The sequence below is a fragment of the Myiozetetes cayanensis genome, unplaced genomic scaffold (genome assembly GCF_022539395.1).
Source record: "Myiozetetes cayanensis isolate MyiCay16 unplaced genomic scaffold, myiCay2020 scf7, whole genome shotgun sequence".
Lineage (NCBI taxonomy): Eukaryota > Metazoa > Chordata > Aves > Passeriformes > Tyrannidae > Myiozetetes > Myiozetetes cayanensis.
The window spans coordinates 7,361,498-7,433,586 of NW_026087964.1; the positions used below are offsets into that span (position 1 = coordinate 7,361,498).

Sequence of the window (72,089 nt, forward strand, 5' to 3'; positions counted from 1 at the left end):
GTCGTTTTAAAATTAATTCACTAATCTTATCATGTGTATATTTGCAACTTCAATGAGTCAAGCACGTATTTTATTCCTCTTTATTGAAAAGAAGGAGGGTAAAAAAACCTCAAGGCAACCTTCTCCCACCTTCTTAACCCTGAATTCCTCCAAGACCATCTGAGAAGCTCCACAGATGAAGTCAGGAAATCACCCATTTCAAATCAAACACATCCTACCTGAAGGTGAATTTTCAGGGAAGACACCAATGGCTGAAAAAGAACCAAAAGTCTGTTTTTCCCCTTTGCACCATCTGGAAACAATTTGCATCTGGAGATAGCAAGGACTTAATTTTACAGGGGCCTCCTCCTCATCAAACATATCAGTATGTTTACCACAATAAATAAGCATCTTGAGGAATTCTTCTTACTCTGCTTGTAGCCAAACAAAGACTAACACAGGCAATATCATCACTTGATTACATTCAAGTTTAAACAATTTCATGTCTTTCCTCAACTCTCTCAATAAGCAAAATGTTTTTCTGATTCTAACAGTAACTACACTATCAGCTGTGTCCCCTTACCGTGCTGCCCTGCTTCACAGGAGCTGCAGTTTACCTGGCTTACACCTTTCTTTCCCTTACTCCAGTAACCTTCATTGAGCTTTCCCCTTAGGATGTAATTCACCTCAGGGTACGTGTGGGTTTTTTTCATTTGAAATGTGCGAATTCTGTACTGTTTGTAACACAGCACTGATTAGGCTAAACTCAGGACTCCATTTACAACACTGCAGATCAGAGCCATGGGGGAAGGCTCAGAGCCCACCACAGGACTGGTGTTAGAGGCAGGCCGGGTAGCTGCACTACGTGGCATATTGGATAACATAGTACACGATCCACTAGCAAGCACTGCTGCAATTCTCAGGGTCAGTGTGATCCAGCAAGAGCTGCTTCTTCCAGGATCAGAAGAGAAACGTAAAGGCAGAAGGGAGAACATACGACACTTCAGTCAGCTCTTTGCTCTCACACTGTCAATAGATTTCGACAGCTTCTTCTGCATGCAGTGGACTGCAACCTGTTGGCTCGAAGTCAGGGTGTGAAAAAAGTGGTTTTGGAACTGTTTTGAAAAGTGGTTCCAATGTCATATTTAATTTTTCCTCTGCTTTGTCTTGTTATTTCCTTCCTTTCTTCTTCAGGCTCCCTGAGCTCCCACAGAGTTCTCGCATGCCTTATTCACTCTTATCCCTACACCTCTCTGTCCTGCAATCACTTTCTATGTCATTGCTCTCATCTCCACATTTCGTCTTTAGTAACTGTTCATTTTTATATTGCCCTTTCTTTAGGAGGCTTTGAAATCAAAGTCTTGCCTCAGTAGGACAGAGTTCCCACACTATCAGTACACAAACTGGCCCAGAGCCAACACGATTCCTTGTTGCAGAGCTTGTACAGCAGATACTGAATTTTACAAGTACCTAGCACTTGACAGATATGAACTATTATACTAGTTTAATGACTGTCACTGAGTAATAATTAGGATCAATGATAAGTTCACAGAATCACAAAATTATGTTGGAAAAGACCTTTAAGATCATCAAGTCCATGCATTAACCCAGAACTGCCAAGTTCACCACCAAACCAAGTCCTAAGTGCATCATCTACACATCTTTTAAATACCTCAGGGATGGTGGAATGAGCCCACCCTTTCCCTGTGCAGCCTGTTCCAATGTTTGACAAGCCCTTTGCTGAAGAAATTTTTCCTAATATCCAATCTAAACCTCCCATGGTGCAACTTGAGGCCATTCTCTATTATCCTATCCCTTGTTACTTCAGATGAGAGACCAATCCCCACCTGGCTACAACCTCCTTTCAGGTAGTTGTAGAGAGTAATAAGTTTCCTTTCCTCCAGTCTAAAAAACCCCAGCTCCCTCAGCTGCTCCTCATTGGATTTTTTCTCCAGACCCTTCACCAGCTTCATTATCTTTCTCTAGATGTGCATTTAACTTTAAAAATTTAACCTTTTAAAGAAAATAATATTCTACTAAAGAAAATCACAACCTGCTCAGGGTGCCAAGCCATTCCTTTGTCATGTGATAAACAGAAACCTCACCATTCTAATATTATTAAATATATTTTCTACTGCTAGTCCTTACTTTTAAAAAAGAGTAAAAGACTAGGTTGGATGGGGCTTTGAGCAATCTGGTCTAGTGGAAGATGTTCCTGCCCCTAGCAGGGGGTTGGAACTAGACAGTCTTAAAGGTTCCTTCTTACACAAACCATTCTATGAAACTATGAAAGTGTGGCATGCAAAGACCTAAAAACCTACATCTACATCTGAGTCATAAGAAACTCTAAATCCTCCTGTTGAGGAATACATTCAGTGTGGGTAGCTCCCTCTGCAGCTGCAGTACAAGCTGCAGGTTGAGCTCTGGGTGGCAGGAGTTCCAAGGCAAAAGGCTGTGAACTGCCAACCCCTGGCATAACAAAGGGCAGTGGCACTGGCCAGAGGACCAGACACTCAGAGACACAGCAGGAGCCAATGACCCCAAGACTTTCATAGCTCAGACTGTGAGGTTATAAAAGCCCTGGGTCTCCTTTGTTCGGGGACCCTCCTTGGAGGCACCAGCTCAAGCAGTTATTTTGTTATTGCATCAAGATTAAACTATTTTAAGGATTGCAACGTCTGAGACTCTGCTCTGGGAAACCTAAGGTAGAGTCAGTAAGGATACCTGGTGTGACTGACTGTGTGAGTGTGGGGTGTGTAGGGAGATAAGGTGGCTTTGGTCCCAGCTCAGGTGATGTGGGCGTGACTGCCAGAGTGGCTCCTGGATAGTCAGAGAGAAAAGTTTCCTTAACACTCCTTGAAAATGTGGAACAAACTGGCTAATTTTCAGGGTTTGAAAATGCTGCATCACGTGCTTTTGATCTGATTGAGGATCACAAGGAGTTTCCTAGGAAATTAGGTTTTTAAATCTTCTCATTATACAAACGCATGCTAGACAAGCCATGACAAATCCAAATGTAGAGATATCCTTTACTACACCTTTTCCATAAAAAAATAAAGAATTAGAAATATGGGAGAACTTGTAAACCAACTGCAAAATAAGATGCATAGGACCGTGGAAAACCCCTCCATATTGTACAGATCTTCATGCACTACGCAGTCCCAAAGTCCATCCTAGATTCAGGGGTGTACACAAGCTTGAACACAAGTGGCAACATTTTATTACTGTACATGTTTTTTCTTTTTAATTATCTGAGACTGCCTTAGCTCCTCAGTTCCATGAGCATATGGGCAAGATTCAGAAGGCAAAGAACAACCATCAGGATGATGAATGAAAAACCAACAGAGACGTGTTTTAAATGCTTCAGCTGAAAGGCGACGCTTCACTTCAGGTTTAATTTTACTTGATGGTTTCTCTTTTCTCCAGTCACGAATGTGAACTCTCCCATTCAAAACTAAGATTTAAAAACAAACAAAAATATAGCTGTTAATAGACAGCCATGGGAATTAAACTGGAACTTACTTCAGTGACATTTTGTGAATAAAATACACATGTATTCTAAACATTTGCCTATAGGCAGGTAAAACCAAATGAGCCATTCATACAGAAACATAAAGAAGCACACAACAAATCAAGACAATATAGACACAGTATAAAGAAGATTGTTTTCCCTGAGAGATGTTTTACTGTGATGCTGAATAGTTTGAGACACCTTTGTATTGCCTTTGTAGAAGTTTGTTTGTTCATTTTAAATATAGCAGAATCATTTAGACTAAAATCCTCTGAATTCAGATTACAAGTCCTGACAAAGTTTCAACTTCAAGAACTGTAATTCTTCTGGTGTTCAGAACTTTATGACTCTACATTTAAAATGTGACTACCAGCAAAAGTCTTCTACTAATTTCACTACACAGTTCATTGACCCAAAAACACACTGCACCAAAGAGAAGACAAGTCTAATCCTTCAAAGGAATCAATTGCACATTCTCATTGGTTAATAAAGATTCAATGCTTTGTTTTGTTTTTTAAAAATCATTTGCTGTGTTAGAACCATAAACTGCACATACACATACACATACACATACACACTTGTGAACCTTAAGGACTACCACAGGCTATATGAACACATCAAGCTCACAGTTGCAGGTTCTCATGGAGACTAGTTTTATTTCATGTCACCATTTACACTGTGGGGCTTAGTAAGGCCAGGATGTCTCAGTTAAATGCTTCAATGACCATGCTCTGTATTTGATAGCTCCAAAATCATCAATATTTCATAGGAAAAATAAAAATGCTCCAAGTCAAAGAATAGCACCAAATTAGCCACTTTAACAAAAGAGCTGTCTTTTCAGATACAGTTGGTCTAGAATATTTTGTTGATAGATGTCTCACCAATCTCAGTCAAAACAGTTTTACTAATGGTATCTTGGACCAATAGGCACATAAAGAATATTTGGTTTTCCTCAGAGGTACAGAAAGCAGTTAAAAAGCTGCCCCCATAGTAATTTTTCAGTTAAGTTTAGCTGCATAAAGAGGACATAAAATAAATGATTACAGAGAAACAAAACAAATACCCAAAACTTCTTTACCTTCAAACACTTGATGATTGTTCTTGAGTAGTGTCTGCAGGCCTCCATATTCACTCTTTAGCCTTTTTAGTGTCTCTTTATTTAAGTGTCCTGCCACTTCTTTCAGGGAAAGGCTTTCTGCAACAAAAATGGTGTAGACATTAAAAATTTACGTATATAAAATCCTCAGAAAATTTAACTTATATATGGGGTAATGATTACGAGCAGAATGTAAGAATTATCTACCAGTACTGCAGCAATTTTGTTCTCACAATATCGGGTACAATATATACATTTTACATGTATGTTGTCTGTAAAACAGCAGCTTTCATTCTACAGGACTCAAGACAGAATTTCCACAGTAAGACACTTCTAATTTGCCTTGCTTTTTTTACAGTAGCATGTAACCCTCCTCCCAGTAAGCACTGTTTATAGGCATGTAGTTAGAGGAGAGAATAACTCAAAGGATCTCCTGCAAACTTAACGTGACAAACTACAGAAAGGAAATAATTAAAACAGGAAAATGGAAGATGGTAATAGTGTGAACTAACTGAATGCTCACAAAATTAACAGCAACTTCTATTCCTCTTGTTTGTAAGACTAAACTAAGAATTCCTAATCATTGTAACCAAATGGCACTTCAAAGCACTTCTTACACAATTCTTACAGAAATACAGCTAATTATCATATGAATATTCAAAAACTTAATATTCTCCCCAAACAGATGCAGAGTTTTGTTTTGGAAAATGGGGAAGACTTCTGGGGTTTAGTTCGGTGTGTTTCAATAAAAATGGATTCTCTAAACTATTTAAGTGTAAACCAGAATAAAAGCCTCACACCAATTTCAAAATATTCTTCTACGTGCAATAAAACGTAGGAAAAAAGTACCTTTGATTGCTACTGTACTGTTTTTTGTATTTCCTAAAATCTATTTCACTTACTGAATTTACAAATGTGAATTTATTGGAAAAGACATGTTCCACCAGCAAAAGGTAGTGTAAAAGAAAGACAACCTCACCTCCTTGATTCCAGGAATTCATATTTCCACCCTGCATATTTGAACATGATTTTGGGGGGGCTGCATTTAACAGCAAGTTTGCCACATTGAGAACCACTTCATCTACAAACTCCCGAGGGAGGGAAGCACAGTTTCTGATTTGTTCCACTTTTTCTCTGGGTTGAAATCCAGGCATCCAAGTCGTACCAGCTGTCTCAGTCTCATCTTCAGGAAGTTCTGAGCCTGTTTCTTCACATACACCATCAAAGTGATCCTTATGATTAAATCCAACTCTTCTGTCACATGTGATCCCAGCACAGGTCCGACGATTATTAATAAACTGTGATATCTGCTTGTCAATCAGAGCAGATTCTGTAGGTGGATAGGTCCTATTTTTTCCAATCAGACTTACCTATTTTAGTAGAAAAAGGTAAATCACTATTTACACAGAGTCCCAAACTTACACACAGCCCCCCAACCTCCTTATGTTTCTGCAGGTTTCTCACTGCCTACAGGAGATACCAATACAAAGTTCATTAACATCTGAGGCACTTTTAATTCTAGATTTTAAATACTGGTGCCAAGGAAAAAAATACAGTAAACAAATCAAAATCAATCAAGCTATACAATCACAGAGCAAAAGCAATTTTTCTGACCCTCGGATTTTTTACTATGTTAAAGCTGGACACCTCTTCCTGTCTGAGAACATTTCACTTTGAATTTCACTGGACACGAAAAACTGCAAAATTAAGTACAAATAAATAAGACAGGCAGGTTTAAGTTTTCCATCCTATATAGTGGCATAAGAAAAAACCATGAAACCTTCCATTCCTTCTCATTTTTAGGATTGTACCTATGAGAGCAGAATACCCAAGAAAACAGGGAGTATTTTCAGTGTCTCTTCAGAGCATATTATATCAAGTAATGCAGCTGACTACAGTCTGATCTTACAATAACAATGAACAAACATCCACATGCTTCAAACAGCCATCAAATTTAAAAAAAAAAAAAAAGGAAAAAAAAAAGGCAAAGCTCTACACAGTCCAGAATTACCCTTTTTGTTGATGGAATTCTAAGGCAATCTTCTTCTACATGAAAGCCACATACAACTCCCACTTGGGCAACAAAATCTATATACTCTCTGTACTGAGTTTTCTTGCTTTGCCTTCGGCTGTATTTTCCATGGAAATCAAAGAAACAACATGGCAGCACAAAGTAGCAACATGAATAGGAAGACCTACAAGGCAGATAAAAAACTGCTGACGTTATTTCAGAAAATACAAAAATTTAACAAATAAACTATCAGATAAAAGCAATATTTTAAATTTTTATTAAGTGACAGAGTTTCATGCAATAATACTTATAACTTCCTCTTCCAGTAGATCTATTAGTTTAATCAAAAATACTATTTCATGAAGTATTTGCTGATGTAAATTACCATGCCAGTTTGGTTTGCAGAACTAAACCTCTAGATAGTAAACTACTGCTGCTAGTTGTAAAGAGAGCAACAGTTCAAGGGAAGGCAGAACTATAAGCTCTTGTTTACAAAAAAAAATCACAAAACCAACAAAAACCAAAAGATTCACACACATGAAGTTTCTGAACTTCAAAAACAAAATGCTGCACTAAATTCTATGAGAAAGTAAATATTGCTTCTCCATAGGAAGAGAAACACTCTGTAAAAATAATAAATTGGCATCAAAAGAAGTGAGTCTTGCAAGGACAACAGGTGTGGCAGCAAAAGTGACAGCTTTTACCAAGCCCACACAGGTAATTATGGGGGGGTTGTTTGTTTTCTTTTGCTTGTTTGGGTTTTTTAAATTTCTTCCCTCTCACTCCCCTCCCTCCACAAATACCTCGCTGCAATTACAGGTATCCATGGTGTTAATTCATCTGAATGGTTCCCTATGAGCCAGTCAGTATCTGGAAAGAGATGACTATCACCTGGCATGATTGTAGATTCCTAAAACACAAAACAACACATTAAGTGAATTCTATTACAGGTTTCTTTAAGGCATTTTATTTGTTAGTAAAGCGCTAAGCAACAATATAAAACACCAGCTGACAAATACAAGGTGAACGAGAATCACAGGCACCACCATTTTCCTCAATATGAATTTTTGCTAGGTAGTAATTTTTTATAGCTACACAGAAGTAATTTAGCAACAAATACCCACAAAAATACCCACATTGGTCAGAAAAGGAGTGGAATAACAACTATGATTAAGATACATGTCATCCTACATATCCATAAACAGGTATCGTACACTGGATTACAACAATCTCCTGTTACATGTACATCTGGACTCAATTTTTCAGGAAGTCACTTAATTTCCTATGTTTACAGTCCCTAGGACTCACACAGCAATTAATCAGAACACAGCTTCACTGTTACCTTCTCTTTCACAGATGTTTCCCTAATCAAATCCTAACATACAGAACACCACTCTTCACATGCTTTCACTTAAAATAAACCTAATCCAGCCTAACACTTTCTCCCCTTGTTTATGTTGCCATTCCACTCCCTTCAAGTTGTGTCAAGACCACCTTATGATACATGTTAAAACAGGAGCAAAACCAGGAAACGACAGGTTACAAAAAGAATGCTTCTTTGGTGACCTTTGGAATAGCGTTTTGCCTAATGGAAATTCGATATATATGAATTGAGAAGACAATACCAAAGAAGTCTTCCCACAACAGTACTGACCCACACAATAATCTCAAGAATATCCTATCCTGAAATTCTTAAAAAAGCCCCCCCCCTAAAAAAAAGGCCCACAAACAATAACAAACTCCCCCCCCTAAAAAAACCAAATAGGATGAATTCTTTGTACAGGTTAAATTTCAAAAGTTCTAGAGTGCCTTTAATGTTTGTGCCTCACAAACACATTTTCTCACCTTGAACTGACTTCGGTAAAGAAAGTACTTGAAGTTATTAATACCATGGAAGTACACACTCTTGCCTGAAAACATGTATGAATCTTAAAAGAACTATTGGGCAGATTTGAAAAGAGTTTTAGATTTGAATTTCCACGGACCTTCAGGAAAAGTTCTGAAAATGATGTTTATACTCTCTTTTTATATAGAAAATGTATGCTTTACAAGCTTAAAATTCACATGTATATGCAAAGTAGTATCTGCATACAAATTTGAAAAAAAAACCCCAAACAAAAAACAAACCCAAACCTCTTATTAAGGAATTTCAGACTATCTCCGGTTACGTTCCAATTCCCTCTCAAGGATCAATATGGTGTTTATTGTTCACTTTAAAAACTACATCTCTGACCATTTTTAGTTATGTATATACATTTCTAGATAATGAATGTAACAAGTTTCTCTTCGGCAGGTTACTAGACCAAGTCTTGGGCAAGTGTTTTCTTAAGGTTGATTGAACAAATTACTCATACTTTACATTTCAGTTTTGATCACTCAATTTAGGCACAGCATGAATTATCAGCGCCACACTCCACATTTTTGACAGTCACCCATAATCAAATTTGTATTCAGCATAACTGACAGCAGTTTGGCAATACAGAGTGACACCTGTTACATTCCTTTATATTGCTAGTTCTGTACTAAATGTCACAGATGGTAATATCCATCCTGCAACTCATGCTTTAAGTAAAGATCAAAATGAAATAAGCTTCAAGGTAACAACAGGTTGCGAGCAGGTGCTTTCTCCTTCTGCAGCTCCTATGGCTACAGGAGCCTTGCAAAATGTTTTCACCCTTCCTACTCACTGTATAACTCCTTCCATCACAAATCAGCACTTTCCTCACACACACATTTTTGATATTTTTACAGTTTCTTTGTTTCTGTCTGAGCAGGAAAAGGAACATGTAACACAGGAAAAGAGAAGACCCTGTTTGGCATTGTCAGATGTGACTTAATGTAGTGCAACAGGTATGAAGGAGCTCTGCAGCTTGATGTTTTGGATTGTTTCTTGAAGCATTTCAGTAAAATCTGTTTGCAGACTGCAGCAAAAGAATATGGCATTTTTGGCAATCTGTACCCAAAATGGCAGAGTGGCAAAGAGAAGGCCACACAAAATACTGCGAAAGCTTTATCTCCCATCTGTGAAAACTGCTGCTCTTTTGTTGATTTAGTGTAAGTTGTCAGCATCCAAAGTTATGTCAAATTAACTTTAAACGAAACTATTAGAGAATAACTGCAGGTGGGGAATTAGTTTACTGTATTGGAAGCTGACAATTTTTGAGAGAACACAGTGAGAAACTTTGGAGTTTAGAGAACAAGACAATCAGGAACATCTCACGTCCAAAGGCAAACTGTTCCTTAAACCACACTTTAGTGATGTCAGACCAAGAATGCCTGGAGTCAAAGTGAATGTTCCTGTGCTCAAATTGTTCTATTCTCATAAAAATGCTAATACGGAACTTGAAATATAATCCCTCTTTCGGACTCATTTTCCTGTTCACTTTTGAAGGCTTTTATATTGGCTCCTTTGAGGTTCGACAACAAATTTGTCACCAAACCAGCACACAGCACTGGAAGGTCATCACTTTCAAGAAAAAGACACTCATAATTTTGGATATTACTATCTTTTATGAGCTGCAGTGGTGCAAATAAAGCTGCTTAATATTGATCTTCCAGTAAAATCAAATGCATGTTTCATAGTGTGCATGTCTGTACACGCAGTAAGAAATCATGTTAGTCTTCCTGGCTGAAAAATAAGCAAGCTGCAAATATGCAAGGGTACGACACAGTATTGCTCTCATAATTCCCTTTAGAACTTACTTCACAGACCCTCTGGATGGCATCATACCAAACCATTGGGCCACTTCAGACAACTGGTTGTAACCCAATATGCTTCATTACACTTGCATCAATACAACCTGAAGCAATGAACAAAACAATAAATTTACAAAACAGTAAGACTGACATACATTTGCATAATACCTCTAAATGAGTTCCTGGTCCATACATGTCCCATATTTTTCTTCTCCTCACGTCAATTCCTCTACCTGAATGCTGAAATATTTGAACAGCAAAAAGTGTCATTTTAAGTACTACTTTTAGCAGAAATTGTCAAACTAAATGTACATATTAACAGTGATTATTTCATCCATGATAAAATTTAAGACACAAAACGAAACACTGCTTCACCATTTCAGGCAGAAGCTGAATACTTTTAATCCCTTCTTTCCCTTTGAAATATAAAGGGAATTACTTGGAAACCTTAAGAATATATCTCGTTAAAAAATTTTCCCAGAGCACACCTACTGAGACTGCTCTTGAAAATCTGGATCTCTACAAATGTAGAAGCAGAGCTATCATTTTTTGTTTGTTTCTAAAATATCAAAATCTTTCATAAGGTGAGTACGACTGTAGCTCCCACAGGGCTCAGAGAAGAGTGCTAATCTAAGCAGTCCTTAGCGGAGAACCACCTTTCAACCACTGAAGTCCGAACACATTTTTTTCCTGTGTGAATTGAAGGGAAGAGGAAATAGACTGGAAACTAAAGCAAGAAATGAAGAATGTGTAAGTATTTGAACTTCAAGAACCTTGTGCAGAACTAACCAAAATCAATTTCTAAAAAAGTCTCATAAAACTCTCACACATGATTTTTTTGAGTCAGTGTTTGTCACCACTCCAGCAGTGATGACCTAAGGATGAATGGAAAGAAACATTTACAGGGAAAATAGCATCTTGCAATAGACAAAATTTTTCTGGCCACACAATAGAAAGCTTGTGTTAGGAGAACTTGGGCGAATTTTTCCTGCCAATGACATCTATTGATCTAACAGCAGATATTAATCTCCTCTACAAAGTTTATCACATTCTCCCAAAAGTGGAAAATGGAAGTCTCTGAAACAGACAGATCCAACTTCACTGGGTTTTAAGTGTCATTGACCTTTTTCTGTTGTTGTGTCAGAAACTATGCATCAAGAAACTATGGTGTTGCCACATTTTCATTCCCAAAAGCACAGTATGTTGTTGGGCATTTTCAAATAACAGATCTCAGGATTGTTTTTAAAGATACCAGAAAACATTGTCAGGACACCACAAGTAGAATTCAATTCAAAAATAAGTTCATGAACACCATGTTGTGAGAAAGAATCTCCATGTCAAGATTCCACATTACTTTTTACTTTTTTCTATAATGGCCAGTCTTCGTGAGCGAAGATCCGGGGAAGGTCTTTACACCTTCCAGCCTGCGCATTGGATTTTTTAGGTGAGACACAGTGTGCGCGGAACTGAGCCCACCCTTTAATCCTAAGGTTCATCTGCCGGGGCCAAGCGAGCTTGGACGGTGGCAGCGAGGTCCTTAGGACGTAGATGGGTTGCCTTTAAGGGCTAACGAGCCCCACCTGCCCAGGAGTGGCCCTGACCGGGAATCGAACCCGGGCCTGGGCGGTGACAGCGCGGCGCCCTTACCACTAGACCACCAGGGGCTCCATTTTTAATTTCCCTGTTACTTTCTTACCTCAGAAATAATAGCCTCTATTTGACATGAAATGTACTAGTAAACACAGATATATAAAAGAAAGGTTTCTAAAGCTCTGCTAGGATTTTGTCTTGGTAACTGGAGTGACAAAATCCCATTTTAGTGAGATGAATTGATTGTATTTTGGCTACTTGTATGCAAGACAAAAGGAAAGCATAACAAGAATATTGACTATCTCCAGTTTTTAATCATTATTTTAAGAAGCATTCTATTTACCCCTTCATTGTTTAGAATGTGAACCAGTAGACCATTTCCACATCCAAGATCTACAAACATCTGTTTCTTAGTTAATCCTTTTTCCTTTCTTTCTTCTTCCCAAAGAACCTAAGGCAAGAGAAAAAACACATTTTTGACTTCTGCTCTCAAGTTTCCCTGTAAAAAAGAAGCAAAGGTTGTTGGAAGTTAAAGGAGAAAGCTGGGAATAGAGATGTGACAGAAAATATTCCCTGTACTCACAGATAAAATAACTTTTGAGGGGAAAAAAAAAAAAACAGAACAGAAAAACACTGAAACTCTTTATGGAAAGGGGCAAGAATTATGTTGCAAAATATCAGTTTCTAAGTGCTAAGCAAATCCTCCACTCCCTCCTGAGTCACTAGAAGTTGAAATTAATCAGGGCTATACAATCTGGATCAGAATGAGCATAAACGTAAAGTAAATCGTTAAAACAGTGGGTGCAAGAGAAGAACAGTGAAAAGCAAAGAAAGTACCAAGTGAATTTCAACAATATCTCTGCAAGTAACACTCTGGAGGCGTTTATATCCACTGTATTTGTGGTGGCAGAGCTGAAAATAACCAAAGTGTTCTTTGTAATCAGTAGGCAATAGATATATACTGGCAAATGTAACATCCCTTTCTACTAAACAAAGCAACAGTGTTACTGAGCAAGTTAGTGCCCCAAATTCTGCATCAGCTAAAGGGACCCCAAAGCTTTCACCCAAATTACAAATTACATACCTATGTAAAAGTAGTTACTTTTACATAGGTATGTAATTTGTAATTAACAATTAGACATTTCTCTGCAGAACACGGATTAATCTCTATCACTGTCAAACTTTTTCCTTCAATGAGAAGTTACGGAGCACACATTCATCAACTCTGCACTCTCATTATTCACTATGACTAACAAAAATCTCCAAGAATATTTAACTATGAAAATTAATATTTGTAACATTGTCTCTTGTGAATATATCCATTTTGCCAGAGGGAAAGAAGATGAAGATAATCCATGAGATTATCAAGCTATGTCTATGTTTTTAAATTTACCAGTCATTGCACTTTGGCACTTTAGGCAGTATCCCAGAAACCCCTAATCATCTCCAACTAGATCATACCTATCCTTTCCCAATACAAACTGAACAGCTACTGCTTTGGCCATAGTCCTAGATACAGGTGATTGCAGAGTAAAATGAGGTCACATGTAGACCTCACATGTTAAATCCATAACAACTTAACACTGGACCTACTTTCAAGCCCTACTTTCAACCAACTACTCTCAACCACTTGTTTAATGTACTTCTAAATAACCATAGCTGGGTTGGAAAGGACCTCTGAGATCATCAAATCCAACCCTAGATCCACTACCACTGTGGTTACTAGACAATGACACTCAGTGCCACATCCAGTCTCATCTTAAAAACCTCCAGAGACAGAGAATCCACCACTTCCCTGGGCAGCCCATTCCAATGAGTTATTCTATAACATCGTGTAGATACCTGAACATTTTGGAAGGAGGTTAAGTTATTAATACCATAGTTTAAGTTTTCATTTATATAAACTGTATATTGGATGAATTTAAGAACTTTTTAAAAACTACTACTACAACAGCTAACACACATTGTCACTGCAAACCAACATTCACGTGCATAAAAATGCTATCACTACAGAATTTCCTTGTGGCTACAATTATATTCCTAATTTTTGACATCTAATATTAACACAGCGGTAAAAACGGTAAAGGTGAGTCTATTACATAGTTCTTTCCACAAGCCAGTATCTAAGGCTCTAAGGGGTTAAACAGTCAATTATAAAAGTTAATTAGCCTTCAGTAAGTTCTGTAAGTGATCTAACTTACTTACAAATACTATTTAAATAGATGCCAGAGGTAGAGTTCAAGGTAGACATGCTCTTACCACACTCTGGATGGCAGTCAAAAATATTTATGTGCCTACATAGTGACCCTTTTGATGCTTTTATAAAACTGAAGTTTCTAGTGACTGCAGGTGGCAGAATTTTCACAGAATCTAAGTATGTAGGTGTCTTAGAAAACTGCACCAAGCATTCCCAGCATCTACAGTTGGACATGGTAGAAGATGTGATTTGATCTAAAATTTTATCAGGGAAAGGCATAGCAGTGAAAAGCCTTTAGCATAAAATTAACAAGTGATAGAAAAACATATAAAATAATCACTGCTGATCTCCAGTTGGTCCAACAAACCACTTCTACATCAATGCTTTTCATTTTATCACTTAGAAATAAATACATCGTGTCTGTGTAGATCATCAATTTCCCGTGACAGAAGATGGCAAATCTTTACCATATCTTTACAAAGAAATTGTTTCCTTATAAACTGATTTTCTTTAGAGAGGTTCTATTATTAGGAAATAGGACCTTATAGAATACTATTAGGCAAAGCGATTCCTTACCAGCAAGTAAGAGGCAATGGCAACATCTTCATAAACAAATTTTTCAGGATCTGTCACTTCAGGCCACACCTTCAGGAAAAAAAATAGAGAAAAAAAATGAAGAAAATTTATTTTCTGCATCATCTGAAATAATTAAAAAAAGTGCTCAGTTACAGGAATCTGGATACTCATGCACTCCTCCACTTCAATAGGTTTCTGCACCTTATGAATTTTATATTTTAACCTCATTAAAAATATACACAAAGAATGTAAATAAAGACTGACTGATTTTGTGAGTCACATGGAAGAATGATGGTGTAAAGAATGTTCTCATCCAAACAATCAAGTTTATAAGAACATTATGGCTCCATATGTGCAGGTCACAAGTAAACTGCTGCATCTGTTCTGTAATAGATTATGTATGTTCTGCTCAACTCTCTCAGGAGAAAAATGCTCATATTTTTCCTATGCAACACTGTTAACATGAATATTTATAGATTTCTTTTCACAATGTAACAGACATAGAATTATCCTGGCACAAAGAATCAAAATCTGAAGTAGGAAGTCAGAAAACTCAAGTATTATCCCCAGGTATTATTTTCTAAATGAGGAATTGAGACAAAGACTAAAATGCTCAACTCTACACTAATTCTACTGCAGATCTAAAGCTTGAACCACTGCCTTACCCAAAAGACCAATTCTCCTCCCAAGTATATCTCTCTGTTAGTACAGAAGTATCAACAGCAAAACCTTCCAACATTTTCATAATACATTTTACAAAGCACATATATAACATACTAAAATCTCCTGCAAATTTCAGAAGAGTAATAGGAAAATAAACCTTCTTGCTAACCAGTGCTGCTTACAGTCTTTCAGGTTTTGGAGAAGCAAGCGTTTTATTTGTGCCTTCTAATGTGGATGACTTAGTATTTATTCCATTGACCTGCTGCTTACTTTTTAAAACAAGAGATACATTCTCAAAAACATTTAACTACTCCAAATATATATTGTAAATTTATCTCTAAATCTTGCTTTTCAAGTTCTTCTAAATACTGAATTTTTTTCTCAATATGCACCAAAAAAAACACCCCCAAAACATGAAACCAAAGAATATATGTTTCAATACAATTGCTTCTCTTATTAAAAGAAAAAAAAAAAAAAAAGGCATCTTCACTACACAAACAATGAAAAAAGTTATGAAAAGATATTGTTACTCTATGTTTTGCCAAACTTACCTTTACCATTTCTTTGTATTTTTCTTTGAGGTCTTGATACACTTTGCTGTACTTTGCAATGGAAATGAGTGAGAGTGTACTTTTAAACTCACTGGTCTTTTGCTCCACAGACCATTTAGCCAGTTTGGACAAAAGTTCATTTCCAAGCCATGCTAGTTTGGGGTATACAATTCCATCTGAAAACCAATCCTCTGGAAATGGAGCTACAACAGACACAGACCTTTAAAACAAACAAACAAACAAACAAAACAAACAAACAATTTTTAATAAATACAGTATATTTCATTATTTCAGCTACACCAAAAAGGGAGAAAATGATTAAGTGGAGAAAACTGGTAGATCAGAGATATAAAACTAGGCAGGAGAATATGGAAATATGTAATATACAAAACCTAAAGGAAAATAAAACTATGAGGTTTCTGAATAAAGGGTTAACAGTCTCCCCTGAATTTTGTTAGCTCATTATCTGTCAATTCAAACACTGTACATGAGAGTCCATGCTGCATTTAACACTATGAATCAGGACTCGCATATGATGAACAAACAGATTTAACAAGATAGCCATACACTAAATAGCAAAAGTCAGTTTAAAAAATTCATGAAAAAAAAGAAGGAAAATTTTGAAGAAAAATATATCCGTTGGCACAATCCATTATTTCATCTTCTCTAACTTTATTCAGGTCTCATTAGAGCTACATCCTCAGATGCTCAGGACCAAGCTGCCATGTCACCTTTCAGTGACTGAAGCCCTGACCTTTTTCACAGGCATAGTTAGTTCCTCATGATCAAAATAGGTATATTCTTTTCTAGACCACACAGTTACAGTCAATGTACACATTCAAAGTTGACACAGCTTTGTGTTACTTTAGGTATTGTGGATGTTTCTTTTTACAGAACACTATGCACTCCGATCACAACACTACTGTAATTTATTTATCAAGCAGGAAATTATAAAAACCAAATTGCCTATGTACCAATACTAAGCCATTAGGTAACTCTTGCAATAACTCACTGTTTGCTTCCCACCTCAGTTACTTACCATTCCTCATCTTTTATGTGTCTAAGTTGAATTTGATAAATATTGCACTTTTTAATCAGGCATTTTCCTTCACTGTTTTCCTCCAAAGGCAGAAAGGTCACAGTTCCATTGTAAACATCTGAAAAGATATGCAAACAGGGGTATATTATTACATCCTGGTTAGCACCAAAATGAACTTTTGTCTCCTTACTATGTTAAATGCAAACAAGTGAGATCTAGGAAACACAGGAAGAATCTCAATGCTAAGAACAAATCTGTTTCTCAGTGTGCCTGACATCCAAAAACTGGATGGTTTGAATTCTCAAAATTTAGCATTCTGTTGCATGATATTTTCAAAATACTGGAGGGCCGTCTGGTAAGAATATTCATTTTATTTTAACCTAACTATTTTAATATAGTAAAAGCTAGTCAATGAAACTTTTCTAGCACAAAACTGGTGCTTTCCCATATGCCACAGTAAATCTGAGATCCAGGGAAGCACATTCCAATTAAACAGAGACTTACATATCACCCCAGTATTAGATAAACAATTGGTGCAATATTAAAAAGTAATCACTACTATTATAAATATCTATCAATTTTGCCATGTGGAAACACAGGATCTATTATATAATTACAATTAAGCAGAGGTGCCTTTCCCTTTTGGCATCAGGCAGCTTTCCCAATCTGAGTTCCTAGACTAAGCACTGTGAAAAAAACACATTATCTATCCCTAAATTAGTAACTCATAACTCGGAAGGAAGACTGCCTGGGAAGAACTGCTTTTACATTACAGTGCACGTATGATGTTACTACACTGAGTGATGCTCAGCAACCACACTACCGATGGATTCCAAACCCTAGAGATTTTGAAAGAGTGAATCTAAAAGCATTCATTATATTCCATATGTCTTACAGTGTGTATGCACTATTGCTTTATAAACTAGTTCCAAAAATCTTTTTAGCTATTGTTTATGCAGGGTGATTTCCTCTGAATAACTTATTAAGTTCTCAGTTTTTCAAATGGTTTTTCAGTTACTATCAAAACAAACATTCCAGCAACTACAAATATTATATTGGCTACAAAATCAATTTTCAATGGGCTCCAAAATTTTCTGAGTGAGACAAGAAACAATAATTATCAATAGAGGAAACATTAAGTCTTGCTATCTTGTCTCATCTTTAGTAATCCCATCCCTGATGTGTTTTCATTTTAAACATATTAATTAAAAAAAAAACCTTACAGATATGCTCTCTAGACAGAGCTCAGGAACACCTTCTCTTAACATCAAATTAAAAATTAAAACCTCAACACAGACTTCTTCATTTGTCAGTTTTTTTAAGGTAGCAGATTAAGAAACACGGGCCACAAGAGCATCCAAAGTCAGCTGTCACCCATAAATGACCATAGGTCTTTCTGAACTGGATATTTAAATTTTTCTGGAATTCTGATTCTTTTCAGAACATTACTACTAAAATTTAATCCATATCAACATATTTAATCCATATAAATTTTTCCAAAGTTTATCTTAAAAGAGTTATCAACCTTTAAAACTTTGTTTACATTAATAGGATTTACTCCAGCATAGTACTGTCAAACAGTGTAAAAACAAAACAAAGGGAAAAAAACCAACACACCGACAAGTCCAGCTACATTTTTAAGCAACACTAAACAACAAGAAAGTCGATACAAACAATTCAACTTGGCCAGGCAGGTGACAGCTGCCTGATCTACTCAGTAACAAGGCTAGTGAAGGGACTCGAGCACAAGTCCTATGGGGAGAGGCTGATGGAACTGGGGTTGTTTAATCTGGAGGAGGCTCAGGGAGGCCTCATCACTCTACAACTACCTGAGAGGAGGTTGTAGCCAGGTGGGGGTCGGTCTCTTCTCCCAGGCAACCAGCAGTAGGACAAGAGGGCACGATCTTAAGCTCTGCCAGGGGAGGTTTAAGTTGGATATTAGAAAGAAATTTTTTACAGAGAGAGTAATCAGACACTGGAACGGGCTGCCCAGGGAGGTGGTGGGTTCAACGTCCCTGGGGGATTTTAAAATGAGGCTGGATGTGACACTTAGTGCCATGGTCTAGTAACCACAGCAGTGTTGGATCAAGGGTTGGACTTGATGATCTCTGAGGTCTATTCCAACCCGGCTGATTCTGTGATTAATTTTGCAACACTATCATCAGTCCTTACAAGCCGGTAATTAGGTCTGCACTACAAGCAGCGTTTGTGTGTGTGCAGCTTACTCATGACAGGAGCTCCAGAGTCCTGCAGGTGCTCGACCCCTGTTAATTTGCGTTTCGAACTGCTGCCTCTTCCCAGTATAACAACAAAAGATAAAAACAGAAGATAAAGGAGGAAAAAAAGCAGTATTTATCCCATCTGTCAGACGATCTCTGACGGGACAGGTCTGCGGCAGCCTCAGCCCCAGCACCCCGCCCCTCAGCGCCGGGCTCCGCTCACCTTGGACCACCAGCTCCCGGGCCGGCGGGGCGGGCGGGCTCGCCCGGGGCAGCAGCGTCCTCAGCACGGCTCGGAGCTCGCCCGGCCCGCTCCACGGCCTGAGGGGCGGCGGCAGACACAGCTGGCCCCGTACCTCCCTCCACAGCCGGCCCAGCTCCGCGGCCCCCCCTCGCCCTTCCTGCCCACCGCCCACGGCGGCGAGGGACGGAGGTGCCTGCGCGCCCTCCCCGAGCGGCACCGCGCCCTCCGCCTCCACGGCGGCTCCGCACAGCCGCCTGTTCGCCACCTGCGGCTTCTCCAGCCACACGCGCACGGCCGCCCAGAAGCCGCGGGGCAGCGCGGCCCCGCTGGGGTCCCTCACGGCCGCCGTGCCCACCACCGCCATCGACCACCATCCACCGCCCGCCGCCGCCGCCGCGCCGCGGCAGGAGGAGGCGGAGCGCGTCGCAGGCTGCTCCCGTCAGTTCCCGAGGCGGGGACGGCGGCGGTCCCAGGTATGTAGCTCACCCCGGGCTGTGGGTTTGAGGCGCCGAGCGCCGTGAGGGGCGCGGGGAGAGGCCCCGCTGCGGCTGGAAACACGCGGAGCCCTGAGCTCCCGGCAGCGAGCGAGGCTGGAGGGTCGTCGCTGCATTCGTAGCACTGTTTGGGGAAGGTCTGTGTCGCTGTCGCAGCCTTCTGAGAGCGGACTCCTGACCGGGAACTCTGACAGTCCCGGCTGTCCGTCTCTTCAAGGAAAGGTCTTGATACATTTTGTGTACTTTTCGTACACAAAACATAGTCTATTTCTGCTTCCTCTGAGCAGAAGCGAGGCCCTGCGGTCAGTTCAGGCAGTTCACGTAGCGGCTGTGCAGTGAACCCTCAAAGGGCTCCCGCAGAACTGGTTCGTGCCCTGCCTTTTCCCTCCCCGGGGTTGTTCTCCTCTGGGCGACTGCCCTCAGCAGTTCACTCGGAAATGCAGAGCCGCTATAAAATAAAATAAAACAGACACTGCTTATGTCGTTTCATAGAATAAGGGTACAGCGTCATTAATCTTGACACTACCAAGTGTCTGAGCTGTGTCGTTGTTACACAAGATTAATCGGCGATAGTGCCCTGCGAACTGACGTTTCCCCTCGTGGTTTGTGACCCGCTGTTGCTGTCCGGTCATGAATTGGAATAACCAGCAGGAGCACTTTCCGCAGGAAAAGTTTGCCAACTCAGCATTTCGCGGTGAAACCGCAGCAGCTCTTGGCAAATTGAAAATAAGGTGGTTTTTACTGCCAGCTTCACACGCATTTCGACACGTGAGGACAAGGCTGAAATTAACACCAGGGGTATTCCTTAGGGCAGTCGTTTGTTACTTTCCTATTGTAATGGCCTGTTTTGGTTTCCTAATTAGTTTTGAAACTGTTTGCTTGGAGCCAAATGATACTAAAATATTGTGTGAAGTTGGATTTAACTACAGGATCATTTTTTATTATTTTATTTGTGTTTTTTTCTCATTTGGGCAATCTCACTGATATGCAATGTCAATGAAGTTAGATGCAGTACCTGCAATATTTCAACGTAATCTTTTTCTCTGAGTCAGAAACCTTGAACTTCTGCCTGATTTACCTGTTTTCCAGGTAAAAGTGTAATACCTATTTATTTGGCCGCAGGTTGAAACACACTTTCTCATTGCCTTCCCCCGCGCTCCCTCCCATTTCTTTCCAAACGTGTTGTTCAGTACTGGAGCTGCACCTTCCTAAAACTGGTTTGGAAGTCACATGCAGAAATACTATCCTGCAGTTCTCTTCTGCTATGTTTGTACTGTCCACAACTGGGGGATGAACTCCATGAAAGGATAAGGTTGAAAGATGTAACAAAGAAATATATCTAGATGATGAGGGAAAAAATGTGGTGGAAAAAGCAGATTGCTGAACTAGTGGTTTCTGTACTTTATTATGTTCAAAGTCCATATGGAGCCCTTGGACAACCCTGAGCCTGGATGTCCTACTTGTATATTTGCATTGCTTTCCAGCCCGTTTCCTTGTTAAAACGTGGCCAGTTTCTGCTCCCCTGCCCGACGGTTTTTGCACTTTACAAGTATGACAGAGATCTCTGCCGGCTGCGTGGTGGCAGGAATTGCTGGGTGTGCCATGAGCAGCAGAGGGCCCTCTGACACCAGCTTCTGGAAGCAGCACAGCTATCAGCCTTTACTCCTTTAGGCCAGGTTCTAACAAAAAGCAAGATTCTCCTTCTTTCCTAAACCAGTGTCGTTGTACTTACTGGCAGTGGAATCCTGCAGGGTCTGTGCAGTTTTGCAGTGCTCTTGCATGACCCACAGATGCACACAACAAGGTGCCAGCAGACTTCGTGGGGCCTTACTGTTTTTTTTTTTTTTTTGTTATTTAAGACATGATATTTTCTTGCCTGGGTCTTTTATCTCCCTCTTTCTTACTACACAATATTGACCAGTAGTGTCTGTGTTTCATATTTGGCTCATGTTTTAGTAACAAAGACAATGTAATTCGTTTACACTTGATCAAATGTAAATACATTTGTATCAAGCCAGTTGAATTAGAAAAAGGGAAGGACAAGCTTTTAGTTGGCCCTGCACTGTTGTACTCTTACATTTAAACAAGTCTATGGATTTAATCAACAACCTTTTTATTTTCTTTTTATTATTAAAAATCAACTTCAGCTCATGGTTTATCTTTTCTCTTTTGATTGCGGTTTAGCCAACAATGGCATCCACAATGAATCAGAAAGAAGCCACTGGCAACCAAAATTCATGGGATAGTTTGCTACCAGATTTACCTAAAGGCCCACTTTGCAGATACCGTAAGAAAGCTTCTTTCAACTGGAAAGAGATGGCAGTGTTCCTAGATGGCGAAGATATCATCCAATTTAAGGTAAACTTTGCAAGAACTTTAAGCATGTTTTACTTCTGGAGATATCAGTAGAAGCAAGTATGTGATTTTCAAAGGGAGAGTAGTTAATCATACTCAGTAAATACAGAGCATGAAGAAATTGGGTTTGCACTTCCAATTTTCAGAACAGAGATGAACTTTTAAGCAACCTACTTTGCTGTCTCATAAGGCTTATTTAATTATTAAACATCAGTACAGGGGAGACCAGCAGGTGCTACATTAAAGAACTTCAGTGTTAATTTGAAACTGAGAAAGAACTATACTGTATTTCTTTACTGTTTACATTAAGTCATTTATCCCATGATTTTGCAAGGCACTTAAGTGGAGCTAAGTTCAAGCCACTGTCAAACATAGTACTTCTGTCTGTCTTTGCCCTGACATAATTTCCTACGACCTTCTGTGCTTGCATTAATGCTTATGTGATGTTGCAGCTGGGCAGATTAGCATGTCTACCTCACCGAAAGCTAACCCTACCAAAAAAAAGAGATTAACTGCACCACATGAGGTGGTGTGGAAATGCATGACTTGGAGATGTAAGAGGGGAGAGAGCTAGCTTTTTTGAAGATGGTGTAGAGTTATATGGATTTAAACTAATCTTGAATGTTCACTGTAATTATTAAAATCCTAGCAGGTAGATCAGAGAAATCAAAAAGGCCTTTTTCTGCGTCTGACTGGTACGTGTAAGAGCATAGAAAGAACACAAGTGCTCTGTGTCTGAGGGAGTTTGTGGGCATATAGTGTTATTCATTCAGAGAGAAGGAATGACCCTGCTTTTCAAAGGAAAGCACAAGGAGTCTGGTTTTCTTCCTTCTTATTGTGTCATCCTCTTTGGAGAGAAAGAAAGGACTTCAAAAACATTTTTTAAAAGATTTTGCCTTAGGCACTGCTTTTTTTTTTTTTTTGTAAATTATGTGAGAGACAATTAAGATGTGGATATCTTGAAGACACATATCTTGAAGATCTGAGGTAAAAAAGTGCCATAGTATATTATCTAATGGAAAAAAAGATCCAAATTAAAACATTAGAAGTTACACATCCTTGCATTGAGTGGCTGCAAATGATGGTTCCATTAAATGGAGTACATTTCTGCTTTCATCTGGGAACAGAGCACTTGTGGTAGCTTAATGGCTTTACCATCGTGGCATATTTCTAACTGAATGTAACCCCTGGAGTTTTACCTTTGTCCTCACATTGAGGGACATTGCCCTTTAGATCCTGCCAGCAGCTTCATATGTTGAAATAATGAAGCTGCTATAAAAAGCAAGTGAGTTTTACCATACTGTTCTCATACATTCAGAGTGAATCAGTGAATCATTATTACTTCATGATAAAGGAGCTTTCATAAAATTTAGCTGCATGAGCTGTATATATAATGACAGACCATTTAAATATATTTTTTAATTCTCTGGCGTTTTTACTTCATAAATTTACACCTTTTATTAAATTATTGTAGTTTGAGGCCCAATATTATCCTAAAAGAATTAACTGGTTTTGTTAATCCTTTTAAATTAACATTCTCATGTCACTTTTTTTGCCCTCAAGAACAGAATCTTCTCTGCTCTGGAAAGTGATCCTCTCTTTGCACATCATCCTGGAGAAGATCTGAGCCGTGAGAAATATCAGGAGCTGACATTTCTGCGCTGTAAAAGGCTCTTTGAATATGATTTTCTTACTCAGCAAGAGATCATGGAGAACCCATTAAAGGTCTTTAATATGGTGGTCTGTATAGGAATGTACGATTGGTCTCCATGTCTCCAGTTTGTCTTGCATAGTGGTGTAAGTACAAGTCAAGGGGTATAGAGGTATATATTTGAATTTCAGTAGCGTCTAATATTATAATTTTGTTGCTTTATGCCTATTTTATTAAAGTTATATCTTTCCCTAATCCTTAATTTTCAAAAATATAATAATTTTTACTTGTTTAGAAGCATCAGGAAGCATCAGAAACTCCCTTGGCTAAACCCCAATGTCTTGATTAGGGTCAGAATCCAGAAGGAATGGAAACCAGTGTGAAGTTTCTCACTGACATCAGTGGCTGAATTCTGTTAATCAGTTGCTTCTCAGATGAGTCTCTCAGAATACTCAGCATAGCTGGTCAAATAATATCAGTTGTAATTAATTAATTATTACTACTCAGATGGAAGAGGGGGATACAGGAATTATATTTTGTTATGTCAACATCCATCTAGGAAAACTGAAGGTAACTTTAAAAACAGTGTTTGTGTTTGATCTTGAAGCAGCTACCTTCAGTTCCTAATCCATTTGCAGGAAAATGAACTTGAATAGTCTTTAAGTTTTGCTTTACTCAAGGGGCCATCATTAAGGACAAGTAGAAATCATTTCTAAGCATTTGCAGTGGAGGCTTGAACAGATTAGAGCTGTGATAATTTTAGTCTCTAAAGGGGCCTTGACAAGATCAAATCCTGCCTTACCTCCCCCAGCTATATTCTAAGTGTTGTGTACTGTGCAGCTCACTTTCCCTGGTCTCTTTACTGGACATCACTATTGCAAATCATGTGCAATTTGTGCTTTCCATCACAGGTCACTGACTTAATCCATAATTTTCTGGTTTTACAGGTATTTGGAGGTGCAATCATGAGTGCTTATAAGAAGTTTGCACACATTTTGAAACAAGCTTATAGAATGGAGGTAATTTTAAAAAATAACTTGTGAGAAGTTGGCAGCTTCAGAACCGTGTCATCACTTGCAGCTTTGTGTTATTTCTGTATTTGTACATACCTAAGTACTTCTAAATAGCAAAAGAAAAGACCATGGGGCAGATTCCAGCACTGAGCTCTGACCATCCTCACTACTGGCTGCTAAACCACTTCCTGGATCTCTTTTAGACTGTCCAAGTTGACATGCAGATAAAGTTTGGGGACTTCTTCCAAAAGGCAGTACAGATGGCACTAACCAGTTTAGTCTCTCTCCGGTCATTTAAGAGTATCCTACCAGGACATCTGTACCCTTACCATGATGCCATAAAAATTCCATTCTGATGCTATAAAACGGAAAATAACAATGTTTTAATGCCAGAGAAACACCACATGGAGTCCAGTGGAGACTCAGGGCCAAGTATCCTGCAGAATAAGTGCAGCTGATACAGGAGGTATAATGAGTCTGATACAGGAGGTGCCAGTCCTAAAGAGTTTCTCCAGTCTGGGCCATGTGGGCAGCATTCATTGTCTGGCCAGACCCTCTTTGATAATGCAAGATGAATACACTGAGTGTACCCAAAGTGAGCTGCTTTTATTACTCTTTACTGCAATCATTTGAAAGTCTTGCAGTTTTAACTACTGTAATAAAGTGGTCTTGAACTGTGCCTTGTATCTTCTTATTTAGATTTTTGGATGTTTTGCTCTGACTGAGCTCAGCCATGGAACTAATACCAAAGCCATACGAACTACTGCCACATTTGATCGTAACACTCAGGTCAGTCCTTAATGCACAGGAATAATGTTTGACAATGCTAAGCTCTGTTATTTACTAACAGAACAGAGTGATTCAGGGATTTCTTCCAATGAACAAGAAAGAATCAAGTTCAACTTCAAGTGTAATAAAACTTGTGATATATTTACATTATTATAAATTCTTAAACCCATTGTTTATTGTTTAAATGATAACAATTTCTGTTTTCTTGCTTTCTCATGTGGTTGTGATATGAAATAAGGATTGCAGCCTTTTCCTTTGTTGTGCATCTTAAGGAATAGTTGAATGTGCAGATTTAATTGTCTTTTGTCTTTAAATATTAAGGCTTTTTATACAAAGATAAGGCTTATTTCCTAGGATGAGAAAGACAAAAAAAGATATAAGAAGACTGTCAAACAGACCCAAAGAAGAAAAGATTAAACTGCTTTTTCCATTACAACAGTGCTTACTATCAACACTACTGCAGAAATAAATTCATTGTCCTAGGATTTTCTTGGTAAATGATTAGAATTCATTGTAGTTTTACATTAAGAGAGAAGAAAATAGAAGTTGAGAGAAGGCTTTCACAACTTTTTCTCACTCTTTGTCATCTACGTGCTTGGTTCATAACAAGTAGAATTTAAACTGTATTATTTAATGTCCCAAGAAGGTATTCTCTCATCTCCCCCAAAGACTGTGCCATTATTGCACTGTAATATACAGAACTGAGTATTGTTGCTGCAAACAAACAATGGCACATCATGAAGTGGCTTCACAGTAGTAAGAAATGAGAATCATAGATTTAAAATGTAAGATTTTATATTCTTCAGTAGGACAACATTTCAGCCTGTATTTTTTCATATACAAGCAATTCAGGGACCATTTATGTAACATGGATGATTAGATCTCTTTCCAGAAAAAAACACGCAAACAAACCAAACTTGTGAAGCCAGCAGCATGAGAAGTTCCATCTAAATAAATTGAGTTTTAGTCTGGTGATGAGTGCACTGCAGTAAAAGTGACTGAAATGACTAATTATTTGGTAGGATCATGAAGCTCCTGAGTTCAGATTTCTTTTACATCCAGAAGGCATGCTATGTCTAGATTTCAGGATGCAAGTATTTTTCAGAATTCTGTCTACTTGTGGTCCCCTATTTGTCCAAACTGGGAAGTGTGCTGCCTTTCACATTGTTAACCAGGCTTTCATTCCATACAAAACTGTGTAAGGAGGTGGTTCCTGCATAGGCTTCAGCCCTCACATCTGGAACAGCCCTCATAGTCCCTCACTTGAGCTAACAGCTCAGTTTAAGCCAAGATCTAGGAAATACTTCTGAGTCCATCAGTCTGCTTTATTTTTCTTAAGTGTTTAAATGAGCAATTAAAAAAGGTGAATTTCAGGCTTTGCAGTGAGGTAATGAAGTTTCTAAACTGTAATTTTTTTCCCTAGCTGCATGTGTTCTCTCCAAAGTTGAATACAGTAAGAGATATGTCATTTGTTGGAGTGCAGTACAGAATAAAATCCTGGCAGTTAATGAAGGTTTTCAAAGCATTACCAGGATAATGAAAAAAAAACCAACCCAAAGTATCTGTGTGCTGAATTTTATGATGTATATAATTATCTTTTTCTTTCCTGGCTGCAGGAATTTATCATCAATACACCTGACTTTGAAGCTGCAAAGTTCTGGGTTGGTAATATGGGAAAACATGCCACTCACGCAGTTTTGTATGCCCAGCTCTATACTCCTGATGGACAGTGCCAGGGATTGCATTCTTTTCTTGTACAGGTAGGGTAGAAATATTGCCTGTCCTTTTTGGGTTATTTTTGTTTGTTTGTTTTGTTTTTTTGGTTTCAAATTAAAGACTTTCTGTTGTGTTTTATTTGTATCTGACCTGCAGATTCTTTATGTCACGCCATCACAGTTTATTGCAATTGTAACAAGTTTTTAAGTGTTCACTGATTTTTCGATGGCTATACAGCCAGTTTTAGACTGTCAGTTTTCTGCAAAGAATTCTGAAAAATATAAAAGAGCTGAAAAGTGTCCAGACAATCATGGTACTTATATAGTTAGAACTCACCTATGTTATATGAAGTCCTGAAAGTCTTGCATGAGGCTTAAGGTGGTTTATGTCTGCCAGTGCTAACAGGCTGATTTGTATAAAATGTGCAAGCTTCTACCACAGAAATCAGTTTATAGGATTAATGAACTAGTTGCAGACTGAACAGAATTTATTACAGAATAATGGGGAATATCTCAAAGGTGATTGTTACATAAAGTTCTATTGATTCCTACCATGTCTGTGTACACCTGAAGAAAATTTCAGTGCTAGTCTGATGACAGCAGTCATTAGAGTTCAGGAGTATTTAACACAGTGGTGTAATCAGTGTCATTGCCAAAGTAATTTTCATTAAAGGATTTATGTCTTGGTTAAGTACAAGCTATATCTAGGATTACATGCTTGGAAGAAACAGAGCTTTCTTTAGCGTTAATAGGAGAGTACAAGTTGAAAGTATTTTCTTTGTTTGAAAAGTTCAGCCAATAAATTTCATTGTTCCACAACTGAAATAATGTTTTGTTTCACTTCTATACAGATTCGAGATACAAAAACTCTCCTACCAATGCCAGGTGTGATGGTAGGGGACATAGGAAAGAAAATTGGGCAAAATGGGTTGGATAACGGGTAAGTCAATCCATTTGAAGGAGGAAACATTCACAGTTATATCACAGTGTAGTGGTGCAAATATCACACTGTGTCAGTTCTGTCTTCACTTCTTAGGTGTTGGCAAGTAGTTTTCAAACTGTTGGTATTTCTCAGAGAAAATGAAACAAAACCCAGACTGAAAAATACTGAATTTCAATATTTTCTATCTAAATATACATACTCTTTCAGCTTCTCTAAACTTTTACAATGTGAAGTGTCCCTAGTATTCTGTGAATATCCCCAAGCAGTCTTTCAGTCCTACACTCTGCAAAAGTAATAATTAAAAAAAAACCCAACAAAGTAATTCCGGTAAGTTCTGAGTAAAGAACTTTATCAACCTCTGCACCCATCTGGATGTAAGCCTGTAATTATTTTCTCTGTTGATTTCCAGCCCACAAGAAGGCTAATTGTTTTCATTAGTAAAGATATAAGGTGAGATAATAAGGCTCAGTAGAGAAACTCTGTATCTTTTTTAAGCAATGAGATTTCTGTACTAATCCTGGTCACTGCAGAAGAGAAGGAGAAGGCTTGTTTTTGTTTTGTTTGTTTGTTTGTTTTTTCTGTATTCTCTGTGTGTAGCTGAAATAAAAAATACCTGAGCTCCATTTCTTAGTCATGGACTTCAATGGCCTTACTGTGTCTCTGCTTTACTAACCAAAGGAGTCTGATGGGGAGGAGAGACAGTGAGGAAATCTGCTTTATGCCTTAAATTTACCTCTTTCTGTAGATTAATTTCATTAAAGGTATATGTATTGTCTTTCATAACATACCATTGCAGTAAAGTATAGACATCCTAAAGTACCTTGTTTTCAAATGTAATGGCTTTGGCTGTCTTTCCAGAAGGTTCCAGGTCTTTCTTCTGTAGTTTGTTGCCTGTACCAGCCTCCTTCTTTTGTCCCAGATATGCTGTAGTTGGAAAAATAGCACTGAATTTTGTGTTTAGATAGCTCAGGCTCATTGCTTCTCTGTTTCCTGAAGAGACAGAAGAAATAAATACAAAAAAAAAAATTATTTTTGTAGAGGAAAAATGTGAGAAAAGATCTGGAAAAGAGAGAGGTTTGTGTTTGGGGGCATATTTTTGCCTACTTCTGCATTACAAACTTGTAGCCAGCAGATGGCATAGTAACATGGGCCTGAGTAATCTAAATATACTTTAACTACGTGTTTCTGTAGAAGCGTTCAAATACTGCTGTTCATTCTTAATATGCAACATAGTTTTATGTTTCATATAGTTTTATGTTGCACAGTTTATGTTGCATAGTTTTATGCGCAGCACAAGGAAGAAGTGTGTGCTTGTTACGTTAATTCAAAATGTATATAGTTTTAAATCCATTTTTCCCTTTGATCTACTGGGGAAAATAGAGCATTTCTCAAAATATTGATAACTGAATAATCTAAAATTATAATCCACATAATACAGTGTAAATAAGAGATGCCAGTGCGTTTCTGTCTTAATGTCAGGTGGAGTCCCTTATCTTAGTTTTGGCATCATATGTCATTTAAAGCAGTCATAGGGCATTCTAATCTTCCTGTTTCATAGGGCGTTCTAATCTTCCTGTTTCATTTGAATATGTTGCTTTAAAAGAATAATATTTTCTTCTAACAGCAGTGCCTTAAGAGCCTCAGTCATGGATCTATGTCTCTTAAGTATGCATTAAGACAGTCGCTGCATTAGAAAGCTTGAGACAGCTCCTGCAGATTAAGACAGAAGAACAAGGGAGCCCAAAGTTACCAACAGATAGCCTTCATTCAGCTAAAAACTCCAGAAGCCTGTGTTCCTGAACTACCTCAGCTATTTGAAGAGATCTAAGGCAAGAAGCCAAAATTGCTCGCAAGAACTAGAGAACTAATTTTTGTTTTGCAACCTTCCTGCTCACACTGAGCTGTCAAAAGTGTCAGGACTTACAGACATTGCTTCTCAGAGGCACACGAAGGTCTGGATGGGGACTGGAGAGGGAGTAGCTTCAGAGTTCTGGGTTTGTTTGTAGAGACAACATGCTGTGCCACCCTAGCAAATGGACTGTTGGTTGATTGATCTGCGAAATGCCAGATGTACAGAGAGACATTTCACCAGACACTGCCTTGTCAGGGTGTTCTCCTTAGCTGTTTAACAATCTCATATCCTATCTTATCCCAGAGAAAGCACAACCTGCAGTGTAGAAGCCTGTTGTATGTGGGGATGAGAAAACATTCCCTTATGCTGTGAGTACAGGTGTTAGTCTCTACTGCATGCATTGCCAGGTTTTTTGAATGTGTATTTGAAGCCTGGTTCAACTACCATAAACACTTAGTCAATCAGGTCTGTTTTCATGTAGTTACACTCAGGATATGCGGTCAGAGTGAGAATCAGAGTCTGCCATCTCTGACAAAAATGTTTGATTTTGTTCCTGTGCTTCAAGAAATTTATGCTAATGATTTTCAATATGAATACAGAGAGTTAAGTTCCCGAACACCAAATGAAGGTCATGGGGAAGAAATTCCAGAGCCTCCTTGGAAAATGCCATTGATATATGCTATGTAAGAGAACAGCATAGGAGATTGTAGTTGTCTTTTCTGGCTTTGGAAAACAATTAATCTCTTAGGTTGTTTAACTGAAAGCTGGTTTCCTGCTAATGTTTTTAGTAACAGAAAGAATTTCATAAGTAATGTGGGAATTTTTACAGTGTAAGTCCATTTCTCAGTCTGTCTTTCCAAATAATTCTCATAGTTTCATAATTCAGATGTCCAAAAATCACATGGGGTTTGCAGGTCTTTGTAAGTTCACTATTCTGACAAAAAAAACAACAACAAAACAAAAACAAACAAACAAAAAATCACTGTAAAATATTTTTAAATATTTTTCTTCCTCTTGGAAATTTGCAGCAATTTGTGTAATCAATGCATAAATGGATAAAAATAGAACTCCAGTTTTTCTTATGGAGAATTTAGACTGGTATTGTGTTTTGTTACCAAAGTTAAATCAAGACTGCCACCAGGGGTTGCAAGTGCTTCAGTCTTTATTTTATGATATTAAAATGTCCACCTGTTGCTAGTGCTCTGGCACTAGTCTTTGAAATAAGATGATCACTGCCAACCCAAAATGGAAGTAGCTGAGGGAAAAAAACAACCACTGAAAAAATCCCTGAGTATTTGGGATTTGGGGGGCTTTGCAATAAAAGGCATAACGGGGGGTTGTGTGCCACACACATATTGGGTAAGTGCTGATGTGCATTTCTGTTTCTTTCCTATATTGTGGGGTTTTGGGTTTTTTGTGGTTTTTTCTGTCTCCCTTGGCTAATGTAACATTACCAAAATTACCTATTACTGCAGTGTGCATCAGTAATCGATTGACACTGGGCTGGTGGTGAACCAATTTCATGTCCATTTGTAACTAGCTGCAAATTGCTTCTTTCCCCTCTCCAGAGATGGAAATGATACCCATCTGAATCTACCTGGGGAAGGTGAAAATCAGCTATAATTGTGTTTCTGAAGTGGTGCTTACCATGCTTCTCTTTGTAAAGTGTGTTCTGAGCTCGTGCAGCTCTGTCCACTGATAACATGTATACAGTTTGTTGAGCAGACAAAACTTATGATAAAGGAAGAACTAGTGAAGTGAAGCTGTCATTTTAGCTGAATTTTTTGTAAGGGAGAAAACAATCTTTCTGGGGGAAGAAGAATTGTTAACTGTATCTCGTTATAATAATGCACTTTGGAAAACTGGTGGGTTGTATTAGCTGTTTAGCAAGCTTTCATGTACAATTATGTCTGGTGCAGACATATAACATGCTAAGATGTTCAGCATATTCTCTAGCAATCAGTGAGGCCAGAGTTAGTTTTCTGTATACTGCAAACAAAGCAAAACATCCAAGAGGAAATGGGTACAGGGGATTTATTGGGTAGAAATGCAATAAATGGTGTAAAAGAACCCCTTCTAGAAAGGTTGCAGGCTCTGAAAGCCCTCACTATAATTCCTTGTATATTGGCAAAGATGGCATACATCACATAACCTTGAGACCTTTACAGACGACTTTTAAATGGTTAATTCATAATTTTTTCCTTGTTACTACTTCAATATCAGGGCAAATAATACATTATGATTCTGCTACTACTAGTTTAAGGGCAGAACAAATGAAAGTCTAGTCCTTCAAAAAATCTTTGTCTCCTAGTATTTATCCTCTTAACTCTCATTTAGATTTTGCAATGGTTGCAGTTATTTCACTAGGAAGATAGGAGCTGTAATGTGTGGTTGAAGTCTAAATAGTCTTTGGAGCTTCTTCAATCTGAAGCAGTAGTTTGGTGAAGATAATATCTGTAATCAGCTTTTTTGGTTGTTTGCTTCTGCTCCCACACTGCCTTTTTCTTTGTGCTGGGATGAACTTTTATATAGCTATGCAGGGGACTCAGCTGGGAACTGGAACTGCCTGAAAACTAATCTGAAAAAAAACACCAGACAGTTTTAGCTGTCTTCAGCCAGATCATTTGTCAGGTCTGGTTCATTGCAAGGCCTCAGGAGTGGCTGTTTCAGTACAGGGAAAGGGACAGTACAGGGATGTGAATAAGAAATCAAGTGTAGAAATCAGTCCTGCTTCCCAAATGAACAAGTTTGGGCCTGTTTAACATTTTTTACTGACTTACAGCCTCTGACCTAAGTCACAATTGCAGTAATGATGAAATGGCTATAAAAGAAAAATAAATGTTAAAAATGCCTGTGCCTGTATTTACGTTATCTGAGTACACCATCAATACTTCAATCCTTGTGAAAAGTGCCACTTTCACAGTTAAAACCAAGTAGTTTGCAAACACATCTTAAATGTTTGAAGTTTAAGTCAAAACAGTGATTTTTGTTGTAGTCGAGGTTAGACACTATATGGGTACCTGCAGTGCTGTGCACATTACTAAGATGTAGTCACAAAGCTGCAGAGGGCTGCCTTATCCCCTCATTTTTGTCATGTTCATGTGCCTCACACTTCTACAGCCATCTCTTGTTCACACTGAAAGGCACTTGGTGGTGCTAATGGGGAAAGGTAGGTTCAGATCTGGTCACACATTTGTTTTATCATGCACAGAAATGCAGCCTCACATCTACAGCGACCTTCAAACTACTATTTTTATTCCTTAGCAGAGCCCTGTCAGCTCTCCACAGTTGCAGGAGTCTGCACGTCCAGAGCTCCTTGCAAGACTGGCTCTTAGAGTGTAAGAACTTTAGAGTGAGTGGGTCTTTTTGTGTTTATGAAGTCCATTAAGGTAGGATTAGGAGACCTATAAAATGCTATGTTGTTTTATCAGTGCTATTCAGCATTACTGTACAGAGCTGCATTCTTAGATTAGAGGCTTCATTGTAGAAACTAGAGCTAAAATACTGCCTTGCAGTTTTCCCCTGTTTCTCTGTAACTTTTCAACTCTAACCTTTCTGTGAGTTTCAGTCTGGAATATCTGGCTGTTTTCTTTCCTTCTGAAAGTTTTTCATCAAACCTCTGAAATGTTATTCTTCCCAAGGTTCATTGTATCTCATAAACAGCCATGAGATCACTTGACTCATGGTCCTCCAATACCATTCACCTGTTTTCTGTTTCTGGCTGAAAGTCTGGCTGGTGTCCTTGCACCATCTCTAACGTAGTAACAAAAGCTGGCAGAAAAGGCGTTTTAGTGAGTCTGAAATTCACCAAAGCATGTTTGAGCGATTTGTACCATAGGTAACAGCTTATTAATTAAGTACTGGCAAAAGGAGCTCCTAGCTTTTCCAGCTGCTCCTCTTTTATCAGCATTGCTGCACACCAGCTGAAGTACTATTGCATGATTTAAAGTCAGTAAGATTAACTTAGCTTGAAATGTTCCCTAAGCTACTGGCCAAAGAACCCAAACAGGAATGCTGTTATTGGAATAGCACTTCACTCTGCTCAGCTAGTCTAGGTAGAAATCTATGGGGTACACTTTTTACCTGTGTTAAAATACAGGATTTCATGATGCAAAATTGCACATTGCTGTAGAGCCCTGTGATATATATTTCCAGTGACAGCTGTCAGTCTGTCTTGCTCAGAGGTCTGAATCTCAGTCACGCTATTTGCTATGCTGAAGAGGCCCAAAGTAGGGCAGCTTTCAAACCTCTGGTCTTGTCATCACTGTGTGAAATTTAGCCATTTTCCAAACTTGCTGGTACATGATATCCCCATGACTGTGTATACAGTTCCATTATTGTAAGATATTCCTTCAGTTCTTTAAGGAGATTTTTTCCCCTAAATGCGTTGACAGATGTGGGCCAAGTCTATGCTTTCTAAGCTAATAACCATTAGAAACGTGATCATTGACTTCATTAAATCTTACTATTTATTTTTAATATGTTCCAATATCAAGTTCAAATTGGCCAGTATGTCTAACAATTCCCAACAGCAAAGTTCTTGGAGAAGGAGCATAGCAGCAGTTGGCAGCAATCTCATTAAGTCACCTAAACGCCTAGTCCTGTAAGGTTCTGCATTTGTTTTCAACACTGGTGCTTATAGGCAAAATATATTATTTCTTTACACATAGGAATTTTCTGTGTGATTTTAAACTGCTAGTTCTGCCACTCTCTTTTGTTTCTTAAAGTCTTTGCCATTTTGCATGTGTATCTGTTTATCTTATAGCAACTTGCAGGAAAAGAAGTCAATATATCTGTAATGGATAATATCAAGGGAAAAAATCTAAACTTTCAAAATCTGTTATTTGAATTCCATTTGATTTTGAGAAAATAGGTTATTATATAACAATAGGAAATTTGGTATTCTGGTTGACTAGCTGTGAGAAAAATTACTTCAGAAGGGTGTACATGTAGTTTTTAATCATAGTAATTCTAGGTCATCTTTTATGTGGTACAGAATTAGCTCCATTATATTTATGTCAGACAGATTAGAATAAAAATTTCTTAAATGTTTTTCACTCTTTCCAACAAAAGATTTCCTCTAGATCTAACTGTTTGGGATTGTATCACAACAGGTGAAAGTGGGTAAAACTATTTAGGTCATTTTGGGAGCTGTTTTGTTTGGCACACCTGTCACATGTTCAATATGAGTAGGCTCGAATTTCCTAAAAGTAGGTTATTGGTATATGGATTTACATAGTAAAGTGGCAGATTTGAATTTACTTTTTATGAACTCTGGAGGCTCAAGCACATATCAGTATAAACAATTTTCTACAACTGCACAGTTTTCTGAATGAATTGAACAAGTCACTACAGTGTAAAAAGCAAAAAACGTTGTTACCTATCAAATGACAAGTGACAGGACAAAAGGAAACAGGCTCAAGTTGCACCAGGGGTACTTTAGGTTAGATATTGGGAAAAGTTCTTCCCCTGAAATGGTGTTCAGGCATGGGAACAGGCTGCCCAGGGAAGTTGTGGAATAGCCATCCCTGGAAGTGTTCAAAAGGCATGTGGATGTCACACTTGGGAACATGGTAAACACAGTGGTGCTGGGTTAACAGTTGGACTCAGTCTTGGAGGTCTTTTCCATCCTTAATGATTTGATGATCACTACCATGGATCTTACCATTCATCACACACAAGGCTAAGCATGTTCCAAATAGGTATTTGCAAAGAGAAGGCTTAAGAACTGGAACCCTTTGAAATTTCTTCCTAATCTGTGCCACAATGATTGTGTCATCTCTCTGTTTGGTCAACTCTTCATTTAGTCTGGTTTATAATTCCAGTTTTTATCACTCATGCTTTTTAAAATAATACTGCTTTTTTCCATGTATCTTTTCTTACCTGGGAGGGATCCTTTATAAACATCCAAGAGACACCCTTACTTTGATCACTGATTCCTTCTTGAAATTCTTATTTGCTCTAACAGCTTGTAAAAAAATGCCATTGAATAGCTGCCAGTGTGCTGTGACTGGCAGGTATCCTGTCAAGAAAGTATTCTTCAGTAGTTAGTGTCAGCTAAACTGTTTTTGAACACATTTGTAGCTTCCTACCTTATGCTTGGATTGTAGGGTCCTTGGAGGAAACATCTTCTTGAAATTCTAGTTTCCTAGGAGGAAACACCTTCTTGGATGTGCAGCAACTATGAAAAGAAAGTGCTGAACCAGGGACCTAAACCTTGCCCTGCCCACTCTCTTGTAATTAAAGTAATGAGTAGTAATAATTTAAAAGCTCAAGTTCTGTCTAAGATGCATGCTACTGCTTAAAAATATTGGTGGTTATACAGTTTTAATTGTGATTCTGTTTGGGATATAGGGAGCAGAGAATGTGAATTTACCCAAAAGATCTTTCTTGAATGAGAGTTTTTATTTTCAGTGATCTGAGGAAAATAATAACAAAGACCAAAATCAGCTTTCTGGAAATTCTGAATTTTTATTTTTGTTACAAAGTAGTGTTGTCTCATAGAAACTGGCACTTACAAAGCACTTATTAGGATTTTTAAGGCCAGTAAGCAGCTGGTTCTTGGTTAGGATAGCATGCCTTTCTCTGTGCCTAAGTCTGAAAATACTGTGTATCTCTAAGGCTGAATAAATTCTGTATGCAGATACGTTTCCTTGGAAACAACTCATAATTTAAAAGCACGTGCAGCAATGCAGCCCTTATGTAATTTATTAATGTGAAAGACCTGGCTCTCGTGAGCCTTATTAAATAGATCAGCCTGTATTGGCAGGGAAAAGGAATTTTCTTTGATTACAAATACAGCTTTTCAAGTGCAATTAGATAGCGACTTATTTGTGAGTGGGGTTGATAGTACTGCTATTGTGCCAAATTCTATTGCCCATTTGGGTGAAACAGTTCAGACACTTTTTTTCTGAACAATAGGAATATTCAGGACATTCTCCCTATTCTAACAACTTCACTCTTTATTGCTGCTAGGGTGCCACAATTTAGAAAAGTTTATCCCAGTCTTCATTTTTAAGATGTCACATTCCAGGGAACAGAATTCCTAATCTGAGTTTAAACAAAGGAAAATTTTCCATTTGATTCCTCCTCAGAGCACTATTGCATCTATGTCCTCATTTGTTTTGCAATAGCATGAATGATCCTCCCAGATCTATAGTTTAGACTCATAAAAATATATAGTGCCTCTATTCCAAAGCAATCTCCAGGCTGGACTAAACAACACTTCAGTAAAGCATATGCTCCAGTAGAATTGTTAATAGCAGGGAATTATTAGGAGTCAGAATGGTCCAGTCAGGTTCTAGGCAGGAGAAGGAAGTTATACATCTTCCCAAGTTTTTTGACAGCTGAGATATCAAGCTAGGTACCTTACCTAGACTCATGCAGACTGAGAATTCAGTTCAAGTGTCTGAGGTGTTGGTAAAAGTACCTGTCAAACTGCCTGTGTATGAGTTCTCTAATAAGAGACTTTACTTGTCCCTTCCCTCTGATAGAGCACATTGCTCGTCCTTCCATTACTTTTTCACTACTTGCAAAGCTGCTGAAATGGTCTCCTAGAGTCAATGAGGTGTGTGTTTTGGTTTTGTAAGCATCATCTTTTTAAAACAGGCCCAAAAAAACAGATGAATTACACCAACTAATCTTCCTTGTTGAATTTCTTGTGCTGCTCTAAATATGAAAGCCTTTGTTGTCCAAGGCATACTCTCCTAAAATAACCTGCCTGGCTTGATGGGCACACTTTTCAATTCACTGACATGCCTGAGATCATTGTGCAATCCTGTCTTTGTTGCGACCTTTTTTCTATAATGTAAGCACCTCGGACTATGTGGACATAGATTTTACACTGTGTATTTATTTAAACAGATTTGCCATGTTCCACAACGTCAGGATACCTAAAGAAAACATACTGAATATAGCTGGAGATGTCACAGCTGAGGGGAAATACTCAAGCTCAGTCAAGGTATGAAACAAGGTTTTGATTCATTTATACAGTTCATTAAATATACAAAATATAAGTAGATTAAGAGACAGAGCATGGGCCTCTTATGTTGGGAAGTACTAGAGAACTTAAATAAGGCTGTTGACAATTTCACATGAGATATGAATGCCGTTTTTCTAGTTGCATTTCAGAGATGTCTCAACTCACCTTACTGATTTTATGGAACTTTGTGCTCTTTGAGCTACCCCACTGATCCCAAAGAGTTTAGAGTTTTCTGTGTTCAGGCAAGACTACTCTGAGTCTTGCCTGAAAGCCTTATCTGAATAAGTCAAGAAACAAAACTGGCCAATCCTCTTGTGCTTCTAATCGTGCTACCAAAGTTGCATCTTTATGGGGGGTGTAAATGAAATGTTAGCCTCAGCATTCCATCCATGTCCTCTGTTCATTCAGGATGTTAAAGAGCGTTTCAGTGCAGCTCTGGGAGCCTTGTCCTCTGGCAGGATTATGATCACGGCAGTTTCCACAACCAATCTAAAGCTTGCCTTGGTGATAGCCATTCGCTTCTCAGCAGCTCGCCGCCAGTTTGGACCAACTGAGGATGAAGAAATACCTGTTCTTGAATACCAAACACAGGTAAATACTGTGGAATTCACACAGTATATAATTTACACATTTATATAATGAAACCGAGATTCAGAACTACTGCAGATCACAATAGTAACAACACTGCAGTTAGTGAAATTAAAGTTGTCTGTGTATCTGAAGCATCATCCTAGTGCAGTTGTGGGGGTTCATTTCAGCTCATACCAGACCTTCTGGCACGATAAAGCTTTTGACATAAGTTCTTGGAATAGCAAAACCAAAAATATTCATGTTTCTGAAGTACCTAGAAACTTTTGTCTTCCAAATAGTAACCTTTTCAGAGAAAGACTGTCTCATATGCACACATGAAAGTACTGCAGATGTAGGAACTAGTATTTCTCTAAAAATATCAGTGCTTCTTTTGTTGCTACTCCAATTTTTTCTTTTTTAGTCTTTATTCTTTAAAATTATAAAAATAATTACATTCCTTGTGGAGAAGTCTCAAGCTAGTACTGATTTGGAGGGGAATATAACTAATGTTTGTCTGCAGTTTATGCAGATGAAAACCACTTTTTGCTCTGATAAAATAGAACAAGAGTATGTGGAGTAACTGGGGAAGAGAAAACTCATATCTACTGAATGATAAAAGTTAGTATATAAGAGGTGCTGAAAACAAATGTGCCCAATTTGTCCTTGCAATGTGGGTGCTGTTTTCCAGGTTTGCACTTAGTCTTCCAGTTTTGAAAGAGTTCATGAGTTTCCACAAACTGGTGAAAGCTGCCTTCTTTCCACCACTTCTGAATAAGCCAGGATCTGCTTCCCACTATTCTTTGAGTTTCTCAATTTTTCTCAGTTTTGGTTTCTTTTCATTCCCTTCTTCCTTTGCCACAAAAGCTTTCTAAGCAGTTTCTCTTTTCCTTCACAAGTCCCAAGTTGCATGGAGCAGCAAAGATGTTTTTTTCTCTGCTTCTCAGCCCTTGGTTGTTGGGGTTTTTTTCGCAGAACATAACGAGCACACATTCAGCAACAAACAAGCAAGTGAAATGGTTACAACCTCTGTCATGTTGGTAGTGAAGAAACACATGAATCATGACTGGCCCTGGCACACCAGACCTTTTATAAACACAGGATAAAATTAAAGTCATTGGTCCCCAAAGCTTCAGTGAACTTTTGCACTAGTTTGACAGAATATTTATCACAAAGTCATGAAATGCAAGAACTAGAATAACATAACCGTAACTTGTTACACTCAGTTACATTAAGAGATGGTTCTCCATTAAACAATTTCCAGCTTGAACACAGTAAAAATTAATGGGTTAGTTCAATACAATAAGTATTAAGAACATATATCAATTTGTGATCAAATCAGTTTAATTTTTTTCTAGCAATGGCGTCTTCTTCCTTACCTGGCTGCTGCATATGCCTTAGATTATTTCTCCAAGTCCCTGTTTGAGAACTACATAGAGTTTTATGCAGGAGTGTTGACACAGCAAAGGAGTCAGAGACAGGTGAGATATTTACATGTTTCTTCTTCATTGAGTTCTAACAGTAATAAACTGGAAACTTAAATTGAATGACCTACTTAGAAGTCTTAGGCTATCTTGCAATCAAGAATGATGGAGCAATGTTTCAAAAATACGGTGCTACAAAGTACTGATTAAAGTTGCATTTAGAAAAGCATTAAAGTTAGTTTTGATTAAGTGATTAAAGTTTTATTGATTTCTGTGGGATTCAAAGTTATGTTTTCTTGCAGAATTTTTTATCATAAATATGTTATGAGGGTGCAAATTCAGCTTATAACTGTTGTAAATGATTCTCCAGGGAGCATATATCAAAGACTTTCTGAAATGTTACTATTCTTAATTCCTGCACAAGCCTTGAGTCTGGCTTGACTTTGCAATTCAAATCCATGCATTAGGATAAATATTTTTAGAGAAAAAAGTTAAGACTTTGGAGTCAATGATGAATAGCACATCCACAATCAGACCACTGGAAGTCACCCCTTTACAGAGGAAATAGTTTAATCTATTGTCTCTGTGCAAGGACTGATTCTTAATCAAAATAACAGCAGTATGGGGGTTTTTATAGCATATAAATTTTATTTTTATAAATTTTGACAATACAAATTATTGGGACCTACACCCTGGCTGTGAATTGCTCAGGTCTTACTTAAACACTCAGGCTTTTTTCAACTAAGATAAAACTCATGAAAGATTTTTGTACTAATCTCTGGGTAGTTTAATTTCTCCTCTTTGCACAGACCACAGAAGAATCTGTTTCATTTTTTATCTGATACTTCATCTTTGGAGGTCTGCAGTGCAGTCACTAATCTTAGGTAAAACGTTGGCTCTCAGGAAAAAAACCATGATAGGAATAATCATTGTTTGTTGAAAATGTTAAGATCATAATCCTTATGAATTCCTTTTATTTGATGGGAGATCTAAAAACAAACAAACAAACAAAAGCAACCAGGGAGCCACTCTTAAACAAATCTTGGTTGTATCAGCCGCTGTCTCCAGAAACTGGCGTTCCAAATGCATTTTCAAAGGAGGGTCAGCAGAGTTAGTGTAAATGCAGACCACTCTGCTTCTCTGGAAACTGAGGGTGTACATTTAAGTTTTCCTACTCCTTACAAAACAGGTGCTTAAAAGATCAGTGAAAACTGTGTAAGGCAATAAATTTTATAAATATCCCCTTGCTGACCAGGGAGAGAGATAGTGCTTATGTCACAGAGGGAATGAAACTTTCTCTGGATGGGCCACCTACAACCACCTGTCTCTCTATTTTTGTGAGGAAAAGATCTCAGAAAATTTTATGCATGTATTGCCAATTGCTGTTCATTATTAAACAGTACACGTATCTATGGCTTTAACTGGTCACAAACTTACTTTGTGTAAAAGTTATTACTCACTTATAACTTTTTTTTCACCAAGGCTGATTTGGGACGTGAGATTCATGCTTTATCTGCTGCCAGCAAACCACTGGCATCTTGGACTGCTCAGCACGCAGCCCAGGAGTGCCGAGAAGCTTGTGGAGGACATGGTTACCTTGCCAGTAAGTGACAGTCTACTACATACACTGATCAGAGAGAGAACAGTTACTTTGATGTGTTCTTCAACTGCTATTTTATCTTGATGTGTGAATTTTAGCAATATGTTTAGAAAGTATTTTTCCCTCATATCCATATTTTTAAAGTTTATGTCATTACTGTTACCACAAAAAAAACCCACCTAAACCTGTACAGGATCTGCACCAGCATTTGGACAGACTATACAAGCAATTCAGTCTCAGTTTCAAAATTAAAGATGCAGACTTTATAGATGAAAATTCCCCTTGTAAGATGAATGCCACACTTTTCTAAAATCTTTACAGTTATCGTTCACTTTCACTAAACAGTCAACTTTCAAGCTCCTCTGTTCGCCACAATAGTTTTACATACAGGAACAGAAAACTCTCTTGCATTTTGACACAGAATAATTATTTAATCTCTCTTAGCTTCCACTAGTACATTGCAATATTTTAAATTATGTACTTGTTCTTATTAAGTGAATCGTCTGGGTGAAATCCGAAATGACAATGATCCAAACTGCACATATGAGGGAGATAACAACGTCCTCCTTCAGCAAACCAGCAACTACTTAATGAGCTGGATGAACTGCATAAGAGGTAAGCTTTTAGTGTGGAACCTTGTGCTGGACCCAACAGTGTGTAGCTAATGGAATTAGGAGGTAATTTCATACTGAAAGCAATCAACAGTCATATAATCATTTTGTGGAGCATAAACAATGTGCTACAGGCTCTGTCATATGGTACATTCGTAATACACAGATATTTGCTGCAAGAAATATTCTTTCTCCTAAATCTTGCAGAAGCTAGCTAGATGTTTTGCCATCCCTAATCAGGTTAAATCATATCTTACTCCCTGAGAAGTGCAGGTTAGTTCAGTGGAATTACCTCAGTACTGCACCCAGGTCTGAGGTCCTAAGCATGAGAAGGATTTGGACCTGTTAGAGAGGGTCCAGAGGAGGACACCAAGATTCTCAAGAGGACTGGAGCACCTCTGCATGAAATGAGGCTGAGAGGGTTGGGTTTGTTCAGCCCAGAGAAGGAAAGACTCCAGGGAGACCTCATTGTGGCCTTCCAGTACTTATAAAAAAGAGGGAGAGCTACTTTTTACATGGGCAGATAGTGATATGACAAAGGGGAATGTTTTTAAACTAAAAGATGAGAGACTTAGATTAGGTGTTAGGAAGACATTCTTCCCTGTGAGGGTGATGAGACACTGGAACATGTTGTGCAGAGGAGTTGTCGATGCCCCAACGCTAGAAGTGTTCAAGGCCAGATTTGTTGGGGCTCTGAGCACACTGGTCTAGTGGAAGGTGTCCCTGTTCAGGATGAGAGGGTTGGAACTAGATGATCTTTAAGGTCCCCTCCAACCCACCCCATTCTATGATTCTGTGATTCTGTATTGGTAAAGTCATCATAAGTCTGTTTATTGTACTTAAAACAGCTCATATCACCTGACTTGGTAGCAATATCCATCACTATGTTTTGTAGTTCCCTAGATTTTGTTTCAGTTTTCCAGCAGTGAGTTTCACTAGCATCTTACAGAGCTGGAAAACTCAGCAATTGGAGTTGAATCTTATGGGGCATAATTACAAGCAGTGATGTCAGGTTTTTCCACACTTGTCCACCAGTCCTCTTTTGGCTGGACTAGGCCATAATAAAATAAATATTATGGCCCAATTTTATCTGGCCTGTTGAGTGCATGAATGGCTTTGTAATAAGCTTTTACTTCCAGAAAGTCTGATTTCTTTTCTCATATATCATTTTTATTTCTTTTGGTTTTCAGATAAAGCTCCTTTTGAATCCCCTTTGGGAACAATAAACGTTTTGCAAGACTACCATGATATCCTTGGCTGGAAATTCACAGCCATTAGTGTTGAAGATTGCATGGACTCTTCAGGTAGCCTTCTGCTGTTGTTAAACTCATTCTAGAATCCTGAATTCCTTTCCAAAGGAAAGGATCCAGGTATTTTAGATTCAGCCTCTGCTATTTATTAGGTATTTATCATATTTGCTGACTTTCTTTGTATTACATGCATTTCAATTTGCTAAGAACATAGTTTGCATTTCAAAGTAGGTTCTATTGTCCCCAGCTTCAGTTCTGGAATGGAGGATAGCATCAGATATTTTTCTTCCATTTTTGTTTCTCTAAAGTAACATTTGTGATTTAGGGGGTTTGCCACTGTATTGCTGTTTTTCCAGTTCTAAGGCGATTGCCACTACCATCTACCACTAAAGTATCTTCTTTTAGAAAACCACACAAGTGATTTAGAAATATGTTGAAAAGGAATTAATTTTATGTGGTTTTGACAGTTGCTTTTGGTTGTATAGAGGAAAACAAGTAATGGTAAAAAGAAAATTCCTTGCAGTTTTCCTGGTTTAGTCTGGTATCATCAAATCAAGTATGACATTAGAAGTTGCTCCCATTTGTGTATCACTGTGCAATAACCATGTCAGTACTCAAATAATTACAGAAAAGCTGAACTTCAGATAGTGATGCACAGTACCAAGATAGTATCATAATACCTACAGGGCAAAATCTGAATAAATTCAAAACATAAAGGCTTATAAGAAAAAGACCAGTTTAAAACAACTGCTTGCTTGCTTTCTTGCTGTACGTCTCCAAGATGCACAAACTGATACTTAAGCACATGTTCTCTCCTCTCTTTTAATACTTACTGAAACAGACTAGAGTTTTTAAAAAACCCTCAGTTTATTGATCCATTCTGTTAGAAACTGGACTAATAATTTAGTTGCCGAAATTTAGGCAGCATCTAAACACTCCCAATTGCCTAAATCATAGTCTACACTAAATCTTAAGCTAAGAAACAAGCAAACAGGATTCAGGCTTAGGACTTTTTGCTGAATTACTTAATAGTTCCAGGCTGTTCTTAAAATATGACACAATTACATACAAAGCTATTCATTTAAATGTGATTACATTCAGCAATCATTGCAATGTTAGAAGTCAAGCTTCCATTAAATGTGGACTGTCTTGTCTTCTTGTATTCTTAGACAAGACTGTGTACCTTGCAGACCTAAGTCTTAATATAAGAAAAAATTAGCAAGCTACAAAATTTATTCATGTCAGAAGTCTAAATTGAGCTGTAGATATACCTTGTCTTCTAGCTTTGAATCAGTTTGAACTAGTGTATGGTCAGGTGTGGTGTGCCTTCACTGTACAGTTACAATTTGACTGTGGTCTCCAGATATGTATTGTATCTACAGTAATGGACAAAGTGTCACATTAATTAGCACATCATTTAATTAACACTTTCACTTTTCATCTCAAGTAACAAAAACTAGGACTGCAGTAGAATTTGCACGTGACTTCTTGCATTATAAATGTGAATGTTAAGAATTTTGCTTCTCTCTCTCACATAGTTCCTTTAGCAGCTTATAAATGGCTGGTTTGCTACCTGCTCCGAGAAAGTGACGTAAAACTGAGTAAGGAAAAGCAGGCTGGGCTAAGTGATTTTGAGGCAAAAAACAATTGTCAGGTAATAATTATTAATCTTTCTCATTTTATTTATTTGTTTTCATGCAAGTTTTTCAGTTCCTATTAGCTTTATCTGCTTGTGTCATGAAGTACAATTTCCTCAACCATAAAGCAACAAGTCAAATAACTAATAAAACTTAATACCTGTCCATGTGCTTGGCATAGAACATGATAGCAGGACAGTTACTATCAGCAGAGGTCTTTCAGGATATATTTTCCTTCAAAAAAGTTGCAGGCATGTGCTGGGTGCTGTCTGTAATTGTGATAGCACAATTTCTGAAGACTAAATCTACTAGTATTATATCTACTGCAGCATCTGATTATTACTTCCCCATCTGCTCTTGTGGCCAAATACATACTGTAGGAAAGAATCTTGCTCTGGCAGGTAGGTAAACTAGATGACCTAATGGGTCTTTTTCATCTTCAATTCCTATAGGGCAAAGTACTCATGAAAGTTACCAGACTGACAGCATTGGAACCTGAAAAGGAAACATTGACAATTTACATATAGCAGATCCACTCTCTCACAGAGAGTTTTAACAGCTAGGAATGGCTTAACTCCAAATTTCATTGCATATCCCCAAGTCCACCAGATTCCTCTGTTACCTCCATGAGAAAAACTGGCTCACACCCAAAGAAAGAGCACTTGTCACTTAGAAATCCCTGAAAATGGTCAGTGTCATTCACCTTATCTGCAAAGCTCATTAAAAAAAAATATCAGGAAGGAATATTCAACTCTATACCTAAAAAGACCAAGCCTAGCTTCAACAGGGGATGATCTGTGTGAAATAACTGCTAGAGTGAGAAAATCTTTCCTGTTTTTACCCTAGAAGAAGCTTATTAGAGAAACTCTTCAGGATCAAACTCAGAATGGAAATTTTCAGAAATTCAAGTCTGATTTCCTGTCAGTTGGCCAGGTGTTGGGGAGGCTGGTGCTGGGGCCAGTGCCTTAGAGAGAGTGGTTCTCTCAGAAGTGTGAAGGTTCTTTTCTCTTTTATATTCAGATATGCTAAAATCCAAAGATATTCAGGCACACAATTGCTTTTAAGATAGGCATTGATATACTTTAAGTCATTAGGTTTTATTTTCTCCCTAAAACTCCTCCTCAGGACAGCAGGATTTTTTATTTTAAATGGCATGCCTCGAAAACATCTGAAAATGATTTACAAGCTGTACTTTGAAGACATGTACATATTTGATTTAAAACTTTCTGGGCATGAAGTTTTCTGTCAGCCCAGTGGCTGACTAATAAGTAATATTTTTTCATGCTATGGGGGATCTGGAAGAAATTCCTAGCCTATCCCTTGGTTATTTTGGTTTGGGGGTAGATTGATAGAAACAATACAGTAGTGCAAGCAAAGGTAAAGAGGGAAATAGAATTATAGAGGAGAATAACAGGGAAATAATTTTTAATGCTTCATTAGTGATGTTAAGACTTATTTCATTCTGACTAGGGAATTGTCATTCATATCTACAAAAAGACCTTGTAGTAAGGGGAAAGTCCTCCCTAATCCTGCAGAGAATAGATGTGTGGTTTGCTGTTCATACTGGTATCTGAGCTTGGACATAAGTATGGAACTGAACAGCTCTTGAGAGACACAGTGATCTTTGGAATATGCCTTTTTTAGATGTTGCAGTGGATTTAGATGCAAGAATAATAAAAGCAAAAAAACTAATCAACTATTTCTAAATTAAAAAAGAGGGGTTGGAACCCACCAAAAAAACAAGCCTTAACAAATGGACTAAAACCAAACACATGTTAACAGCACTGCAACAAATCAGCTAGAACAGCAATGGTTTCATATTCCCCTCCTTTTCACCAGCTACAATGTTTTCAGTCAGCAGTGTATTTCATGGCAGGACATAGGCCACAATATAGCAAAGGTGAAGTATATAAATGTAGACAAATGTTCCTTATCCTCTGCATTAACAGTAACTGGTGACTTGTCTTTCTCATGAGATAGTTGACAAGGATTAGTTCCTTAATTCCTTGAAAATCATAGACTCACAGAATCAACCAGGTTGGAAAAGACCTCCAAGATCATCAAGTCCACCCCTTGATCCAACACCACCATGGTTACCAGACCATGGCACTAAGTGCCACATCCAGTCTCATCTTAAAAACCTTCAGGGATGGTGAATCCACCACTTCCCTGGGTAGCCTCCTTCCAATGTCTGATTTCTATCTCCATAAAAAATTTCTTCCTAATATCCAACCTAAACTTCCCCTGGCAGAGCTTATGATCGTGCCCTCTTGCCCTGCTGCTGGTTGCCTGATCATAAAAGGAGAGCAGGTTGGTCAGACAGGACCTGCCCTTCTTAAACATGTGCTGGCTGGGTCTAATCCTTTGTCTATCCTATAGCTGTTGTGTGATTGTAACATGTGTTGCAATCTGTTGCCATCCATAAACAGAATCCACTCATGCTGACATGATTAGATTTTTATTTGTTATTTGAAGAAACTGTGATTTCAATAAAAAGATTTTATCCACTCTATAAAACTCTGCATAATATTAAATAAATATAAATATTTATCTTCTTAGGAGTTATATGTGTTTATTAACAATCCTAAAATCAGCAAACCTCATTTTGCATTGTCTTCTCTCTGATATAGCTACTTGATCTTATAAAGTCTGTGTTTAACTGCCAAATTACACTGGTAATAGGCATACAGTCTTATTTCTAAGAGGCATTTCATGAGATATCTCATGAATAACCTTTGCATAGGTATTGTAGAAAGTGTTTTCTCCTACCACTTCTTCTTAGAATTTCTTTAATGTCACACTAAATCAAAAGAACTGTACTAACTTCACCGGAGCAATGCCAATCTGCACCAGCTGAGGATTGCTTCGTTGTGTTTTGATACTCAATGTCCTTGTTTTCTGTTTCTCAAGGTGTACTACTGTCGATCCTTAGCCATTGCCTTTATTGAACAAACAGTCTTACAGCGGTATCATGACTACACTCACGACCCCAGCGTTCCACCTGCGCTGCAGCCAGTGCTTAAGAATCTCAGTGCTCTCTATGGACTCTGGTCTTTAAGTAAACACCTGGCCGTGCTCTACCAAGGTGAGATCAGCTCCAGAATATACTGTGCATGTCACTTCAGAAAACTCCTAACTTGGCAAGGGGAGGGGATCCTAACTAGGATTTATGTTAGAGCATTTTCATACTGCTTGTCTCATACAAAACGATTCTACTCGACCAAATTTTCAGGAGCAGGAATCTGGAATGACAAATAACCCAAAAGGCTCTCTCTTAGTTCAGAGATGATGAAGGCATCATAAGTTTTGCTGTGATCCAGTGCTTGGGGGAGAGGATAAGGGATAGACCACAAGATGCTGTATTGTAGCTTGTTACTGCAAAAGGCTCTTCGTATCTTAGAATAAAAGTTTTGCAGCCAACTCATTAATGAAAGACTTTCAATTCAATTGCATGAGTGAATCTATTTAGTAGCTTTTGTAAAAAGTTTGTATCAGTGTAATCTTAAGTGGTATCAGCTTCTCTGTGGAACCCCTGGTGGTCTAGTGGTAAAGGCGCGGCGCTATCACCGCGGAGACCCGGGTTCGATTCCCGGTCAGGGCCACTCCCGGGCAGGTGGGGCTCGTTAGCCCTTAAAGGCAACCCACCTACGTCCTAAGGACCTCGCTGCCACCGTCCAAGCTCGCTTGGCCCCGGCAGATGAACCTTAGGATTAAAGGGTGGGCTCAGTTCCGCGCACACTGTGTCTCACCTAAAAAATCCAATGCGCAGGCTGGAAGGTGGAAAGACCTTCCCCGAATCTTCACTCGTGAAGACTGGCCATTATCAGCTTCTCTGTGAATGTGTTTGCAGGTGGCTATGCTTCCGGTGAACAACCTAGTAGACTTATTCAGAATGCTATTCTGGAGCTCTGCTACAGGGTAAGCCTGTTTGTTGTGATTAGATAATAATATACTATACAAATACTAAAGAAGAGATATATCAGTTATTCTGTACTTCAAGGGGTAAATCAGCCCAATACTACATTAATAGTGTCTGAATAATATTCTATAAAGTTTAGCAACTTATTGACCCTGAATCTAGTCCTAATTTATTTACCAATAAACAGAAAACAATATATCCTACAAAATAACACCATAGCATTTGTGGCCTTGCAATCTTCATTGGAAAGCCAGTGAAATATTTCAGTCCAGTTCTATTTGTTTCATTATTGTGTTACCTTGTGAATTTTTTTTCTTAGCACAAAAACTTTCCAAACTGGAATATGTTCTTTGCAGGTCAGCAAAATTTCAAAGAAGAAGATGGACATTACTACATTTTTAAAATTCAAAAATATATGTGTTTATGTGTGTAAACAGCACCATATTGGTTAAAAATGTGTTTTAAACCCACTCCATAAGTAAAGGAGGAAAACATTTAAAATACAGTCTCTTTTGGCAGTTACCCTGGGAGTGGAAAAAATAGGCAAAATAAAACTAGGCTACTTATTGTGGATTTCTCTTAAATTATCAGTAGCTGATACTTTATGAAAATATTTTTTATGCTGCTCTGGAGTTCACAGGTAGCCACAGACAACTACAGAATTTGCCAAGTGTTCTTTCTTTTGTGTTTAAACAGTTGAAAGATGATGCAGTTGCCCTGGTTGATGTCTTTGCTCCTCCCGACTTCATTCTCAATTCTCCCATTGGTAAAGCTGGTGGAGAGGTAAGAAAACCCATTGTTAAATTTGTAAACTTAACGATTAAGAGGATTATTCCCTGTAAATAGCCTTAACACATTCAAGACACTTCACAGGTACAAAAGAAAAGAAAATTTCCTTTTCAGTGGAAAGTCCTACCAGAGTTAAATTGATGTCAGTGGGAAATAACATTGTGCATTTGCTGAAGATAAGCTTGTAAAGTATTGCTCTAGCTTGCTCTTGTAGGCACCTGTGCACTGAACACACACACACAAAAAAAAAAAAAGGCTGAGAAGAATTTTTTGGTATAGTTACACAAAGCAAGAGTTAAGAGCCATACTGGATTAACTGACAGAGAATGGTGGCCAAGTGGAACATTGTACAAGACAGATGAAACATTGAGGTGTTCTTTCCCTGGTGTCTGAACTGTTGGCAGTTGGTGGTTTAAGAGATATCTCATACTGTAGGTTGTATTTGTATCATTCTGTTTCATAGCCACAGATGTGGCTATCCTCCATTTTTTCCATCCATTTTTAAATTCAACTGTCTTTTGGTTTCCATCACACAGTAATTTCTACAGCTTAATTATGAGTATTATGAAAAGATACTTCCTAGTCCCAGTCCATATAGAGTTGCTATCTATGGGAGCCTTTTCATTCCTCTGACAGACCTTGTTCTCCTTCTCTGTGTATTTTCTGCTTCTGCCATATCCTTTCTGAGGTGTCATAACCAGGCCTACAAGCAGGACTCAGGATGTGGGTGCACCATGGAGTTGGTGTACGAGGTCATGGTCCCTCTCTGCCTGTTTTTTTATCTTGACACATTTCAAGATCCGCGTTTCATTCCAAAGTCTCAGCAAACCAGAATTCCTGCTTACTGGCCGAACCTACTCAGCAGGGCCAAGCTGTGGGATGGCTATTTTGTAGAGACTGGTGTCACAGTTACAGTAGTTTGGTTTAGTGTGGATAGATACAGTAGACAATCACTAGCCTGGGGACACTGCCAGGATGTTTGTCAGGATTGCTGAGTCAAGTGCTCGATGCTTTCCAATATTCTCTGTGTCTTCTTGTCCAAAGTTGTCCACCGTTCCCATGGTGATCAAGGAATACAAAAGGCAGCCCAGATGTTTCTAACCAGAGGCTGATCTAACACAATGATTACTTTGTTAACACAGTCTTTACAAATACAGGAGGAAAGGGTAGCTCTACCTAATCAGCCATCTCAACTGAGGGCTGTAATCATCACTGGAAACGTTGTTTCCACTTTTGTAGGTTTTTGGGCTGGAAGCTCCAAAGGTCTCTCTTCAGAGGAGGAACATAATTCATAAGAATACCTGTATTGGCCAAAAGTCCATTTTCACACATTATTCTGTCTCTAACAGAAGCTGTGAACAGATACTATAGTCAGAAATATAAAATATGGTGCAAGTACCCAGTGATCCATTCCTAGAATACTATCCCCTTTCTAACAGTCAGATGGAGATTCCTTAGCTGATAAAGCTGTCATGTGATGGATTTGGCTAGCTCTTAGCTCATACAAATGCAGGAGGCACAGAGGCTTATTTATATTAGAGATTAACATTACAAGTATAATGTATTAATTATGCACATGGGACTCTGAACACTATTGGCTTCCTTGTGTATTAATTTTTTATAAATTCATTTAATCATACTGAAAAAATAGTTTCAATTAGTGATATCCAACCCATGCTCTATGGAATTCAGGAAGGGTTTCTGAACTGCCTGTAAGTCTGTGGTTTTCAACTTGTGTAAATATTTTCAACTGAAATTTGAAAAAGGCTGCCAATCCCTCACAAAAAAAATACTCAATAAAGCTCCTTGTCTCCTGGCTGTCTATATTTAATTCTCTATTCATTGCTATCTTTGCAGCTTCTAAAAAACAATGTAAACATTTTAGTAAAAATTACAGTATGGTAAAGAATAGATAATCCAAGTATAACCGGAAAATTACTTTAATTCGGGGTAAGCTATGCTGTGGAGTGCCTTGTACCATGAGCCTCAGATCTTCCACTCATCAGAGCAGAAGAAAAGTTTCAAGATTTGTTATGGGCAGCTCTTAGCACGAAAGAAGAATTCACATTCTCTTTAAAAGAAACTTTCATGTTGTGGACATCATTTCTGTGTAGAAGTTTTGACAATCGCCACTTAAATATGTGAAGTTATTGTCACATTTATTTCAACATTAATTACAAATTGTTGGACAATATTAACTCAAACATAGAATGGAATAAATAGTTAACACTGACCCATGTAATCAAGGTAAAATATATTTAATATTAAATATATTATATTTTACTGTTAATTAAATCGTCACAAATGTGTAGGGCCAACCCATCTTTCAGTGTAGAAGAAAGGCTTTTCACTTTACCTCCCTGACTGCTTTTATACTATGTTAATATTTTATTGTACTGTACTCTATCTTACTGCTGAAAATATGGCCTTCCTTTCCTCATCTTTCTGGAATGTTAAAGTTTTGAGCTAAAATTATGCATTTGTGAAATCTACTTCACATAGACTTTTTTTTTAACTCTTCCACATAAAATTACAAATTGATGATAAATTAACAATATGCTTATGAGAGAAGATTCTCTTATGCTTAAATTGGACAGTTCACATCTGGGAGAGAAGTTCTGTAACTCTCCAGAAATGTGTTGAAACAAAGGTAACAACAGACACGCGTGAGTGCTTTCAGATACAGTCTTCTGGTATCAGGTTTGGACAGGACAAAGATTAGCTTAATATAACCTTGTTTCCAAATTTCTACCTTTGATAATATTACTCATGTCAAATTGAAAACAGTAAGTAATAAAGATTACTGGTTGCTTGTTCTTACGCCAAGTATGGTCTAAATGATCTACACAGAAATCTGACGTTTACAGTACTTTGAAATTCTGTGCTTTATCTTTGTGTTTATTCTTGCCTTTACATAATTATTCACATTTGTTATCTAGAAATCCAATCACAAACTCATTTCAACCAATAAGTTAGATAATCTGTCTTGCAGAAGTTTTGTTTGTTTCTTCCGTATGCATTAATCATTTTTTGTTATTATTATTTTGCAGTTATATAAAAATATGTGGGGAGAGATCCTTCAAGGCAACAAAACTCTGAACAGACCTTCATGGTGGGCAGAATTTTGTATTAATAAACCTGTTACAGGCAGGCTGAGGTCAAGATTGTAAACCAAACAACTTGTAAGAGTTTGGATGGGCCTGAGATGGATACCTCATTTCAAACATCAAGAGGAAAGAAGACCATATGTCAAACACTGAAAATGGAAGAGATTTTCATTGAGAGGTGCCAAGTTGTAAAGTAACTTTGAAATCAAGTCCAACTTGGTCTCAGGGACTGTTAGCATAGTAATGACAGGAGCAAGAGCAACAAATCTGCACGCTATATATGTTTACTCAATTAAATGCAAAAAAATGAAGATTCATTATGATTGCTGCTTTGCGAAGTTTATATAAAAGAAATTTTCCAATCATTCTCTTGTCATTACTGTCATATTACAGAAGGTAAATAATTAAAAAACATATCCCACCAGGGATTATGAATAAACTGACAAAAGCAAAAAAAAAAAAAAAATTAAGGCAGGTCAGACAGAAGCTGTACTAAGTGTGAATATAGTGAGAGAACATTCAGAGAGCATCTTCCCCTCTGCTGTTCTCAGATTGTAGAGAACCAACCTATGCACTGTTTCAGAAAAAAGGAAGGAAGAGGTAAGTAAAAGCAATCATTTCAATGTTAGAACCAGGTATCCATCCCTGGAGGTATGGGACTCCTTAGAGAGCTTGCTAAGTACCACAATTCTAAGGAATCAAACAGTAAATAACAGTAATACGAAAAAGTGACTCTGATTAGTGACACACCTTTTTTATCTTAGCTCAGAATTGGGAAGTTGGAAACGATCACAGACTTGGCTGAAAGGATGTCTTTTAGTAAAGATAGCTTCTTAGCCAGACCTCTCAGTCTTAGATATTAATAATTTTTCCACTACAAGTTCAAGGTCAGTTAAAAATGATCACCATCAACCCACTTCAGTTAAAAAAAAAATCAAAGCAAGCCCCAAAATTCTGCTACTTTCATTTATAAATCCATTGGAAAAATGGATAAAAACTATCTTATCTAAAAACCTTACCAGTATTTTTTTTTCTGAATGTCTTTTTCCTTTCCAGAGATAGTCAGTGTTGTCTGTATTTTTCTGCCTCTATTCCTTCTTCTCTTTTAATGAGGTACCATAATTAAGGATGTCCTAATAGAAGCTCTTTTTCTTGCTACTGAACTGTAGGAAAGTATAACCTTGGCTGAAAAAAAATGGCCCAGTATAAAGTATTTCTTTTCTTTGAGCTGTTTTGCCTCTCTTAATGAAGTCCAATATATGGCATCATCCCATGAAAAAAAATAGATCAATACAGCTAAACACATGTCATTAGATATTATGGAATCATGGAGTCTCATGATTAGCAATTTTCTGTATCAATAGGGAATCCAGCAGGTGTCTCCTGCTTGCATTTGTGCAGAGCTGAAGGAAACAGGCAGAGTACATTATGCCCAATATCCATTGTAAACACCAGGATCTCTGGCAGAGAAAAAGGCAAAGGGGGAAGAGAAACCCTGCTACATTAAATGTAGTAGCAGTGATCTATCCATCCACATTCTGTACTGTGAATGCTGATCAACAGCATTATTTCACTGTCTTACATGTGTGTGATTTCACCATCACCTCTGAGTTCTTCATAAGTGACATGGTCTTTTTCTGCCTCCTTCCTTGCAGCTGGAAAACAGAGGTTTGTGTAAGTCTTGCATATAAACTATAAGTCTGTTTGTGAGGTCTTGGTAGCTCAGAAGAAAACACAAAGGTGTTTGGCATATAGTTTAAGCTGCCTTCATCCCCAAAATAACCCCAAACCAAAATTGTGTCACAGTACCACAGAACTGAAGACCTGGGGAGGCCAAAACACATGACAGAATAAACACACACCCTGCAAAAATATATCCCTAAGTTGTTCCCACAAATCTTATTTATTATGACTGTTTTGTCAACAGCCAAACTCCCTGATAAAAGCTGAGCCCCTCCATGCTGATAAGGACTGTACAAAAGGAAAAGTGTTGTTTGTTCTGAAAAGCTTCTAACTTCAGCTAGAGTAAGCACTGCAGAAACTATGTCAGCAAGAACATGATTATGGGCAGAGAAAATAGGATCAGTTAAATAGCATGATTATGGACCCTAAATATGAACTGTCTGCACAGCTTGTGGTAAGCTTAGAGCTTCATGGGGTCCTTGGCTACCCACACAGTTAATGGCAGGAATTAGAAGCCTGCTCTCCAAAGCTGAAGTAAGTAGGAGCAGAGCAGGGATACTGTGAGGCCTTGGGGATTTACTGTTTAAAACACCACTCATCGCTCCCTAAGACTGTTTGCAAGCTCAGTGCAGGTGTTCAACAGCTGTCACGTTTACATGCTGCCAGCAGAGGCTGTCACCATTTAGTCCCACACCCAGTACAAAGCCATGGTGCAGCATAAGCAGGTTCATCCTGTTTATGGATGTGGAGAGCCACTCTGCACTCAACATTATCAAAACTAGTATTTTCTGTATGGGTAGCTGGATAGCCATTCTTTTGTCAATTATGACTGTGAATTTCTGAACTATATGTTTAGCCAGACCTTTGTAATCAAATGATCAAAATATCCTTTTCCTATGAAGTCAAAAATAACTCAAAGGTTCTAGAGGTCTTCTACATCCAGCTTCTCAGAGCAACAGAAATTGTAAGTCTGAGTTTGCAGAGCTTCAGCACGGAGGGAGAGAGACGTCATGAAATTTGGCATCCAACTATCTACTAAATCATAGGGCAATAATTCAACAACTACCACAAGATGTCATTATTATATGCAGTTTCTTCCTCTTTGTAGAGCATTAAATAAGAGAGGCTTCCGGCAGAACAGAGAAGTCATTTCCCTTCCACTTCAAATGCCAAATAAAGTTGGATGTGTCATTTTAACTTGTTTGGAGAGCCGGGTCAAAGGCTGTCAAATAGCTTCAGTCCAAAACAATTTGGCCACAGGAATCTGTCCTTTTAAGCTGCCACATGAAGGCACCAGAAAGTTGAATCCAAGCAGGCCTGAAAGAGCCTTAACATTCTGCTTCCCCGGTGCCCTGTGCCATTCTTCTCTCCTGGACAGTGGATTACTGCCAAGGGTGTTTCAAGCTGGTTTCTTCTATGATGAGCTATTTCTGCTGATGTGACTCAAAGCAAAAAGGTTCTAGGAAAAAACATTAAATTGTTTATGGGCATTAGGACACTGAATGCACACACCTCCCTTGCTGATGTGGCAAGATAAATACATGAATATTTCACATCACCTTTGTGGGAGTGATGGTTTCAGGAGAAATGCTCGGGGAGTCAGGTGGAAACTCTACTGTCTTTACAGCTGCAGTTCTGTGGATGCAGGTTTCCCAGAGGTTCTTGTTTTCTTGAGAGAGAAGTAGACTCATACACTACTACTTCTGTCTAAAAGCCTCTTTCCCACTGTATTAAATGATTTATCACACATTCTGTGGGGTTACAAGTTCCTCTTCTGTTTGCTTTTATTCATATATTTTCTTTACTGACTTAATGTGTTTTCAAAGCAGAGAGGTGATTTCATACAAGCACATGCTACCAGCATGACCAGTCTCTCTCTCAGGTTCAGCCATATGGACATCACAGAGGCCTGTGTGTCCTCTTGCAGCACTGTACCTTCACGGGCCTCAACCATGTTTTGTTATTCCCAGTTCTCATTAGCCTGAGATCAGAGTAAGGCTCCAGATCATTTTAACTCGGTTCACTGGCCTAAGGAGCACCATAAGCAGAGGGGAGCTCGCTGCATGAGACATCCATGTGATAGTATAATCTGAGACAGGCGATCCAGCCAAGTGAAGGTCAGCTGTGATCACAGCGGGCTGCCCACAACACTGTCAGTGGGAACAGAAGCAGAAAGCTTCGTTCTTCTCTAAGCAAGTCAAATCATAGATTTATCAAGTGCAAGCAGAGCATTTCACATCAGTTCCTCTCAGAGGCAGAGGGAGAGGTGAACACAGTTTTGCTGAGAACAACAGTTCTGCTGACTGCCTTGCCTTCATGTTTTTCTCAAACATTTGCAGCCTGGTTGCGTTTTTTCAGCATTCCCACAGCATGAATCTCTCTTAAATAAATGCAAGTTCCATCAGGAATTTCTTCACTGTGTTTGTCAAAGAATAGACCAGCAAGTGTGTGTCTAGAATAATTCTCAGTGGATTTCCTGAAGACAATTTACACATTTTTTACATATTTTTTGGGGGAACTACGGTCCACTTTAGTATCCAGCATGTGCTGAGATTTGCATCAGTCTCCAAAGACCATCAAAATTGTCATTGGGCAATAGCTGCCTTCACCTGCCCATGTTTTTCCATCCTCCTCCAGAGCACCCTCCCCAACTGATTTCACTTGTGGTCTTGTCTATACTCATACTTTTGCTAAATACTCCTTTTTTTGCCAAATCACAAAATATCCACTGTTATTCCTCCTTTTAAGCAAAGAATATTTATGAATTATATGTTCCTTGATAGAAAAAAATGCCTCAATCCATGACGTCAATTTTGTTTAGAAGAGCAGTTGCCTCCTGCATATTTGCCATGGAGAGAGAAGCAGGAGTTGGAAAACAACCCACGAAAGGACCAACATGGAGCTGGAGTTTGTCCAGACCCGTGACTGTGATAGGGATGTGACTCCTGGGCCAGGTCACCTTCTAAGGCATCCAGAGAAAAGCAACCGTCCTGGCAGTGTGCTGTACAGCATATACTGCACTGGCCTTATCACCTGGGGCAGCCTGTCCATAAGCAATGGACAAACAAACATTGCCTGAGAAGGAAACCTCTTTTAACAGTGTGATTTGTTATTTTTCTAAGATGTAAAAATCAAAACAAGAATCTATACAGAGACATCATTTCCTATGGCAAAAACATGAGCTGTGATGACAAAATTGTTTATAATGAGGCGAAAGAAGTACTGAAGAAGTGGTTCTGCACTATATTTATGTGCTTTTATCACTGGGATTGAGGAAATACTTTTCAGTCCCTTAGTAACCCAGACAGATGTTAAGCAACATGAACTGTGGTAAACACTTTAAAATCAGCAGACCCATATAACAAAAGATGGTGAAGACTTTACTAGGAAGATTTGACTGGTTTAATCATACTCATTTCTGTTATATTCAAGAGTATCAAAGAAATTCCTCTAGATTAGAGTTTGTCGGATATCACCACTATTTTAAAGGGATAAAAAAGTGGTGAACTTGATCCTGTCACAAGCAAAATAATGGAAAAACTGAAGGGGTTTTTGTATTACTGTATGCTAATAAAATAATTAGCATACAGTAAGACAAAAAATAACAGAAATTTGACAGAAAATACATTTTGTCAGACAAACCTGATTTCATCCCAGGTATTCTCAAACTCTGTTTTTTGAAAGTATGTGTCATGCAACATAGACATTTACCTCTAACACACCATACTTAGAGTTACATAACACCAAAAGTAAAAAAATCGGCATTCTATCAGCAAACACACTTGACTTAGGTTAGGAACTTTCTGACTGACAAGATCTCAGGAAGCCATTAGTGGAGAAATCATTATGTGTGCTTTAGGAATGTTATTAAGGATAATCCCAGACCTGCCACTGCTTATTATTTTCCTCAGAAAGATTGAAATAATTATAAAATCTCTTTTATTAAAATGTGCAGAATTGGTGGACTGGCAAATAAAGGTGAGAACAGACATAATCTGAAATGCTTAGTAAGTTTGAACTAGCCTGGTGTTGCTCATCCAAGTATGCAACAGCACCTTCAAAAATACAGGGATAAAGAGAGGTTTTTTTCATCCTAGGTCAGACAGAGGAGAGAGAAGGTGAATGCTTTCCACACTGGCTGGTTACTCTCATCAACAACTGACCTCCATTTATGTATTTGGAAGAGAATTGCAATTTTTCTAAATGCTAGACACTCTACAGGAGTGTCACAGGAAGAGTGAGAAAACATGAGATCCTTATAACCTTTGTACGATCAGAGAATTGTCCAGTCCTGTTGTTAAAAAGCCACATCCAAATGCCAGCCTGCCTGGAAAATGGAAACGGTTCTGTGGAAAAAGAGAGTTTCTGTGAGTACTTATCTGTCCTCGCAGAAACCAGATGCAAGACTGCTGCTTCCTTACAGGTGCAAACCTGCAAAAAAGGAGCAACAATATTGACTTCAAAGCTGGACAAAAGTGTGGTACAACAGGACAAACTCAATGTCTAGCGTGTCAAAGAGGAGCTTAAAATATGATGCAATTACAGTGTTACTGACTTGTCCAAAGTGGAACAAAATGTTGTACGTCAAAACAAGTATAATTTTTGTCCCATAAATGGGGAGAGATTTAAGGAAATGGTGTACTTTGAAGGAAAGTTTGTGCATATACACAGTATTTGGGATGACCAAACTACAGTCTATGGTTCTGTTACATGCTCTACTGAGATCCTTTAAATCAGAACAGCTGGTGCCATATGAACTACCCTCCAAAAACCTGAGCGTCATTAAAAAATGATTTTTTTTTTTTTAAGCCCACACAAACACTTGGCTTTTTCCGTCTCGTTTATCAATGATGAGTGTTTGCAAAGTCCAGGACTGAGCACTGGCTGTATTTCACTAGTGTGAGGGAGAAGCCAGGAAAAACATATCTCCTGGGGAGTATTCCCTGTTGTAAATTTATTTTTGACACATATAGGGTGGAATTGGGTTTCTGTGCTTGTTTTGATCTCTTTACAAATTCTTATTAAAGGGATGTCTTCCAGCTCCACAGAACTGCATATCCTGTCCCAGTCCTAAATATGTGGGTGAGTTCCACAGCCAGGAGTGTGGGGCAGTGGGAGAAACACACAAGTGCCTCAGACACTCAGCAAGCAGCAGCCCAGCTCTTTGCTCAGTACATAAATATTTGCATGGTTGAGCTGTGCTCCTCAGCAGATGAAAACCATGGGTTTTTTTCCACGGCACTCAGTCGCACTCAGCGTTGTTCATCCAAGGCGTGGGCACAGATGCAGTCAGAGCCACTCTTTGCTTTCACTGATGGGCTCTGTTGGAGGGTGGCCCCGTGACCATCACCAGGTGACACTTTGGAGGTGGTGCAGTGCTGTCCTGCTGCACTTGAGCAGAAGAAACACGTTCTTAGCCTGCACTCTCCACCGTGGCTACGGTGACAGCATGTGTTCAGGGAATTTCCCTCTATGTTTTTGGTTCACTTTTTGTTTTAGGTTTCATTCGAGCTCTTTTGAAGGGGAGGGAGAATTACAGAAAATTTTACCTTTCTAATTATCTGGTTGTCTGTTTTGACAAACAGGGCAACAGGCATAGCATTACTTAACTATGTTGTGGTTTCTCCCCCTCAGTGTCCAAATTTCTTTGCACTATCCTTCAGCTGTAAGGCCAGTTCAACAACAGAAGTTGGAGCATTTGCAGTTTTATTTCTGTTGCCAGGCTCCCTGTTCATTTTAGGAGGATTCCATATGCAACCAGATATGATTTTCCTCAGTGTTAAGAAATAGTCCTGGCAATAAACTGTTTGAGTCATCTTTCTGTTTGCTTGACTTCTCCCGTAATAATATTATCCAAAACTTGATTCACGAGATAATGTCACAAGACAGGATTTTCAATGTTTAAAGAAAAAAAAATATTTTCTTTTTTTTTTTCATTCAGACCTAAGAAAGCTCAGAATTGAAAGATTCATGCTGTATTTTGCTTAAGTTTAGGGTAGAGAGCAAAAAGCTTCTACAAAAAGGTACATTCCTTAGAAGTTCAATCTGCAGCATGATTGATCACAGCTTGTTTTAGTTGGGAGGAATATGGTAGCATCATTATTAGTAGTGAGGTGTGTCTCACCATTTCTCAGAACCATCATGTTACCTCTGAATGACCAGAATGATTCTCTCATGGGTATTCAGATTTGCACTCAGGAATGTAACTAAGAAAAACAATTAAGAAGTCCCATACAGACTCTTTCAGACATGTCCCACATCATACAAGTTGAGATTACTCAAGATGTCGTCTGGTCAAATGCTGTTCTTCCAGACAAGATGAACTGTAACTTTATTAGTCCTTAGATCTAAAATTTTCTTCAATACAAGTTCAGTTGTGATTAACATACTGGAAAAGGTAGGCATAGCTGTTGTTTTAGAAATCTAGTATATTTTCATCTCCTTTTTGTTGATTCTTGGTGGAGAGAGGAGGCAGGGCTTGTAATGCATGAGAGATGAAATCACAGCTTATGGTCCCACCATCCTAAATGCTGTACACAACTGTACTCTCACAAATATATTTCCAAACCGTTGCAATTTAAATAGAAGAAAGGAAATAAGCGTACTATAAGCAAATCAATATGTCAGTACTGAATAACATTATGTGCAGCAATCTCAACGTAACATTTGCCATTTTTAGCCAAAGTTTTCTGAGACCTTCCTAATTTGGAAAGGAAGCTTATGAGAAAAATGGTATCCAGTACTTGGCATCCAGAATTGCATCATGGAGGCTGGAGTAAATATGCTATCAGTGAATGAGATATTTCAAAATTAGGATTGGGTTATGATGAATCTCGAGAGTGAAGATCAAGAATTTACCCTTAATCTAATAATGAAGACTGTGGAGAGACACAGAAAGCAAGGGACAATGCCAAGGTCCTGTGCTAAGAGAAAGTGCAAGTAATCTCTTGTATTTGGCATGGAAATTAAAAGGACAGAAGTGCATTTGCCAAAGACAGAGAAAAGGAAATAATGGGTACGTACTTCTATAAGTCAGTTTTACTGTATGAGAGGGAAGTCAATAGTTTTTACAGAAAACTCCAAGGGGGTTTTAAAGTTTGGACTTAAGGACCAGGCTGACTAATGATGAATTTTCATCCACAGTGGAAGTCTCTCCTTAAACTACTATTTAATTACATCTGTTGCAATTTTTGTTCAGTTATTTTTTGCTTCCATAAGTATCTAGGCAACACCTAGAATAATATTATTCTCTAAAAAAACTTCTAAAATCCAGTGGTTCATTGCAACATGTTGCAACATTTCCATATACAGATTTCATACACACACAGATATACACTTATTTACAAAACTCAATCCATGCAGATGTGTGTTGAGATGCAAATAAGACAATTTTTAAGCAAATTTATTTACTCAAATTATTCTCCTTCTGGTTACTACTTCTTTCAGTCAGAATTCTTCCAGAAATAAGTGTGTAAATCTAGGTGTGCATGTATAATTTTTTTTAACACAGAGTCATAACATTATCACAGTAATCATTTCCTTATGAAAGCCTTACAAATGGCAGAGAGATAATAAGGAGCTATTTATGATATGGTATATCAGAATTATAGTAAAAGTAAATAAGACCATTATATCAAGGGTTACACTGTAAAGTGTGGGAGAGGGAATTCTCTTATTACATTCAAGAATTACAGCAGAACTGTTAGCATATTTTACATTTTAAGTTTATATATAAAAAGAATTAGTTTATCTCATTTGCCTAATGAAGTTGCAGGTATATTTTTGAGTAATAAAGTCACGTAGGGGAATTGCTGCTATTGTAACAAATGCATCCTACAGAAGATATTACCATTTTAATTACCTCAAGATGTTTAGAGATATTTCCTTTTAATTAAAAATCAGAGGATCTAATGGCAGTGGTATGCCTAAAGAACCCAGGGAAATCATTTGTTGTTCTGTGGTTGCTATGAGAATGCTCAGAACTATTACTCTGTCTGTGGATTAACATATAGCTATGTAAACTATAAATGCTTTGAAAAGCTTTAAGTTACATGCAAACTCTATTTTGATGCATACACCCACTCTGATTACTGAAGTAATGTGTTTTAAATTATTGCATTGTACTGTTTCCAGACTTGGAAGGTAAACTCTGTCTAAACCCCTTCCTTATGAGCTTCCCTACATGTGCACCTAAGCAAACTCTGCCCTGTCTCGTGCAGGTTACAGTGTGTGTCTGTGGCACTGCAAGCAAGTCAGCCTTTAAACCACACACAAAAAATCCCAACACTGAATAGTCCATGGTAAGCAGTGGTCTATGAGCCAGAAGTTTTCAGTTTATGAAGCTGAAAGAAGCAGTGGGCAGCCCCCTGTGTGTAGGAAGCTGCCTCCACAGCACCAGGGGTCTGCACTGGCTGACCCTCTGCAGGCAGGAATCTGGGGGCAGAAGACTTGGGACAACAGCTCCATAAAAGCGTCCTGAGCTAGCTGAGCCCTAGCTTAGGACAAGCCACATTCATGCATCTTCTGCTGGACTAACAGCTTGGGAAATGCCTTATTTCTTTGTCTTCAAACTCCACAGGGTTTGTGAGTGATGGGGTGTAGAGCTGGTTAAATCTGGCAAAGATCACGGGTATGGGTTAAAATCTGACCAACAAAGGTGTGCATTTTGTAAGAGTCATAAGGGCACTACTAAGAAGACAAGCTGTGGTCTTCCTGCTGGCAGAAGCATAAAGCCTAAGGCATGGCCTGAACCCCACGACCCAGTCATGGGGTTTGACAGCACCTGCCCATCCCCAGCGCTCCAGACAAGAAGAGCATCTGCAGAGGCTCAGGCTGAAACATCTGCATGTCAGCCCACAAACACAGCTTACCATGTGCTACCAAATTACCAAAACAGCCTGAGATTCAAGAGGAGGACTTCCGATGGAAGCAGAGGAACAGTGTATGCGAAAAACCTTCTCATTTATAGCACAGCATGACCAGAAGCAGATTTATAATTGCATTAAACTGTTTACACAGCAAAGTAACAACTGACGCAGCTGTTCCCTCCTCCCACTTGTCAAATTCTATTTTTTTTTTTTTTTGGTTATTTTAATGAAATACATTTTTCCATATTGCTTTACTACCTTCCTTGATTTGCCTCATGATTTAAAGATACTGTGAAAGTATTGAAGTCGTTAATATGGATAAATTGGCGTGTGTACCATTATGCCTTCCTCAATAGTGAAAGAAACAGGGATTTATAGACAGAATTATTCCCTTTCAGAGAGTTCTGCAGAGCACAGGAAGAAAGCCCTGTTTAGAGCTGCCACTTTGCAAAACTCAGTAATGCCCTCCAATAACATTACACCAGCAGTTCAGTATGATGAAGCAAAGTCCTGTCTTGCCTTTCACCTCTCTTAAAAATATTCCTATCTCCAGGAAACAACATCTCAGAAAGCACCATCCATCTGTTGCCAGCTGGCATTTTTGTCTCAGTAGAAGAGCCAGAAGACAAATACAAAGGCTGAAAATCAAGATTTTTATTTGTCTGTAATTTTGGTCCAGTTTGAACAGTTACTGTGGGTTTGTTTCTTTTTCAATTTCCCACAAACAATTTCTCATAAAATCAGCTGCAGAAAGAGTGCTACATACCATTGCAGAAATCATATTCCAGAATCCTCCTTCTTTTTTGGAACTGGCTTACTGTTGTGTTATAGAATCTCAGAAGCTTTGAGTGAAATGTGGACATGAAGGAATGTTGTTCAGCCCCTTTCTTGTCTCTTCCCTCCATCATTTGTGTACACCCTCCTTTCTATAAGCTTACTTTCCTGCCCTTCAGCAAGGTAGAGGATAGAGCCATATCCATCACTGTCAGTGGACCATACTAGTGGGTATCTGTACACAAAGTCATGTAATGAGGTGGTCCTGTGGGAACACTATGCCTCAAATTAGGTGCCAAGCACACACCTGTGAGCCTGCCTGGTTACAGGGGACCAAGGCAGATTGGTTCATGTGGTGGTGAAAGGAGCACTGCACTGAGGTTGTCTGAAATGCACTCACCAAGACTTGCAGCTCCCTGAATCAGTGTGTCAGCCTGGATTCCTGCGTTGAACCTGTATTCCATGTCAGGAGTTCTCATGTCTAATCTAAATGAAACAGAAAAAAAAGCAATTCAGTCACTATAGGGTTAACCAAACTGACAGAGATGCCTCAAAACCATTGGGAGTCAGGGAGCCATTGCTCTTCACTTTCTAGCCCAGAGACTTGAGCGTCTGACACCAAGTATAAGACACTTGACATCTTGTCTTTCTGTATTTTCCATCAAAACAAATCCTCTCTTCAACCTGATGTCATGCTCTTGGAGTCCTCCTGTGCTTCTAAGTCAAATCTGGGATGCCCAGAGCTCCCTTCTCATCCCACAGCACTCTACCTGTTTCCCCTATTTTTCTCTGCTTCACTATGTCCCCTGTTCTCCTCCCCATAAACACTGATGTATGACATTCACTCCGTTCTTCTGCCACTCCAAATGCCTCTGTAGTTTTTGGCACAGTCAAATTAACACACTAAAAATCCTCTTTTGACTCAACTGCATTTATAGTCAGAGGTTCCTTTTCTTCCTTTCCCGACTCTGGGGTTTTGCCAGTGGGACAGTTTGCACTGGCACAGGGGTGCCATTGTCCTCTGGACTCAGTAGGTATGAGCTGGACTGTGCCCTTCTCAACTGCCTGGTGTGTGAGCATTAATCTGTTCATAGCTTAACTCTTCACTAGCCTCTGTGTTTGCTGCAGTTTCCTCAAAGAGCCAGAGACAACAGTAGCATCATTCTGTACACATAAATAATAAGGCAACCCATGAAGAAGCCATTGTCATTTTTCTTTCTACTTCCACCCACTGTGAGTAGCTAGCCAAGAAAGGGCCTCCTAAATGTCTCTCTGAAAGTACTGAGCAACTCTTATCCTATTACAGATCTTCCTAATAGGAGGATTTCTACAGGCACATTGAGCTAAATTATGTAATCACGTTTTAAAAAATCTAAGCTCTCACAGGTTAGATGTCTGTACTGAATGGAATGGAAGCATAACTACCACAAGAGGGGTTTTTCAGCATCTTAAAGGAGCTGATGACTTGGGCTAAGAGTATATAAATTGATAGTTTCTATGGCAAGATGGTTTTTTATCCAAGATAAAGGTCAAGCACATCTGGAAGACATAATAGCTGTGTCCTATAGAGACTACATCAACTATCCCACTGCCAAAATCTACTATAAACAGACACAAAGGGCCAATCTACTGATTTTCCCAGCTGTCACTGGTTTATTTAAGGGGCTAAGTCAGTTTTCAATTATTGTTCTGTTAAGAAAAAATGAAATCTATTGTGTAAGCTCTGTGCCAAATTACCATTGCTGCATGCTACAATTCCTTGAGTTCTGAAAAGTGTAGTTTCTGTTCTACTTATCTCCTTGGACTACATATAATTATTAAATGGTCCCTAAAATCTTTTAGCCATTTTGCACACGACAAACACATTTCCTTGAAATAGTTATTGAAAGAAATCTGCTTTAAGTGGGATGAACATTTGCTGTCCCAATCTACACTGTCCAATGCACATTTTACACATACCAATATTCATTTGCACTTTAGTTTTGAAGTGTTAAATTAACTCACTGCAACCACATTACTCAAAACTGCTTGGCACAACTATGGGTGGAAAAGGTTTCATATGCAAGAGCACAAATATAAGCAGATTTATATATTATGAACAGGAGAGGTGCAGGGCTTGCTGACAGGAGCCAGCCTGCAGACAGACACATGCAAACCCTTGCTCCTCTCTCCAGCTGCAGAGCACAATTCAGGATGGGAATGGACACCCAAGAGACTGCAGAGTCCAGAGCCCCTCTTTGTAGGTCAGGTTGAGCTTTTAAACCTGTGCTGTGGGCAAGGAGGTGACACTCTCCTTCCCAGTACTGGCTCTGGAAAGGTGAGGACAGCATCCAGCTCCCTCTCAGCATGAGCAGTCTGAGATGCACTTCCCAGGGAAGTGTCTTCACTACTTACTTCTGAACAGCTTTGGGGTCCCTCCTATTGAAACCAGGCCTGCATGCATCCCAAGGTGTCAGAAGCAAAGCTACAGCTCAAACAGTAGAAGTTTACACTTGGTACGTGGATCCCTGCTACTTCTGTGCTCCTCAAACCCCCAGCACAAAACCTGCCATGATTTCCTTGGCTGCAGCTGAGCAGGAGAGTCAGCTGCACAATTGCATCCCATCTTCAGTGACCAGGGTCTCTCCCAGTTACTGCAGTTGAAAGTGCTATCAGTTTATATTCACCAGACTGGATACTTTCTGTGTTTAAAAGAAAAGTTCTAAGGGTCTCAGTTTGATATAGGTTTGTTACTTTCATTAATCACCTTTAAAGAAACACACTGCTTGAGAGCTTAAAACTAGAAAAGTAGTACTAAATGCAGAGAAGTGTTAAAAAGGCTGGACTTGCATCCAGCTGGTTTGATGGACAGGCAGGAGGTGAAGGACAGCATCAGAGATTGGTTTGTCTTTATTCCTGGAATCAGAGCAAGTGAGAAACTTCTTTTGTACAAGCAATTTTACTTTTTGGAGAGGTAAAGTAAAGAAATAGAGATAAAGAAGATAAGCAACAAAGAGTCAAATTAACTTTTACTTGTAGTTTATTAACTAATTAAATTAAGAGATAACATTTGGTGATAAAGCTACACCACAGAAAGTTTGCTAGGGAATTTTGCTGGGGATTGTCGCTAGCAATTTACAGCACTTGGCTGTGTAGCAGCTGCCTTCAAACTTACTAAATTTTAGACTGCTGTCTCCTTACTTTAGGCTTTAATGGACTTTTCTTTACCCCTAAAATTTAACTGCTTGACCAGTGTGTAGATACACAGAATGCATGAATGCACTGAGGGATATATATACATAAGGAACACACTGATACATGTAAGTTCCTTTCTAAATATAAACTTTCTACTAAGTACTGATCAGAATCTCTCTAGTCTTTGGCTACACTTTGCTAAAGCAGAATAAACTGGACATGTACAGTATATTTATAAAAATCTTTTTCTGATGTTATTCTTTTTTACAGACTAGGTCAAGTTAAATGTTTGTGAAAAAGATGATTCAGCTTCTTTATTTACACAGAACTGTTGTAGATCACCAGAGGTGGAGGACAATGAAATGCTTGTCTTATGAGGTGATTCACGGAGGATGATTTGTTTTGCTGGGAACTCTAGGCTATTAGACTTGATAAGGTCTGGACTCAGTTCCAGGAGAAAGGGGAAGATGGCTCCAGCATGCAACAGGAGGGGCTCTGCTGAATCAGCACATCTGAGACAATATCAAACCCAGACCACAGCCAGTATGTTGACTGGGACCTGTTCAGGCAGCAGGTGCATGTTAGTCAGCATCTACCAGGAATATTCACAAATGCAGTCCCCGGGGTGCTTCTCTGGGCACAACCCCAGCTCTTAAAAAACTTGGAAAATGCTGATTCCATGGCTGGAACACGTAGGTCTTCCTCAAATACAAGTCAGGCAGGGTGGGAAGAAAACTTGGGCTCAGTCTGCAAGCTGGATACTGTCCAAAAGCCAATACACTGGAGTGGGGAAAAACATGCAGGAGAAACAGATTTGATCACAGATTTTTGCTCTGTAAATAGTACCTGTGTGAGGAAATCACAATCTGCAATGGTGCAGCTGAGGGGCTCATCTTGAATGCCTTTATATGAATAGAAACAGGCACTTGCAGGTACGGTTCATAACAGCTATTTCAAAAGTGTGTGGTGGGGTGAGATGAACACCATTTTCTGCAGACACTAACAAAAGTATTCACTTCCTGACTGGAATATTTGTTATGGCAGATACCTGTAAGTCTACATTCACATGTCGCCGTATCTGCTGCACATCTCTGGTGAGATCCAGAAACAAGCCTGTGATTATTTACCTACAGTCTCTGCCATTTCCAGCCATCATGGAGAGAAGGAAGGGTGTCCCACTGACAGAGTGATGGTCCCTCCGTTCTTGAAGCACTGTTACTGAGAAAAAATATGACCATGAACCAGAGAGAGAGAAGGAAGAAAGGAGTAATAACAACATTACAGATTAGGTAATTTTTTGTCTCAAGAAATGAAACTTTAGCCAAGAACTAAGATTATTTGGATGGGGGGATATTTATTTAATTAAGTCCTACACTGGATATTAGACACATCAGTCAAAAGGCAAGTTCTGTAGGAAACATCCTGTTTATCCAGAGTCTAACACAAGAGAAATGAAGCAATACCATTCCTCCTTAAGCGGTGTAAGACAAAAGTGAAAAAGGAATCCAGCACGTACCTGCCAGTGAAAGGTGCCTCAGCAGACTCCAAGGTTAAGCCTCTGTTGGTAAATCAAGCAAGTTCAGAAAGGCTGTCAGGCACTCCAGCCAGCTGGCACAGTGCAAGCCCTGTCTGGCAGTGACCTCAGCTCTCCTCCGGGACAGGGCAGCAGCATGCGGACATCTCCCATGGGGAATGGCCTGGGAGCTGTGGTGGAGAGCTGGCTGTCCCTGCCACCCCAGCTCAGCCACTGCTCCAGCAGCTCAGCCCCACTCAGCCAGCAGCCATGCCCAGCATTGCCTCATTATTTGTAGGAATTTGACCGGTAGGTGAAAACATGCATTCAGGAAGAAAGAATAAAAATCAAAATCATAGTTTGGCCTTTGCCTTAGATAAAACAAAAAAAGATTTAAGCAAACAATTTCAAAAATTAAGCAACCCATGGCATATTGGCTTATTCTTTGAAAGTGGTAAAAAGGGAAATCTCTGATCTATAGGAATGCCCTTCAATTCATCGAGGTCATCAGAGATGGCAGAACGTAAAGAGGATTGCCTTTAATAATGTGCAAACATGCCTCAGTTTCAGAGCTGGAAAAATATCCAGCACTCCAGATGGACAGCAAATTGAAAAACATTCTTTGTTTATATTTATTTGTTCAATTTCATGGTGTCCTTGGTTGCCCAGAGGAGCTACTGAGAGTAGTTTCTACTGTGTGGTGGTTAGAGTTAGGTTACACACACTTTCAGAAATTCAGCTGTCTGCCACTAATGAATTGTTCAGCATGGCTTGAGGGTAATGATGCAACTAGCAAAAGTAGGCCAAATCTGTCCCAGGTGAAACTCTACTGATGTCAATGGCTTCATTTGGGATGATGTGCTTGTTCCAGTGTGTGTAGGGACAGTATGCAGAAAGAGGAGTCTTGCAAAAGGACTTACATGGATTTCATTTGTCTTTTCTGAGACTAATCCTGCATTCCACTGAATAAAATGTCAAAATGCAACACTTGCATTGACGCACCAGTGCATTTCTGTGAGCAGACTCACAGGTTCAGGGCATTAATTCAGCAACTTAGTGGGTGACATCCCTGCCCATGGCAAGGAGGTTGGAACTGGGTGATTTTTAAGGTCCCTTCCAAGCCAAACCATAGTTAGTAGTTATTTTGTATTTTTAACAGTGTCTTCATTATTCCTGGCTGTTTCAGGAATGGAAACAGCTCCTCTGTTTCTTCAGAGGAACCCACAGTTTTGCCTTTTGGCAGGCAAAAAGAAGGATGAATTTTGCCTTCCCTTCTAAATAGGGCACTGTGTAAAACAAAGAAATAGACATTCCTTGGCCAAAAGGCTTTTAAAATCTGTTCCATCAATTATTTAAAGATATATTGTATTGCAATGAAGTTACCAGGGCTTCATGACTGCTCTCCTAACAGCTAAGAAAGGAAATACAGAACAAAACTGGAAACACAAACCACCCATTTCACCCAGGTCATACAGGAAGTCTGTGTCAAAGCTTCCAAACCATTCTGATTCAGGGTTACTCAATTATTTTTTCCGGATTTTGCTGGAAAATTGTATTACTGTCCCCTTGGTAGAAGGAGAAGCCTTGATGCAGGTCTCCCTGGCCAAAAAGTCTCTCCAAGCTGCATGAGGCATTGGCCTGCATTAGCAAGGGAGACATCAACATCTCAGACTGAAAAAATCCAAGTAAATCATGTTCCTGGTCAAGATTTTGTCTAGAAACAATCAGTCCTGGTTGGTGTCTTAAATGAAGAGTCATCCTTCCTCTTCTTGCTTTCTAAACAATGACAGTAATGAGAGCAAATTTATGACTCACAGGATAGTCCACTTGAAACAACGTAAAGAGTACAACCTACAGTCCTCAGTTTTGTTATTCCTAAAAAAAAAAAAAACAAGTGCTTTTTTAATGGATCTTCTTAAGTGTGACCTCTTAAATGATCTCTGCTAGTGGCTTGTAGCAACAGTTCCCCAGCTGTGCTGTTATTCATAAGTAACCATAGAAATTACAGTGCTGCCAAGTATGTGCTCTTTGTTTTTTTCAAAGGGCTGAAAGATGGTGTTGTGATGTCTTTGCCCGTCCTGACTTAACTCTGAACTCACCCTCTGGCAGACCTGATGGAGAGCTGAAGATGAGACTTGCTGTCATTGGAAAGCTCTGTCACCAGAGAGCTCATTCAACAATACCACTTCTGCCACTGGGCTGCTGGTGCCTTTTTAGAAAGTCTGAAGCTAGAAATAGGATGTGGTAGAAAGTTATATCCTGTCATGCAATAATTACTGGTTTTAATGAAAAATATTTTCTTTGTTTGTTTACTTCTGTTGAGATTGAACGAAAACAGTGTTGTTATTTTTACCCAAATGATTTGTTTTGGAAACAAAAAGTTGTATAAAATCTCTCCTGAAGGAACACTTTCAAGTTAATTATTGGCCCACATTTATTTTTCAGTTTTTGTGTGTAATTCTGTTCTTAGAATAGGATTCTTTGACTTTGAACTGGCATCCAGGATTTTTCAGTAACCAGCAGAGTGGCACACTTCCAACGAACAGTATTAATGATGTGCTATGGTGGGATGAATCCTCTTTCTCCCCAATTCTATAGGGAGACAGTTAGCTGAGACCAGACTCCTAACTTATAGGCAGCTACAGTTAGGTAAGAGAACCACTCATGATGGCTTACTGCCCATTTATTTGGCAATTTAAGAAACCTCAGTGTTTTGCTTTTTATTAACCTGGTTGCTTTTCTGCCATGCACTGTACTGCCTATAATAGCCAGGTATCCATGGGCAACACAAAGTGCTCTTGCTTTTTGTTGACTATGCTGCCCTGCAGAAAAGGAGACTGCTTTTCATTTGCCCAGGAGAATTTTGAGAACATCCACAATGTCTGGGGAAGTGTGGTGCAGTGATTTCTGCAGGAGGGTTTCAAGGGGGAAATCACAAAAGAGGACTTTCTAGCTTGACGTGGCAGCAATAAAATAGTGCACTTCTGGCTTGTGATGAGCATGGAAGGA

General features: G+C 38.7%; 2 protein-coding genes across 3 annotated transcripts; one reads left to right on the top strand and one right to left on the bottom strand.

Moving 5' to 3' along the window:
- Window positions 1–2,988: 2,988 nt before the first annotated feature.
- On the bottom strand, window positions 2,989–19,739 carry TRMT44 (tRNA methyltransferase 44 homolog). Of its 2 annotated transcripts, none has more exons than XM_050337581.1 (11): window positions 19,352–19,739; window positions 16,910–17,027; window positions 15,871–16,090; window positions 14,657–14,725; window positions 12,227–12,334; window positions 10,462–10,533; window positions 7,401–7,507; window positions 6,598–6,781; window positions 5,566–5,956; window positions 4,569–4,685; window positions 2,989–3,433 (listed from the first exon to the last, which is right to left on the bottom strand). In XM_050337581.1, the coding sequence occupies exons 1-11, from the start codon at window positions 19,734–19,736 to the stop codon at window positions 3,201–3,203; spliced, it is 2,004 nt and encodes a 667-aa protein (XP_050193538.1). In that variant the 5' UTR covers window positions 19,737–19,739; the 3' UTR covers window positions 2,989–3,200. The 2 variants fall into 2 exon arrangements, with proteins under 2 accessions (XP_050193538.1, XP_050193539.1); XM_050337582.1 differs by lacking the exon at window positions 19,352–19,739 and adding an exon at window positions 19,135–19,298.
- ACOX3 (acyl-CoA oxidase 3, pristanoyl) lies at window positions 19,702–53,434 on the top strand. The gene is made up of 18 exons (XM_050337580.1): window positions 19,702–19,845; window positions 22,051–22,224; window positions 23,785–24,018; window positions 24,820–24,891; window positions 25,585–25,674; window positions 27,291–27,434; window positions 28,241–28,329; window positions 38,048–38,144; window positions 38,574–38,756; window positions 40,091–40,213; window positions 41,639–41,759; window positions 42,252–42,371; window positions 43,558–43,671; window positions 45,156–45,271; window positions 48,165–48,339; window positions 49,105–49,172; window positions 49,870–49,956; window positions 53,013–53,434. Exons 2-18 carry the CDS (start codon window positions 22,057–22,059, stop codon window positions 53,130–53,132), a joined length of 2,121 nt encoding a protein of 706 aa, XP_050193537.1. The 5' UTR covers window positions 19,702–19,845; window positions 22,051–22,056; the 3' UTR covers window positions 53,133–53,434.
- Window positions 53,435–72,089: the final 18,655 nt, after the last annotated feature.

Coding starts and splice junctions, on each gene's coding strand:
- TRMT44 (XM_050337581.1), bottom strand. CDS start 19,736: ATGGCGGTGGTGGGCACGGCGGCCGTGAGGGACCCCAGCGGGGCCGCG. Junction 17,028..19,351: donor CCGGGAGCTGGTGGTCCAAG/GTGAGCGGAGCC, acceptor ATATCTTTTCAG/ATGTTTACAATGGAACTGTG. Junction 7,508..10,461: donor GACCAGGAACTCATTTAGAG/GTATTATGCAAA, acceptor TTTGTGTTTTAG/GAATCTACAATCATGCCAGG.
- ACOX3 (XM_050337580.1), top strand. CDS start 22,057: ATGGCATCCACAATGAATCAGAAAGAAGCCACTGGCAACCAAAATTCA. Junction 38,757..40,090: donor TTCTTGAATACCAAACACAG/GTAAATACTGTG, acceptor ATTTTTTTCTAG/CAATGGCGTCTTCTTCCTTA. Junction 45,272..48,164: donor AGGCAAAAAACAATTGTCAG/GTAATAATTATT, acceptor CTGTTTCTCAAG/GTGTACTACTGTCGATCCTT.